Genomic DNA, 69,800 nt, shown 5'->3' with positions numbered 1-69,800 from the left:
AACAGCACTAACTAACGGCACTAAAGACACAAGAACCACAACGCAACCAACCACTCCGACCACTAGCTCACCCACAAAGGAACACAGAACGCACCGCTCCTCCCCTCATTCCAGCCGCTTATGACATCACCAACGGCCAACAGCCTGGTCCACCATGACCCCCCACAAGGCGGGGAGCCAAGACCACGTGGTCACATCTGATTCCAACACGGCACCACAACATTCCAGGACTCAGTGTGGGCTTGGAATTCTATCCTGGTGTGGCAGCGCAATGGGAGGTGTTAGGGCACAGCTGAAGAGCTGACAGACAACGGACGTTTCCAAAGGAGGGTGCCAGATTAACTCTCAGCATTCTCTTGCGGGGCTCTTAGGAATGCTTCAAACCCATTTTCACTGCCTAGCTCATTTCTAGAAAGTCCAGTTGAGAAATGCTCACTTTGTCTGGGGAACGCCTCTATGCATCATGAATTAAAAATAAAATAAAATGGGCACGCGACCCTATGAAACTTACCTCTCTGCTCTTGTTGTCAGCCAGACACCTCAGATGAGCATGACGTGTCCCTGCTCCTGAATGAAGATCCACCCAAGTCTGTGTTCCTCTCTGCTCCATCTCTGGGTCTAAAAGAAACACAGACAGAGATGATTACAAGATCCTTTGTGCAGACAAAAGACAAGGGGGCACACGAATTCTGTTTAGCAACAAACACTACAGTCCCAATGGACTGCTGTGGTAGTACTTGAATCCTCCTTTGGGGCTGGAGCTCAACAGGTCACACATCAGAAATAACACAAAGTGCATCTGGAAGATGTGTCTCAAAGCCCAGAAAATCCAACACGGGAGGGGGCTGGACAGTGGACCACAAGTGTCCATTTCCCATTGCAGCTCCCTGTAGAGAACAGCACCAATCAGCAGGCGTGAGTCAGTTCATTCACAAGCTGCACAATGACTCTGTTCTTTACATGATAAAGTAACACACAGAGATTCATGTCCAAAAAGTTGGGAGTTAATAACGACCAAAGAGGTTCCTGTTCCTGCGCCTCATCCTCTCACCCCAACTCCTGGGTGATGCCCACAGGCTTCAAGTCAGCTCTCAAATCCATTGAACTCCAGTCACAGAACTCCATCAAAAAGGATGTCACACATGTGACACTTACATACATTTTGCATCAGAAACAGTGACGCCAGCAGGAGCAGAGAGGTGACTGTCCCCCTGTACTCAGCACTGGTGAGGCCACAACTCAAATTCTGTTTCCAGTTTGTGGCCCCTCACTGCAAAAAAGACACTGAGGCTTTGGAATGTGTTCAAAGAAGGGCAACAAAGCTGGTGAGGGGTCTGGAGCACAATGGGGCCATATGAGAAGAGGCTGCAGGAGATGGGAATGTCCAGCCTGGAGAAGAGATGGCTCAGGGGAGACCTCATTGCTCTCTATAACTTCCTGAAGGGAGGTTGCAGTGAGCTGGGGGTCGGCCTCTTCTCTCGTGTCATTACTGATAGAACTAGAGGGAATGGTTTCAAGCTGCGGCAGGGGAGGTTCAGGCTTGACATTAGGAAATATTACTTCTCAGAAAGGGTGGCCAGGCACTGGAATGGACTGCCCAGGGAGGTGGTGGAGTCACCCACCCTAAGGGTGTTCAAGGAACGTCTGCAGAAATCCCTGCTGAAATCCTGACCTCTGCCACAGGTGGCTGAGTGACACAAAAGCTGTGTCCTTGGTTCCCGGCCTTACCTTCCCATGCCGTTCATCTTGCTCTGCAGCTCCTGCTCTGAATAGTCTTCTTATATTCCCATGTGACGTACCCTGAAATACATCATTTAGTGAGTCTGAACAAAACATAAGACATTAATTGGAACTGTGAAGAAATGTTTTTTGCACTTTACTTGGAGAATGTTTCATGCTATACATTCTTTTCTCAATTGTAACACATGATTTATTATAAAAAGAAACATAGCAAGTCAGCTTTTCAGTGTGCACATTGATGAAACTTGGTGAAATACAACTTTAGAAAAAGGTAATTTGAAAATTTAAATATTCTTATCAGAATCTCTGCTATTAGTTACCGTTCCAATGCTCTGATTTGATGATGATTCTCTCAGAGCTGTTTTGTCACTCCCCACCTCAAATGCACTTCAAGTGCTTTAGGAGCATCACTGGAATTTTGAATAAACTTGATATATTTTAGCAAAGCTGCTACAGATGCATGACTGAAGTACTTTGGAAAAATGTAATCTTGATTGAACGCTGAACAGTGTTATTTAATTATAATCCAGGTAATTAAATTAATTAAACCAAGGGAATCACCTCCCAGTCAGTCAGCTCCCACCAGGGAAATCGCTTCCCTGCCAAGCAGATGCAACCAACACAAGCTGCTACATCACTCTAGGGCCCCACTGAGTCTTCCCAAGGGGTCTCCAAAGGCTTCCCTGTTGACTTCTGGGAACCTGGGAACACTCACATGGAAGCCAGTGCCCCCTAATGTGCCCCAGAGGTTTCTCAGGGCCCCGCAATTAGCTCTACAGACATCCAGACATGCCCCAGAGCAAGTATGTGTGCTGTAGAGACTCTGACATTTAACTCAAGGGTCTGGGATACCTGAGGGAGAGCTTTTCTAATAAAGACAGAAGCAGAGAAAGCGTTCAGTATTTCCGCCTTCTCAGCATCCTCTGTTACCAGAACCCCTTCCTCTGTTACCGACCCCTCCCACCACCCCTTGTTTTTTGTTTATTAACAAACTATTAACATACTACAAAATAATAGCACTCATTACATAAGTAACATCATCATGCCAGCATCCCGACCACCTGCTTTAGAGATTTATCCTTCATTTTGTGTAACACTTCAAACACTCCAAAGGAACAAAGCAAGTGCAGAATCAGGACGCCACTTCCCTCGGGATTTTACAGTCTCATTCATGTCTGACAGATGGAGGCCCTGACAACAAGAGCTGTGTCTGTCCATAACAAGGACTCACCTCTGCAGGTGCAGGGGCAGCTCTCAGAGAAGCCTTCTTCATTTCTGCTTTCTTCTCTTTTCGTCTTTTGACTGGGAGCTGGTGTCAATCTGCCTGCGGGTAGGGAGGCCCCTTCAAAGGGATCTAGATAAGCTGGATCAACTCACTGGGCTGAGGTGAATGGGATGAGGTTCACCGAGGCCAAGTGCCGGGTCCTGCATTTTGGCCACAATAACCCCATGCAGCGCTATAGGCTTGGGGCTGAGTGGCTGCAGGACTGTGCAGAGGAAATGGACCTGGGGGTGTTGGTCGATGCTCAGCTGAACATGAGCCAACAGTGTGCCCAGGTGGCCAAGAAGGCCAACGGCATCCTGGCCTGTATAAGAAATAGTGTGGCCAGCAGAAGCAGAGAGGTAATCATCCCCTTGAACTCAACACTGGGGAGGCTGCGCCTCAAGTCTTATGTTCAGTTTTGGGCTCCTTGCTACAGGAAAGTCATTGAGGCACTGGATCTTCTACATGGAAGTCTGTCCCTCGAGCAGCTCCTATTCATCATCAGCTCCCATTCTGAACCCCATTGTGCAAAACAGCAAAACTTCTACTGCAAATGGCTGCAGTCACCAAAGCCCAGCCCACTATCCAGGTATCAGACTTTTCCCTTCTGTTTTCCATAGTTTTGTAGCCCATAGTTTTGCTCCCAGAAATGGAACTCCTCTTTAACAGCCAAAACACAAACTAATACATCACTTTCACTGCTCCTTCCTGCACCCCCAAATTAATGGTTACCTGACATCCCCTACAGCACAGCACCTGCTCACTAGAAATATTCAAACTTTATTCTTTCATACTTCTTGAGAGAGGACGGTAAAAACTCACTTCTGCATGGCGGTAAGGACAGTCTGTCCCCATCACATCCCTCTGTGTGCTGAAAGCTGCCATTGGATCTCTTGCAGCCTGCTGCCTGCTGCTCACAAACACAAGGAACTGCACCACACTGATTCTAAAGAGAGAAAGGAAGAAGCGTTGGTGGGAATGGGCACCCAAGGATTGCAGAGATGCTCCAGATTGTGCAAAAGATGGAATATCACAGTGCTGGGAAATGATTGATCACTAAGGAAAACACTTGGAAGCATATTCAATCTGCAGAAGCTGTAATTACTGGGCACAGTCAGCTTTCCTATGGCTCAGCTGGAGTAGGAGGGTGCTCTCACACATCTGCTCAGGGGCTTCAGCTGAGACACTTGCACAATGCTGGGATCATTCTGATGGAAACTATGTCTTCAGATACCATGGTTAAATCCATCCAAAATGATCAAGCAGAGCCTTAGCTCTTGAGCAGCACTTCTTCCCCACCCTTCACTACTCCAAGCAGCTCCAACAAACTTCTCAGAAGAAATCCAGGCCAGCACAGACCTGGCAGACCAGAACCAAGTGCAGCTGGTGGGACGGCAGTGCCCACTCCTTGCTTCCACCCTGCTCCAGCAGGTTAAGGAGTCTGAGCCTCACTGGCCTTTGACAGCTCAAGACTTTCAGCACCTCATGCCAACATTTCTCACTAAGATACACCTCAGGCATTGAATTCTCTTCTCACTACCTCCTCCCAGTCCTTCCCTAGGAACAGAAACCATTCAGATTCTACAGCATCTGCACTGCAAGAGCACACTGAAGCACCTGCAACAATGAAACATGGTTTTGGAGAGTGGGTTTGAAAACACACCTTTAGACAGCTGTCTCCCTGTAGCCAAAAGGAAACCAAGCAGCAAAAGAAGAGTCCAGCCTGAAACATGCCCATGCTACTAGCCCAGGTTTTTCACAGTCAATGCAGAATCCATCCTGCTCTTGAGGTGACAAATGACCAGTGGGTCTCCCCTTGCTCCACCCCTTCTCCTTCAAAGCCAGAAAAAGAAAGAAAAAACAAGCAGAATAACCCAGACGTACCTTTCCACACACAGAGCAGAAAGTGGAACAGCAGTTGTCTCCTTCCTGAGACATGGTGGGGAGCATGCCAGAGGAAGCCCAAGTTCTTTGCTTCTCTCCACAGGGACTTCAAGCACTCTTGGCAAGAGCTGCTTAGGTTCTTTCTTCAACTGCTTCCATCACCAGAATCTCCTTTGGAAAAGGATCCCTAAAGAAAGAATCAGCAAATGAAAAAGAATGAGCAATAACCACTTTCCCAGCTTTCTTCTGACATGCAATTTAGACTCTCAACTCTGGCAAGGTCTTAAAATCAGCTGGTTACAAGAACTGTCCCCAAATATATCCAGCTTCTGTACAGCTGCCGTTATTTCTGACAGCGAGTGTAATCACAGAATCATAGAATGGCCCGGGTTGGAAGGGACCCCAAGGATCATGAAGATCAATCACCTCCCAGTCCCTGCTGGCCATCCCCTTTTCTGATGGAGCCCAGGGGACCATTTGCTCTCTGAGCTGCAAGAGCACGCTGATGGCTCACGTTCTGTTTTTCATCCACCAGGACCCCCAGGTCCTTCTCTGCGGGGCTTCTCTTAAGGACTGCTCCTCCCAGGCTGTAGAAATGCCTGGGATTCCTCCAGCCCAAGTGCAAAACCTTGCACTTTGCTGTCTTGAACCTCATTAGATTCACCTAGGCCAACCTCTCGGTTGAGCTCCCTCTGAATGGCATCCCTTCCTTCCACTGCATCAGCCGCACCACTCAGCAAACAGCAGAGGGTGCACTCCATTGCATCATTGGTGTCACTGATAACCATGTAAAAAAGCACTGGTCCCAAGACAAACTCCTGGATGACACCACTTGTTATTGGCCTCCACCTGGACACAGAACCATGAATCACCACCCTCTGTCTGTGGCCTTTCAACCAATCCCTTATCCACCAGGTGGTCCACCTGTCAAATCCACATCCCTCCAGTTTAGAGATAAGGATGTGGTGGAGGGCCATGTCAAAGATCTTGCTCAAGTCCAGGTCAATGACATCAGTTTCCTTCCTTTTGTCCACAAATGCCATCACTCCATCATAGAAGGCCACCAGATTGGTTAGGCATGGTCTTCCCCTGCTAAAGCCACGCTGTCTGTCTTGGATCACATGCTCATTCCTTATGTGATCAAGCATATCATTGAGGCGGATCTGTTCTTCACCATCTTCATCACAGTTACACATTTGAATCAAATAATTGGTGTTCCTGTCACCAAGAAAACCTCTTTGTCTTCTACTCCTGCTGCACTTCTGTGCTTTCGTCAGAAGTAAAGGGAGAGGCCACCTCCTAGATCCAAATTTTAAGAAACCAACACCCAATAGGTGTCATCTGAAGTAAAATAGCAGAGAAATTAAGATGACTCTTTTGCATCCAGCTTGGATCACTCCCTCACTCAGGCACACCACCATCAGATCAAGGAGATGCTGCCTTCAGCTTAGAGACTGTATGGGAAATCACAGCTTGAACCTCTGATTAATCAGCTGAGGCAAGTGTTGGGTCAGCTGCGGGAGCACAGGTGAGAGTAATCTAGCTGTGCTCCCAGAAGGGGTGGATCTCGACTCCACCTCCTCTGAGACCTCATTTAAAGGCTGACCACCACTGAGGCAGCATCTCTTGGAGACTGCCTCAGCTTTCTGGTCAAAACATCGACATTGGTGAGTTTTCCTTTGCTAACAACCTTTGACTATTTACCACCATCTTGGTTAACATCTTTATATTAGCCACCCTTACAGAGACCAAAAGGGTTTGGGCTTCCAAACTCTCAGCAAGCATTTGGATCAGCCAGCTTCCTGCTGGGGAGCCCCCTGCATCACTGCTGCCTCCTTTGGTACTGTACCCGCAGATGCTTCAGAGCTCATTAGCATGGACTTCCTTCCTCCCCTCAGCAGCTGCTCCTGCACTCACCTTCATTCCTGCTCAGATACCGGCCGCTTCCAGCACCAGCTGACCTGCAAGACACAGAAAGGAAAGGTGGGATTCATGCAAACGCACAAGCCCAAGGCTGCGTCACCACCACGTATGGCAGCCTCGGGAAGTCAGCTGCAACTACAGCCTTTGTCAGAATGGAAACAGGCACCGTCAATTAAGTGTGACCTCTGAAGTCATTGCCACCATCAGAAACAGGCACTGAAATTGCTCACTTCACTGTAGCTGGTTACCTCCTGATTTTGGGCAAATGCGGACACGTAATTGAAGGACACCAGAAAATTGACATCAACTTCATTGTAGGTGGTTAAGCTTGGAAGCAGGACTTGAGCAAGAAAAGCTTCTCAGCTCAGAATCACAGAATTATCAAGGTTGGAAAAGACCTAGAAGATCATCTGGTCCAGCCATTACCAATAATTCCTGGATAAATCATATTCCAAACGTTTCTTGAACACTCCCATGGTTGGTGACTCCACCACCTCCCTGGGCAGTGCATTCCAATGCCTGACTACCCTTTCTGAGAAGTAATATTTCCTAATGTCCAGCCTGAATCTTCCCTGGCACAGCTTAAAACCATTCCCTCTAGTTCTATCACTGATTACTCGAGAGAAGAGGCCAAACCCCAGCTCACTACAACCTAACTTCAGGAAGTTACAGAGAGTTATAAGGTCTCCCCTGAGCCTTCTCTTCTACAGGCTGAACAATCCCAACACCTTCAGCTGCTCCTTGTAAGCTTTGTGCTCCAGACCCCTTACTACCTTCGTAGCTGAAGATGTTCCAGAACCGCAAGGTTTTCTTGCATGGAGGGGCCAAAAACTGAGTAGGTCAGACCTCCTTCTCTCCATCATTGCTGTCATGTGGAAGGGTGTCCTTGGAACTGCAGTGACTCATGCATCCTAAGTGCACTCCATTGATGGAAGGACACCGTGCATCATTGCAACTTGCCGGTGGGTTCCTGAGTTGGCAAGGGCTCGATTCGCCTGGAAGAAGTAGACACACAGCAGTTAGTGTAAACTTTCACATTCCAAGAGGGCAAAGGCTTGGTGCTGCCGGTCAAGCAGGTTTTAAGCAGCTTGCGAGACTCATTTGAGAAAGACAGGAGTCAACCAAAGATGTCAGGCACGGGCTTGAACGCAGGAATACAGAAGGAGGTACAAGCCCACTGAAAGCATGAATTCTACCTGTGTAGCTGACAAGCAGTGTTTTGAAAGCTGGGTTTGCACCCTTACCTGCAGGACCATGACTTCTGCTTCAGAGGGCTCCCTGGCACTGCTCTGCAGTTGGCGTTTGGCCACAGGGGATGGTCTGTGCAGGCAGAAGCAGGAACGCCAACTGCCAGCTGGTGACTCTGCCCTCTTACTGGGAGAACTCAGTCTGGAGAGAGAAAAGAGAGCATGCTGTCAGTCGTGGTGCAGGGTGAGTGATGAGCTGCACCGAGCCCTTGCCTATATTTTCCTGTTCCCGGCACTGCCTGCTTTCTGCTGAAACACAGCTTAGAAACACGCTCTGTTTCAAACAGCAGAGGATGCTTCCATTCCTACAGCTCAGCCCTCATGTCCTGCTGGCTACATTCCTCTCAACCATGTCAAGCAAGATGCGGAGCATGTATGTGAGCAAAGGCTCAGCAGCAGGAAAGGACAGGAGCTGGCAGGTGTAACTGCTTTCTGAGGAAACGGTGCTCACAAGTCATCACTGAATGCTCTCTTGTGGGTCAGCTTCGGAGAAGGTAAAAAGTCCTTCACAGAGCGCTCCATGGACAGACTGCTGTGTCTGCTGGGGGACCTGGTTAGGTCTCTGATTCTTACGTTAAAACCTCCTCGGCCTCAGCTCACTGCCATCTTTAATTTCTAGTGCCAGCAAGTCCAACCAACAGCTCTGCTTACAGGAGAAGCGCAATTGGTTTCAGGTGCGTGGCCCTGAAATCTGGAAAACCCCAATGTTTCCAGGTACAGCCAGCACAGACCAGGATAGACACCAGCGTGGCTCTCTGCATCTCATGAGTGCCTGCCAATCAGGAAGGAAATGCACCTTGTGTGGCTCCACTGAGCCCGTAGGACAACTGTTTTTTAGTTGAGTGCTCGGAGATATAATGGACAAAAAATAAACCAATAGAAATCACCTGAACAATGATGATAGCGGCTGGAAAGGGAATTCCTCTTTCTTTATCTTTCGGATGGAAAATCAATGATTGCGTTGAAGTTCCTCAGTACAGCTGCAGGCCCTTCCTCCACTTGTATCTTGCTGCTCCGTGTTGCAACAGGAGAGCTGCTCTGGCCTCTCCTCTCAGCCTGTGCCTCCTGCAGTGTGAGCAGCTTTATGGATGGAGGAGACACCAACACAGACTTGGGCCCAGGCAGAGAACTGTGCCCTGCAAGGGAAAACCACAGGTAAGACAGAGGATCAGAAAGCAGCAGCACAGCCATCCCAGTTCTGCATTTCTCTCAGACTTGCTTATCTGAGACACTGGAAGAAGAGGAGCTCAAAATAACCATGTGCTCAGAGGTATGCTCGTGGCAAAGGACACAGCCACAATTAAGAGCAACTCACTATACTGAAACAGGCAAACAAAAACCCTAGAAAAACTAGGGGGCTGGGATTTCAGAAAGCTTTGCTGCAACATTTCAATCAAGCTTCACCTGCTTGCAAAAAATCTTAACAGCAGTGACCGTTTTCTCCATGTAAGGTTTGGGTTTGGACACACTAAGGATCCAGGAATGGGGCACCATATTCTAACCTAAGCCCAGAAGCCTGCTGTCTCCTCGAGAGTAATAGAATTTTCAAAGGTCTTGGCGAAGCCCTGGATTGGATGAAGCTGTCAGATCAAGATCAAGCTAATGGAGGAAGACACTCACCTGCTCACTCTCCCACGGCTGGTGTGGATTTGGAGCAGAAGATGACATCTGTGTGGCTGATGAGGTATTCCACAACATATGACTGTGTCTGCAGCTCCATGCAGGCAGCTTCACCACTGGCGCAGGAAGATTGGCTCTGCTGGGATCTGAAGAAAAGGCAGATCTTACAAGTCATTTCCCCAAGTCTGAATTTCTGTAGCCAAAAACTGGGCTCTGGAGACTTCCGCAGTGGGCAAACAACGATGCCACTGACAAAATTCTCCTGGATGATCAGGCACACAACAGTCCCAGCTAAACAAGTGAGTAGAAACTGTCATCTAGAAATTGTTCCCCTGGGGTTGGGGGAGAGCAGAACTAAGCATCGTGTTGAAACGGAAAAAGAAGTTTACCTTACTATGTGGACATGCAGAGAGAGATGGGGCTCTGCAGCCTGGAGAAGACTCCAAGGAGACCTTAGAGTGGCCTTCCAGTATCTGAAGAGGGCCTACAGGGAAGGCTGGGGAGGGACTTTTTATAAGGGCAGGTAGCAACAGAATGAGGGCAAATGGCTTTAAATGGGAAGAAGGTAGATTTGGATTGGATATTAGAAAGAAATTCTTTACTGTGGGTGTGGTGAGACACCAGAGCAGGTTGCCCAGCAAGGCTGTGAATGCCTCCTCCCTGGAAGCATTCAAAGCCAGGCTGGGTAGGACGTTCCAGCAACCTGGTCTACAGGGAGGTATCCCTGCCTATAGCTTGGGTGTGGGACCACGTCATCTTCAAGGACCCTTCCAATCCAAGCCATTCTATGCTTCTATTTTCATGAGGCTATTTTTGCTCTCTGATTTGTTGTGCTTCCTGAGTAGAATAATCTTGCCCAGAACTTGCCTAGAAGATGCAGTTAAACTTGCTGAAGCCCAATGCCACAGACTGCTGGACTTTAGCCCAGCTGCAAGTAAGAAAGGCCACAGAGCTTACTCTAACTGCAAGAGAAGGAAGTCAGAAAGAGAAAATGGACAGACTTTGCAAGCATTGACATATCTTACAGCCCTGATGACTGGAGAAAAGAGATAACACCACCAAGAGATAACAAAAGGAACCCATCCAGAGCAGAAAGATCTCAAACCTCAATAGTACTATTGGTCTACGTGGCTGAGCGAGAGGTTGGGAACATGCAGCCAAAGGGACAGGATCAAAGGCCTCCCTGAAATCTAGAAAGATTACATCCTTTGCCTTCATACACTGAGTGGGTGGCCTTATCATAGAATAAGATTTGATGACCAAGACTGGTTGCACACATGCTCCCTCACCGATGTTTAGGCCACCAGACTGTTTACCCAGGCAGAGCTTCAGCACACAGAGGCATTTTGACCTGAACCTTGTGCTGAACTCTAAAACTTACCCCCAGGCTTCCTGACTCTGTGGTACTGGCACGTCCTGTTTGGGATGGAAATCTCAAGGAATGTGCTTGCCACGAGCCTTCTTAGACTGAAGCAAGAGATAGGTTGACACAACTGGTTGTAATCCCACTAGAAAACAAGAGGATTTAGATCTCTTCAGAAACATTGTCAGAACAAAGAAAATTTCTGCATGTCTGCCATATTTTCCCCTTGATGTGCAACCTTCACGTCTGATCACATTAGGGTAGTTTCAGGCGTCAGATGATTCTTACAATATGTCTGAGATCAAGAAGCAGACTATTCTCGTTTTTGCTTGAAAGTTAGTGTATTGTACAATTGCTGGAAGTGAAAACTAAAGCTGGTGCCAGAATCTCTCTACTGAAGTGAATGGCAATGCTCCTACTAATTCAGTTTGTACAGCACTTCAGCTGGACTCCCATTTCTGGGGGCAAGTTTCAGCCCAGCTCCAAGGAGCATCGACATTCAGCTGGATTTTCAGCAGCTTTTTGACTACTATGAGAACCGTGGGTACAATGCTTGACAGACTCAGTGTAGTATAATAAGCTTGAATTACTTATCAGGCATTAGAAGTCCTTTGAGTTAAGACTGTGAAAATATCACAGACTTAAACTGAAGAAGTCATTCCCCATGTAGGTCGATTGTTCTCTTTATTCCCTGTACATAAAGAAAAGAAACAGTGACTCCACAAACGATCTCGCCTAGATAAAACTTACATTTTACATCTAGTCTTACTAAAGTTATATGGAAATCTTAACAATCCTTCAAATGCTACCACTTTCTATTTAATAGAAAGACAACTCAATTGCAAGAGACAACTTTCAGATTCAGGTTAAAGCCAGAGTACCCATCATGTTTTAAATCTCTTCTAGAGCTTGGAATGTCATTATTGACATTTATACAGCTTCTCTAGCAGCACTCAGTTCAGCTTTTCTCATTTGTTTTCGAAAGTTAGTGGAATTAATTTATTTCCTGAAGTATTTGTGAACTGTAATTCTCCAAATTTATTTGGTTGCCTTACCTGATGTGTTGTTATTTTCCACCTATTAATGAAACATTTCAAAGCAGGGAGTTAAGCCAGCATGTGACATCTGCTGTTCATCCATCAGTTTCTGTTTTGAGTCCGCCTGGACTTCCAGAGATTCATAAGGATTTCAGCATGGTAAAATATAACAGAAAGGTTGAGAAAACACAATTAAAGGAGAAAAAAGGAATAAATGTGAACTTCAGAAATGTAGTTATTAGGTAGACTATGAAGTTCTGCAGTGGTACCTTACCTCTGAAAGGTGTGAAATATTTCATGTTTGAGAATAAGTGAGTGTTAGAGTCTGTTAATACAGTAAGGTTATTTACTGTAGGAGTGGGCTTAAATACAGAGAATTACTGACATACGTTTATTCCCTCTGATGTTAATGCTGATCTACTGTCTCTTCTCTTGTTGTGAAACACAGAAAGCTGTTACACAGTCTTCATCAAGGTGTCCCAGCTGCAAGAATAAGACCTATACTGAGGAAACAGCTTTCAAGTCATCTCACAGCCCAATCTCACCGTGGTAGTGTTCTGCTGTGCAGCAGTCAATAATTAGCCATGATTTCAGATTCTTTTTTAAATAGTTAGTGTTATGGCTACTTATTACAAGGAGTAAACAGAAAGAGTCATCCAACTTCAGCAACTAGTCCCTCCGTGGCAACAGGTCCCGAGTTCTGAATTCAAGTACAAAAGCCTGTCAGCAGATGAGACCTTTTACTAGAGCAGAAGTGACGCTTCTATCTCTTCTTAATTCCTAGTTCCATGGCGTGCACAGCATGCTGTGCTGCATGCACAGCACAGCTGTTCTTCAGAGCAACAGTGGCACCCAGTGACCAACAGCAGCCATTGTCTGCAAATACACAGCAACTTCCCAGGATCTGCAGCAACAATCTCCCCACACACTCCACTTCACACAGACACTATGACCCTGATTAGGCTCAAGCAGCAGACTTAAAACAAGTCAGAGTTTTAGATTCCAGGATATTTGAGGGTCTATAATGTGTGAAATTCAGTTACACAACAGTGCCGAGGTGCCTGCGTTTCAAGCAACTTTCAGATCACAACCATGTAAAATAAAAACAAATTCAGTGCAGAAATAGCAAGCCTGTAACTTAATACCCATGAGATTATCAATTTTTATACTGCATTCTGATTAAGTTCTCCGAAAGGAAACACAACTAACTGTTGGATTCTGAAGACAATCTGTGGGGTCCTACATTAACTCCTGATTCTGGAAGAGGAAATTCTAATAGCAAATGCAGAACTTTGCTCTTCGTAGACATGAGAAGGGCTGGCATTTAGGAACATTCATTTCTGGGAAATCAAATGATGTGTCTCTATTTTTACTACAGATAGTATAGGGAGCAGCCAGTTGAAGAACCAGATACAAAAACTGCAGCCCATTGGCAAGAAAATACTTCTCCTTAAATTCTGTATGCTATCATGGTATACAATCAGGCTACAGTGCCACATAGGCCAACCAAGTGTAGAACCAAATCCACAAAATACTGGCAGACAAAGCAGCAAAAACAGGGACAATATTCAGCAGACAGGCCTTTCTACCCACAGCTCAGCATGTTCTGCCATCCGAAAAGCAAGGCCTCTTGTCAAGCTCAGCTATTTCCCTTCTCAGTGTATTCTAGCACCACTGATACCCACGGGTATCCTCCTTTAGAGTGCCATCATATTGTCATCATCCAAAGGGAAAACCCACACAGCAGAGCATACAGCAGTACACCCATGCTCCAAATATCCGCCCGAAAAACAAAAAGACAAGCTTACAAACCTGAAGCACCTCAAATGGCTTCCTGACAGACTGGATTGTCTGCCCTTGCCAAAGCCCACATATAGCCCATGAAAAGCTGGCTCTTTCCCTCAGGAAAAAAAAACCTTATCTTCCCAGAGAAAGCATATAACCCTCATTCAATTGTTCTTCCACTCAGCTTAGAGCACTACTAAAACCAGCATCTTCACCTTAGCTCATCACACTGCTGCAGTTCCTTTTACAAGGATTTCACTGGCAAAAATGAAATCAAAGCCGTCACAAGGGATTTAGCACAGTTACGTGTTACTGGCTACAAGAGCTGTCAGCACAGTCACCTGTCAGGCTTTGCTGCTGTTCTATTTATGTAGAGGCACAACAAGGTTCAGACACCTCACAGTGCAATTCTCACTTTGACTGTAAAGAAAAAGGAGGCTTGAAAAGCAGTGTGTGGAAAACAAAGAAACAAGAATTAGAACAACAGTGGGGCCATGGCACTTGTAGGAATTGCTCCGCCTTTAACAGCAGAGCGATTCAAGAAGGATGAGGGCATTCCAAACCAGAGCAGCTTGGACAGATTAACAACTGCAAGTAGTGGGTTCCAAAATTCCAGACATCTCTCAGTTTTTAGTACACTGTGCATTACAATGGAAACAAGTCTTCACCTACAACTTGGAAGCTAAAGACACGTCTGACAAAACAGACTGCACAAAAATGATGGATAATTAACAGAGCAAATTGCTCTTTCAAAAACTTAGTAATAGAAAGAGATCTCTGAAGCTACTGTTCTGTAGAGCCCCAAAGCAGTCACTTGAGGCAGTTCAGGATTAGCCAGAGACAAACCAGCCAGCTGTGTGAACTGAGACCAATTGCACTTTTCTAGTCTGTGGCCACTGACAGCTTCTGAGAGCTACCAAGCAATGCAACCTAGCAGAATTCAGAAGGGAAACCAAGAGAGCCTACCTGAGCTCCACTGCCTTTCAATGCTCTGTGCAGAGGGAAGGGAAAGAGGGGAAAACAAACACCGCTCTACATCCCTCTGAGCCAATAGACGCTTTGCCCTGGATTAGCTCTGGTGCTGCATAAGCTGGGCTTCCACAGCATGTGTTCAGGCGGTAATCAAGGCCTCCCTGGAAGAACACAAAAAATAGAGAGAAAAGTTTGCTTTAACAGAGTTTATGTCTTCTGGTCATAACACTTCAGGAGCCTCAGAGGCTTCTTCTCCTGTGTATGTTTTCATTCACCTTATATTTTGCTTTCATTCAATGTGACCTCACTCAGCAAATATTGTCTAAGAGCATGAGTATCACATGAATGTGCAGATCTCAAGCTGCTCACTTATCTAGTACCCTTGGCATGATGCTTTATTTTCCTCAGCTGATCATCTAGATTGTGCCTGTTGATTGTGCAACAACAGCCTGTTGGTCTCGATTACCTGTGAGAGGCTCTAACTTTGGCCAGGAAAAATCATTTGAGGAAAAGTAATTCTCTTGGAATCAGTAAGGCAGTCTTCCCGTGCTTTCATAACAGCACCCATCTTACATGTTAATAAAGGCTTCTGGAAATCAGTTCTAAGATCAAGAAACAATTCAGTTCAAGCATATGCAATCATAGGATCTGTACGTCGTCTGCAAAGGTCGTTTTATTCTATCCACAATCTCATCCTACATACAATTCCTTAGAAGGTTCCTTAGGCACACCAACCCCATGCTCCTATTACAGACCCTTGCATAAGACAGGTGATATACCTACAAGATTATCTACAGCTTAGACTATGAAAACAGGGAGTCTAGCTAGAGAAAATAATCTACCTGTGCTTCTGAGCAATCTGTTAACCACTCTCACACAGTTCAGGCCATTCCAAACAAGATGCAATGACATGTCAGCCACAGAAACAGCTTGATTTTAGGGTGTTTGTTTGGACAAGCCCCTGTTGCATACGGTGGTCAAACATGCATTACTTGGGGGCACATTGTATTTGATTTAACAGATCCTCTTACCTTTGGCTTTGCACAGAGTCCAAAGTCCATCAGCTTCTAATTGTCAATCAGCAGATTTTCCAGGTGGATGAGAAAGCAGTCAGGAATGATTTCCACCCAAGTGCCCAAGGAAACATCTTTTCTCTTCTCTTCTTTCCTGCTGTGGACAGTGGTTCCCAGTCTACTCAAAGCTCGCTCGCTCTCGCTGTCTCAGAGATCTTCACTGACTGCTGGCAAGTTCCCATCTTCCAATATCCCAGGTGGGAAATACTAGCTTGTATCTGTTGGAAAGGACCTGGGGACTAGGAGGACAAGTGGTGAGAGACCACAGGCTGAATGCAAGCCAGCAGTGTGCTCTGACAGAAAAGAAGTACAACAAGATCATCAGCTGCATTAAAAAGCAGCACAACCAGACCAGGACAAGTCATTCCTGCTTCAACACTCATTGCACCACATCTACAATACTGTATCTGGTTTTTGGCCAGGAAGGATAACAACCTGAAACAAACTCTGTGGATGACCTCCAGCCTGTGCAGGGGGCTGAAGCTCCCACTCAGAGAAGAGAAGCTGGGGAGAAAGATGTTTGTTCAGAGTGCAGAGGAACCTCATGGCAGCTTCTCAATGCCTGCGGGGTGGGGAGAGGGGGTGCGTATGAAGGTTGACTGAGGCTCTGGCCAGCAGGTCACGATGGGATAGTGACAGGAAGCAGTCATACACCAAAACAGCAGACTAGATAGAAGGAAATAGCTCTCAAAGCACTGAACATATTACCCAGAGAGAACATGCAGCCTCATCCCTCGCAGAAGGTGATGATGAGAGTGGGAAAAGCTCTTGAGAAACTTGGTCTCACGATTCCCAGAGCAGCAGGTTCAGGCACAAATCTCTACAAGTCACCTCCACACCCAGTTCCTGTCCAAGCCTATAAATCCATCAGCTTCTCAGATGGAAGCCAGTTACTTCTAAAAGGTATAGACAATGCTTTATTTTTCAGTGAGGAAAGGCTCCTTAGATAGAGGGATTTCATAAGATGCCTAGGAAAATGCTCGTGCTGTAATTATTTGCTTTACTGAGAGATACCAGCAGCTTACAGAATGCCAAGCTCTAACCTATTGGTGAGGAAATATTCAAGCCTTCCAGTACCTAACCTGTGCTTCAAGACTTCAGTGACAGAAAATCCATTGGATGGGGCCAGAGGAATGCATCTCACCCCATACCCTCTGTATAGCCACCATTTGTTTAAAGGATCACTCTTCCTTGAGGCACAAAACTAGAGCAGGTTACACAACAGACTGACACCACAAGGGCTTCTCTCTAGATACAAACTGCAGCAAAGAGCATCACAAAAATGTGAAACCAACACTCAGATCAGATCTGTGTCTCTGCTCCGCTCATTCGGAGCATCATGTTTTACTCCCCTTTCAGAGGAAGATACTTCTTCGAGGATAACAAATTCCAGCTCAGCTACAGAACACAGTACCACATAGCAATAATTATCTAACATTTCCTGTAGGGAAAGAATCCTAAGCACACGTTACTGTCTGAGTTTCAGCTGGGACTGAATTATTTTCTTCAGTGTCTGATGTAATACTACGTTTTCATTCTAGAGGCTGAAAATGCATTTAGAGAGTATCAGAGAGAGATAAGTAACAATGACAGCACAGAAAGCATGGAACAGCACCGACAGGACTCTCCAGTTCCCCGTTCTCAATCAGAGAATATATATCAGAATATATAAAATTTTCTACTTAATTTTCAAACCAATGAATCTTGAACCCAGTCTCCACTGAGATATATAAGAATCCTTTCATTTCAGCTTTATTTTTATATTATTGTCTACTGCTAAAGATAAAAACAATCAACTGAAGTGTGGCAGAAATTATTTCTTACCTCTAAGACTATAAATATTTCTTTGATGTCTCTCTTACATGATCCAATGGGCAAACATGTTGATGACTTCAGTTCTTCACGGCATGAATTTCTGTTTTAGCATGAGACAAGTCATCCTTAAGAGACCATAAAAGCATCACTACTGTGACATACCAGGTACCACATCTGACTGCTGTGGAACATAACAAGCACATATGGGACTGTACACAATTCAACATCAACTCAGCAATGACTGACATCACTCCCATAGAAATTCTGAAACAGAGCTGTGAAAACTGAGAAGTAAAACATTCAGCATTTTCATTGGCATTTTGGTAAAGTTGCTGTAATAATGTAATAATGTTGTAATGACATAATGTAATGATGTAATAACTTCCTCCACTTTACAGCCAGAGAATACTGCCCTCTGAACAATGAGGAACAAGATTTGTGGTGCTCTGTTAAACTTTTTCCAGCTCTACAGCATCTTTCAAAAGGCAATGGGACCAGTAGGCTGCATTCCTATGTACCATCCCACCTGCCCCTGTGTTCTAGAGAACTCCACAACTCCAACAGAAGATATTATCATATTTAAATGCCTTTTGGCTTACCCATAAAGTAACTTTCTCCATGATTTTTACTGCAACTTTTTCACCACTAAGAAGATGCCGCCCGAGTTTTACCTTTGCAAAACCACCTACAATTCAGAACACAGATGCTTAAAGTTGAGTGTGAATTCTTCTCTAATATAATATTACAGGTAAAGCAGAGTACCTAGCATACATTGTGTGTAATGCTTTAATTAGAGGAAGAGGTAATCAGCACCATCAATTTCCAACTGGATTCAAAAATCCAATTTCAAGTTTATTTAAATGAAACCTGACTTAGAGAACTGACAAGAGCTGTTAATCTATTCTCAGATTAATTCTAGAGTGGTGAGACAGACTGTTAGGCGTGCTGTTTCTGTACAAAGATGACACTTACCCGTTCCAACTGTTTCATGGAATTCCTAGTACTGGAGAATTTCCTTGTAGTCACTGACAGACATCCTGAATGTGCAAGAACTGAAGATCCTCCAAGCACGTGCAATGAGGAAGTGCCAGCAGTGTTCACATCCTACTTAGGACATATTCTTAGAGGCAGAAGGGACACTCGTGGCAGATCCAGCAATGCTCATCTTCTCACCAACGTGCATCCCCCTCTCACCCAGCAACAACAAAACACAGTGTGTGAAGCTGGCTTCACTTAGGTTAACAATATGGAACATCCCTCAGGGCTTTGTGCCACAGAGCAGTAGCAGGGCTGGACTACAGCTTGAGGAAGCAGTGGAAGCCTTTCCCTGTATGGTTACAGTGTCCCTGCATGCACCCCACAGCCAGAGCGTTGCAAGCTGAGCTGCCTTGATGTTTCTTACACTCATCCCAAACTCTGCAAATGAAAACTCAGAATGCAGTCATGGCACGATTGAGCACGAGCGTGCCTTTATTCAGTAGGAGAAAGGAGGGGGTGTGAAGCTTGGCGGAACGACGGGACTCATCCACTGTTGTCTCACGAGAGTGGCTCAGAAGTCGTGCTGTTGCCCGGAGCCTGGGCCTCTTGGCCTGATTCTACCTGCCCCTCCAAGATGTTTGGCTTCTCCTCTGTAAAGCTGACCTGAGCCTGCATGGTTGTGCTGCTGTCGGGCCACTCGGGCTGTGCTTTCGCTGGGCTTTCCTGGAAAGGCTCTGGGTCACAGTCCAGGCTGGTGCCTGAGGTGTCTGGCAGGCTCAGGTCAGCAGGTTCATCAGGGATGGGGTGAATGAGAGCTTCAACGATGATGACATTTCTTTCTTCGTCACTGCTGTCATATGATAGGCTGTCACTTGAAGTGCCGCATCCTGTGCTTCCCATGAGCTCTATATTGATGGAAGCACAGGATGCGGCATCATCATATGAGCTGCGTCCTTCAGTTCCACAAGGGCTATAGTCTCCTAGGAACGAGTAGATGCACAGTGGTTAGTGTTGAATGTTCAGAAGATGAATCATGAAACAGGTTCTTGACATTTGGCATTTTTTAGTGGTGGTGGGCAGAAGCAAATATGCTTCTAGCAACAGTGTCACTGTCTTGAAAGTGATCCTCGTGCAGGTCCAGCTCTTGTGTTGACAAGAGACTCATTTGGGAAAGACAGGGGTCAACTGAACATGTCAGGCACGGGCCTGAACTCCACAAGGAGGTACAAGCCCACTGAAAGCAAGAATTCTACCAGTGTTGCTGACAAGCAGTGTTTTGAAAGCTGGATTTGCACCCTTACCTGCCAAGACCACGACTTCTGCTTCAGAGGGCGCACTGGCACTGCTCTGCAGTTGGTGTTCGGCCATATGGAATGGTCTGTGCAGGCAGAAGCACGAACACCAACTGCAAGCTGGTGACTCTGCCCTCTTACTGGGAGAACTTGGTCTGGAGAGAGAAAACAGAGCATGCTGTCAGTCGTGGTGCAGGGTGAGGGAAGAGCTGCACTGAGCCCTTGCCAATAGTTGCCCATTGCCAGCACTGCCTGCTTTCTGCTGAAACACAGCTTAGAAACACACTCTGTTTCAAACAGCAGAGGATGCTTCCATTCCTACAGCTCAGCCCTCAAGTCCTGCTGGCTACATTCTTCTCAACCATGTCAATCAAGATACAGAGCATGTGAGTAAAGGCTACACAGCTGGACAGGACAGGAGCTGGCAGGCTCATATATATATAATGGACAAATATTAAACCAATAAAACCCACCCAACCAATGAAGATACGGTCTGGAAAGGGAAGTCCTCTTTACCTCTTAGATGGAAAATCAATGACAGTGTGGAAGGCCCCAGGTACAGCTGCGGGGCCTTCCTCCACTTCGATCTCGCTGCTCCACGTAGCAGTGGGAGAGCTGCTCTGGCCGCTTCTCTGAGCCTGTGCCTCCTGCAGCGTGAGCAGCTTTGTAGCAGGAGACACAGACTTGGGCCCGGCCAGAGAACTGTGCCCTGCAAGGGAAAAACACAGGTAAGACGGAGGATCAGAAAGCAGCAGCACAGCCATCCCAGTTCTGCATTTCTCTAAGACTTCCATATCCGAACCACTCAAAGAAGAGGAGCTCAAACTAACAGTGTGCTCAGAGGTATGCTCGTGGCAAAGGACACAGTCATAATTAAGAGCAGCTCACTATACTGAAACAGGCAAACAAAAAGCCTAGAAAAACTAGGGGGCAGGGATCTCAGAAAGCTTTGCTGCCACAATTCAATCAAGCTTCAGCTGCTTGCAAAATATCTTAACAGCAGTGACAGTTTTCTCCATGTAAGGTTTGGGTTTGGACACACTAAGGACCCAGCAACAGGGCACCATATGCTAATCTAAGCCCAGAAGCCTGCTGTCTCCTCGACAGCAAAACCATTTTCAAAGGTTTTGGAGAAGCCCTGGATTGGATCAAAGTGTCAGATCAAGCTAATGGAGGAAGACGCTCACCCTCTCCCACGGCTGATGTGGTTTCGGAGCAGAAGATGACATCTGTGTGACTGATTATGAATTCCACAACATCTGTCTGTGTCTGCAGCTCCATGCAGGCAGCTTCACTATTGGAGCAGGCAGATGGGCTCTGCTGGGATCTGAAGAAAAGGCAGATCTTACAAGTTATTTCCCCAAGATCATTTCTCCAAGTCTGAATTTCTGTAGCCAAAAACTGTCAAACTGGGCTCTGGAGACTTCCGCAGTGGGCAAACAGCGATGCCACTGACGAAATTCTCCTGGATGATCAGGGACACAGCAGTCCCAGCTAAACAAGTGAGTAGAAACTGTCATCTAGAAATTGTGTCCCTGGGGTAGGAGGAGAGCAGAACTAAGCATCGTGTTGAAACAGAAAAAGAAGTTTACCTTAAGAGGTTTGGAGCCCACACAATAGCTAAGTTGTTAGCGTCCATGCTGGTGTCGGAGCACTTCCCTGCAAGAGACGCCAGGTGTCTCATTAGGTACGCCAGGGTCCTGGAAAACAAGAGAGGCAGATGTTCACCACCAAAAAGCAAGCTGTGCTGCAGTGCACAAAACAAACATAACTTCATCCAGCTCAGCAGACCTAGTGCAGCACTGACCTGTAGTGAGGAGCGGGCAGCTGCTGGATGGCGTCCTTCATTCTCTGCACCCGCTCCTCCTCTTCTGCAGCACCGGCAGCGTCCTGGAAAAAGGCAGGAAGGGATTCAGACACCAATCAGCATAGATAGCTGCCACAGGTTTGTGAACCATGGGACAGTGCGCTAGTGGTCAGCACTGAGGCAGACTCGATGCCTTCCAAGAGGTATCAGGGGAACACAGCAGCACGCAGCCTGTGCCACCAAGGCCAAGCATTGCAAGATCTGGGGGGCTTTACTGCCTGATTACATAGTGCAGCTACTCGCAGCAGGGATTTTTTCTCCAAAATGCTAATAACCCCATTCTAGCAATAGCTGGGGAACAGCATAGGAAAGGGAATTCTCACAAGCATTGTGAATAGCTTAAATAAGCACCTCCTGGCACCACCACAAGTGCCATCAGTGAGAGGCAGGATATGACAAAGACATGCCTCATGGGGCTAACAGGAAGAAGACCTCAGAGCTGGGGCACTGCTGCAACCACTAGCCAGGACGCCCAGGGAACAGGTATGTGTCATTTCCAAGACATTCCCCAGTGCTTACCAGGAACTTGTCATACAGCTCCTCGGTCAGCAGCGGGTTTGGGAGCTCCCTGAAATACATCTTGCACAGGGAGCTCACGCTGTGAATGTCCTGGACGCTGAGCTCGGGAACCTGCTCCGTATCGAATTCATGGCTGCAGAGAAGGACACAGAATTGGGCAGAGGGCTTTGAGAAAGACGAAAACAAGTCCACAGCCACACAAAATAGAGTCAAGAAAAGGAAGGGGATCCTCTGAACACCCGCAGCATGGCACGTGCCCCTACTGACAGCTGTGTCAGTCGCAGCACTCTTACCGTAGTCGCTGGATCTTGGACTTGACTCCAGAGAGGCGGTATATCCCCCGCACCACGCCATGATGCTCAATGAATTGAGCACAGCTCTGCAGGACCTGGGGGACTACAGAACAAGAGCCAGCGGTTAGCTCAACTTGCCCAACGAAGGAAGATCTCAGGAATGGGCTGTTCCTTACCATCACGGCCAGTGCGGAGAAGGTGCTCCCCCAGGTCACAACCAAACACCCCTTCCTTCTCTGGCTCCGGCTCCGTCGCTCTCCTGGGGCGGGCCTTCACCAGGGAACGAAGGAAGGGGATGAGCTTGCCCCGTCTCCTTGGCACTGCACAACAAAACAAAGAAACCAGTTCATTTCAGGCTTGGCTCGGTTGGACAAGGCCAAACATAATGCATTTGACAAAGCATGTAACAATGGGAAGAGAATTCCCAACAAGGACACGCAAGAACAGATTTTCCCTATCCCTGGAGGTGCCCAAGGAGCTTAATGCAGTCCTCTTGCTAAGCTTGCTGAACTTGGGTATTAACAAATCCCCTGAAACTCACATTTTGATCCCATTTTACTAACCCGAATTATCAAATGTAACATACGTACCTGGCTCTGGCAATGAGTTGAGGAGGGAATCGGGAACTTTTCCACTGATGAGTTCAATGCACTCACCAGGGAAAAGCCCAACCTGTAATAAGAACAAAAAGACAGGTGGGCATTAGACCAAACACAGAGCCAAAGGGAAGGTCCTCTGACACCAACACAGGGCAACCGTTTTCATCCAGAAGCCATCCTGTGCAGGCAGAGCAGCTCCAACCTGAGATTCCTGACTCTACTCAAGTTGTGCTCTCTGCTCAAAAACGTGTGCCTACCTCAAAGCCACGCTTGCCTCTCCAAAAGGGGCTCAGCTCCTTTGGTGGCATGTCAATAATGCACACCAGATCTCCAACCTGCAAGAGATTGAAACGTCAATCCCACATTCAGCAAATCTGGTAGGAAAACAGATCTCAAACGACTGCCTTCTTCTATGCATGACAACAAGGAACGCCTGTAACTGCTTACCTCAAGGGAGAGCTCACCCGGCCCCTGGGCGACGTAGGTCTTAATAACATGGGCCGCCGCAATCGCTGGAACGTTCAAAGATGACACCACACGCTCCAGCTGCGGCTTCCGCATGTTATCAGCCTGCAAAACAGAGAACAGGCCATGGTCAGGGGCTGAGGACAAACCAGGAGAATTTCAAGGTGAGGAGCACATCTGCAGAGAAAGCTGCAGCAAATGTGCTCCGTCCTTATCAGGTGCACTTCAGAAGGAGCTGCACGTCTCATCACAGTTATTTTTCTTCCTGGCGTGCATTGCCAGGCCATGCAAAGATGCATCTCTCTCTACCCAGACTAATCAGCAATGGCACTGGCGCAGACAGTTGGCCAGGCCTTTTTTGGCCCAATCTTTCCTGCAGGAGAGTACATCTGCAGCTCCTTCTAATGGCTCAACACAGGGAACAAAGACCAGCCAGAGCTTCATACTGTACCTCCGTCGCCACCAACTGAGGCTCACGGCTGATCCCACTGCACGCAGCACCCATCACAGCAAGTGTGAACAGCTGGAACAGAGCAGAAACACACTTCTGTTTTCTCTATTCACACAGCACAGTATGGACAGAATTCTTCAGAACTACATTCACATACCATGCGGCAAAACCATGCAAGGGAAAAAACATGGCACGTACCTGGCAGTGAGATCACCTCAAGCTCTCTGCAGCAGTTCCTTGTCGCTTTGCTCAGATGATATGAGAGCAAAAGCTGCACCGAGGCAGTGGGCGGAGGGCGAGGAGAGGAGAGAGAAAGAGCAGGTCAGTGAGCAGGGCTAAGACAGTCATGGAATAACACACACAGCACAACTGTCCCATCCACTTGCTGCAAGACATGCTGAGTCTCAGGCTACGTGATGCCTGTCCACCCAGCAACTTTACAATGCTTCCACTACTGAGCAAAGACAATGGAAGAAGCACGGGACAGGTGCCAACTTTACTGATACCCCCTTTGGAACGTGTGTACCGGGGAAAATTACGTCTGATGGTCCAGAGTAAGCAATATGGTGCTGTGAGCTCCGACAGCCAGCAGTTCTCAACACCTCACTGCCCACCCATCCATCCCACGCCAGCTCAACTTACCTACAAGCTGCTGCACACGATGGTGTGAAGAAAAAAACACTAAAGGAACTAACTAACTAACTAACTAACAACACTAACTAACTAACAACACTAACTAACTAATGGCACTAACTAACTAAAGTCACTAACTAACAAACAGAACTAACTAACAAACAGAACTAACTAACTAACGGCACTAAAGGCACAAGACCAAGAAGACAACCAACCACTCCAACCACTAGCTCACCCACAAAGGAACACAGAACGCACCGCTCCTCCCCTCATTCCAGCCGCTTATGACATCACCAACGGCCAACAGCCTGGTCCACCATGACCCCCCACAAGGCGGGGAGCCAAGACCACGTGGTCACATCTGATTCCAACACGGCACCACAACATTCCAGGACTCAGTGTGGGCTTGGAATTCTATCCTGGTGTGGCAGCGCAATGGGAGGTGTTAGGGCACAGCTGAAGAGCTGACAGACACCGGACGTTTCCAAAGGAGGGTGCCAGATTAACTCTCAGCATTCTCTTGCGGGGCTCTTAGGGATGCTTCAAACCCATTTTCACTGCCTAGCTCATTTCTAGAAAGTCCAGTTGAGAAATGCTCACTTTGTCTGGGGAACGCCTCTATGCATCATGAATTAAAAATAAAATAAAATGGGCACGCGACCCTATGAAACTTACCTCTCTGCTCTTGCTGTCAGCCAGACACCTCAGATGAGCATGACGTGTCCCTGCTCCTGAATGAAGATCCACCCAAGTCTGTGTTCCTCTCTGCTCCATCACAGGGTCTAAAAGAAACACAGACAGAGATGATTGCAAGATAATTTGAGCAGACGAATAGGAAGGATGCACATGAATTCTCTTTAGCAAGAAATACTACTTGAGAATCCACAGACAGTTTTTTGAGAGGTAGTATGAATGATGAAGAGAAAGAAAATAGATTCATTAAAATAACCTAGTTAATTATCTCCCCATCAAAAAAGCAAGCTTTCTGGGCACTGTTACCAGCAGCTCCTAGAACACCTTGCACCACAAACTGCGGCACATACATTTTCTTCCCACAGGTCCCTCCCCTTTCTCATTACTGTCAGATTCACTCAGGTTAAAATACATGGATCAGAACAGCCATTCAGTTCTGATGAGGCAGGATCCCACCACCGGGATGTCCCCCAGTCCCATTCCCTGCTTTTCCCAGCATGGGTTGGGAAATCAACAGCAACTGACATCACCTACCCAGACTTCTGCAGGGCCTTCCATTTGGTCTCACATCACAGCGAGAAGCAGGAGAGCTCTCGTGGCACAAAGCTCGGGGCTGCAGAAATCAAGGCTGCCTCTAAGATGGTGCTTCAAACAAAATGTGGAACTGGACATGAGACATGAAAGACAGGGCTGCATGTGCAACATCAGCGCTTCCTGCAGAGCACATCGCACAGCTGTAGGCACACTGCAGAAGACTCACACAGCACCTGAGAGGTAACAGCTCAGGAAGGAAAACCTTACCCCGGGAACACAGCCACAAGCTACTCTCTTCTTCGTGGCCTTCCTTCACACTCAGCATTTCCCCCAAGAGTGCTGCTCAAGGTGATGCTGTCTCCAGCTGTTGGCCACTTGCACTGCTGGATGCTGCACCCACAGCTCATTCTGCTTGGGGCAAAGCCTGCTGGCTTCACTGCAAACCACAGGCACAGGCCACAGCCTGATCCACCTGCTTTGTCTGAAAGGCTTCTAAGGCTGCTCTCATGGGATCCCTTCTGCTGCTCCTTCTCTCTGGGCAGGAAGCTCTACTCTCTCAGCAACAGCCAAGAGCTGGAAGGCTGGAAACGCCTCCAATCCCCACGGATGATTCTGTCTACAAACACAACAGCTGCCTGCTCTTCAGCAGGGGGATGCTCACCCAGCAAAGCGCTCACCCACCAGATACCTTTTCCATAATCTCAGAGCTGTGACAGCAGTGTGCAGCTCTTGGCACTGCATTTCCAGTCAAGGTAAACATAGATCTAAACTACTCCTTCTGTGTTCATACATAGATCCAGTTTGGGCTGGAGATCGAGAGCTCAATACAACAGATATAATGTGAGGTGCAACTGGAAGACGTTTCTCCAAGCCAACAAAAGCCAACTCACCAACCGTCAGCCAGGTCTTGCTAATTCGGATGATCGGAGCATGAGGGAGGGGATCGGACATCGGACCACAAGTGTCCATTTCCACTGCAGCTCCATCTAGAGAAGAGCATCAATCAGCAGGTGAGGATGAATTCATTCCCAGGCTGCAAAATGTATCTGTTCTTTACACAGACAAACCAACATTGATCCCTAACCAAAAAAAAAGGAACGGCAGGAGCTAATACGGACCAAAGAGGTTCTTGTTCCTACGCCTCATCCTCTCATCTCAAGTCCTGGGTGATGCCCACAGGCTTCAAGTCAGGTCTCAAATCCATTGGACTCCTGTCACTGGATTCACCCTGGCCTGGTCCAAGCCCCGGTCCTACCATAGAATCATAGAATTGCCCAGGTTGGAAAATACCTTGAAGATCATCAAGTCCAACCGCAGCCTAACCAGTGACCTAACTGTAAATACCCTACACTAAATCATATCCCTGAGTACCACATCCAAACGGCTCTTAAACACAACCAGGGATGGCGATTCAACCACCTCCCTGGGGAGCCTATTCCAGTACCTAACTACCCTTTTTGTAAAGAAGTGCTTCCTAATATCCAACCTAAACTTGCCCTGCTGCAACTTGAGGCCATTTCCCCTTGTCCTCTCACTTGTCACTAGTGAGAAGAGACCTGCCCCACTCTCACTGTAAGAACCTTTCACGTACTGGAAGAGGGCGATAAGGTCTCCCCTCAGCCTCTTCCCCAGACTAAACAGCCCCAGCTTCCTCAGCCTCTCCTCATAGGGCTGATTCTCCAAGTTTTTCATGAGCCTTGTTGTCCTTCTCTGGACCTGCTCCAGTAACTCCATGTCTTTCCTTTCCTCAGGTCCCCAAAACTGAACACAGTACTCGAGGTGAGGCCTCATCAATGCCGAGTACAGGGGCAGGATGACTTCCCTAGTCCTGCTCACCACACCATTCCTGATACAAGACAAGATGCCATTGGCCCTCTTGGCCACCTGGGCACACTGCTGGCTCATATTCAGCTGACTGTCCATCAGCACACCAAGGTCCCTTTCCATCTGGGAGCTTTCCAGCCACACCTCACCAAGCCTGCAGGGTTGCCTGGGGTTGTTGTGACCAAAATGCAGGACCCGACTCTTGGCCCTATTGAAACTCATGCCGTTAGCATGAGTTAACCAGACAGACCCTGGAATGAAGACTGCTCTCCAAAGCCCAGCAGGACACCAGCACACAAGAAGTTGATCAGATCCATCCCCAAGCAAGCACCGAGCCTCCCCAGGAAACTCCTTGCCATCAGCTCCTTCATCGCCTTTCCTTTCCTCCACACCTCAATCCCAAAGTAGTTTCCACATCTGCCAGCACGTGTTACCTCCCACCTGCTCATCGCACACTGCTTCAATAGCACCAAACTTGCTTCCAGGGCCCTCCTTCACCTCACTGTGCTAACATTCATGATTCAAAATACACAGAAATCCTAGCAGAAGTTCTTGGTGAAAACTGCACCTAACATTCCTCCTTCTACAAGCAAACAGGCCCAACACGTGGTCATGAAAATGCTTTCATCACAGAGAAGCAGAGATGGCACGGCAGGACAGACGTAATCAGAGTGCAAGTTTGAAGCAATTCGAGAACCTAGTCGTTCTTGCTGCAGGACCCCTGACTTCTGTTAAAAGCTGAACGGTCCCCAGAGCACCTGTTTCCATCAGCTGCCACCATCCAAAGCAGCCAGCCTTCTTACAGTCACCTGGCCCAAACATCCCTTTTGCTCTACACTTGATTCCTGCAAGAGATGGGAGCTCAGCATGCACACCATCCGTCCAAAACCCTATCCTTGTAGCAAGGGATCACAGCACTGGCACAGCTGAAACAAAAAGGGTGTGCGAGTTTCCTGTTAGCACTCACTGTGAACAAATCTACCACTGAGCAACACTGTGAGCCCCCACTTACCTCAGCACAGGTCAACCTGTAACCCCAGCCTTCCCCTATCCATGTGCACACGCACACCCACGCGCCACCCTCCCTGCATTGCACACCCACGTCCACGCACTGCATTGTATGCCCTCCTTTGCATTCATAGACGTGTGCAAACCATCCCTGGAAACACGTATGTGCCTACACCTTCCACAAATATTCGTTTGTCTGCACCTGTGTGCAACCCAACTCCTCAGCAAACGCACGCGTTTGTGCCACCCTGTCCACGCACTCACCACGTGCCCTTCTCATCACTGCTGCCTCCTCTGGTACCGGACCCACAGATGCTTCAGAGCTCATTAGCATGGACTTCCTTCCTCCCCTCAGCAGCTGCTCCTGCACTCACCTTCATTCCTACTCAGATACCGGCCGCTTCCAGCACCAGCTGACCTGCAAGACACAGAAAGGAAAGGTGGGAGTCATGCAAACGCACAAGCCCAAGGCTGCGTCACCACCACGTATGGCAGCCTCGGGAAGTCAGCTGCAACTACAGCCTTTGTCAGAATGGAAACAGGCACCGTCAGTTAAGTGTGACCTCTGAACTCATTGCCACCATCAGAAATAGGCACTGAAATCGCTCACTTCACTGCAGCTGGTTACCTCCAAATTCTTTTGCTTTTGGGAAAATGCGGACACGGAATTGAAGGACACCAGAAAACTGACAACTACTTCATTGTAGGTGGTTAAGCTTGGAAGCAGGACTTGAGCAAGAAAAGCTTCTCAGCTCCTTGTAAGGCACTAAGTGATGGGATGATTTCCCATACCTACAGATATCCTGTCCTCTGCCACAGGTGGCTGAGTGACACAAAAGCTGTGTCCTTGGTTCCCGGCGTTACCTTCTCATGCCGTTCATCTTGCTCTGCAGCTCCTGCTCTGAATAGTCTTCTTATATTCCCATGTGATGTACCCTGAAATGCATCATTTAGTGAGTCTGAACAAAACATAAGACATTAATTGGAACTATGAAGAAATGTCTTTTTTGCAGCCTGGTCACTCTTCGTCATCGGTATCCAGCAGGAGATCACGAAGCCCTGGAGGCACGGTGGTATCCACGCCATCATCCGAAACTTCGCATATATATATATCATTTATATTATTTTATATAGTACATAATATATAGTATTATGTATATAGTATACTTATACATATAGTATATGTATATATATATGCAGACTGCCACTGTCCAAACGTTCGGCTCCCCCAGCTTTTCCTGGGGGTTGGAGCATTCCCGTTTGGGATTTCGGTGTGGCCTCAGCTTTGTCCCCATCTCCTGGAGCTGTGTGAAGTTTCTACCCAGACGCTTGCCGAGTGCTCCAAGTTGCTCTGAAGCTTCTGGCACGCTTCATCACCATCACTTTCTGCCCCTCTCCTGCTGCCTGGTCTCTCTTCGTCATCGGTATCCAGCAGGAGATCACAAAGCCCTGGAGGCACGGTGGTATCCAGCTCATCATCTGAAACTTCTTCCACCAGATTGGAAGGAACCAGTCCTCTTGTGCCGTCTGTCAGCTCTCCCAGAAACCAGCCATCCTCATCCATGTCTCCACAGATGTAAACGTATTGTCCAGCTGTCAGTGGAAGCTCGTTTTCTGGGTCCTCATTCGGGCCCTCAAAAGGATTGTAGCTGTGACGAGCTATGAATCTTCGTATTGGTGGTGATGGTCTGCGACAATGCATGATGCAGACTGCCACTGTCCAAACGTTCGGCTCCCCCAGCTTTTCCTGGGGGTTGGAGCATTCCCGTTTGGGATTTCCGTGCGGCCTCAGCTTTGTCCCCATCTCCTGGAGCTATGTGCAGTTTTCCTCCAGACGCTTGCCGAGTGCTCCAAGTTTGACGTCAGCCTGCTGGACACTCTGCAAGAGAAGGGCTTCATAGAGCAGCAGCTGTGGAGGGAGCAGGAGAAACAGCATGAGAACCAAGGACACCTCTAGGAAAAGAATGAGTAGCTCCAGGCTTTCAAAGTAGGTCTTTGACCAGGAACTGTTATTGCAGTAGCTTTCCTCCAATTGGTGTGTATGGTTTATAAACGCCCTCGTCTGTCTGCTATAAAAGCATGGCTTTTCGGGCAGTCGATGGATGCCGCCGTATTTAACCATATTGCTGTCTGGCTGTTTGTCCTAGCGCGCTGACCTTTTGCCTTCAGGTTTGCAAACTACTGTCTCAGGAACCAGAGTTATTAGGCATTATCCAGGTTATCGTGTGCTTCTTACTGTTAATAGATTGGATGTGAATCCAATAGGTTCTAATGGTACCAATGGTGCTGGAATCTGCGGGATTAATCATTGAATGTATTAGTAATGCTCGGTTATGATGCTATTAGCCTATCTTAATTTAAAGCCTTTTCTTAATTTGCAAAGGCAAAACCTGGAAAGGAATCTCAGGCAAAGGGATGACCCCGTATCACAGAATGGTGATTACATCTTACTCTTCCACCCAGCTAACAGGGATTTTTCCAATAGGACCACTCATCTCTTGAGAGGAAGGCGCACGCTCATAGAACTGAATGGGAGAGTTGATTTCATTTTCCAAGCAGGTGTTCCACTTGGGCTCTGTATCACGCACTGGCCATGCGGATATGGAGTCCAATGGGAAGAAATCGTTCAGAGCCTGAATGCAGGAGAGAATGTGTGGTGGGTGAGAGAGGAAAGGTGCACTTTGAAGCAGGGGACGCCCTGCTGGCACTGCCTGTCGCATCCACCACCAACACGGTTTGCTCTTTCTCCTGCTCCACAGCTGCTGCTCTGTCAAGTCCTTCTCTTGATCCATGGCTGCTGCCATTCTTCTGGGATTACAACAGGGGGCTGGGAGGGAGGTTTTGGGCAGAGGGAGGGAGGGAGGGAAGTTGATTGGGGGTGGGAGTTGGAGGGGGTGGGATCAGAAAGGATTGTTAGGGTGGGAAATGGTTGGGTGGGAATACTGTCATTTCTTGACTGTTTGCTACGTTCCATGATTAAATGTCTTTGCCATATTTCTGCCTGCCTGCCTGCGGCCGTTCCTTCAGTTCCAAAGCCCACCTCCCCAGGCCCCCAGGCCCACCTTCAGGGCAATGTGGCTTCAGGGCAGCAGAAAGGGCAGTGTCCCAGATCTGCCACCACCATTGGACCCATCCCTCCCCTCCTCAGTCAGTTCTGCGTGGGAATGGAGGGATGAGAAAGGGGGATGGATGGCAATTCTAATTAAGGGAGAGCTGAGTGGCTCAGCCTGGAGTGGAGGAGGCTCACTGCCATCCCAGACACAGCCATCAGTCCCCAGGTGCAGAGAGGACTGAGCCAGGCTGCACCCTGCAGCACCCAGCAGCAGGAGCAGAGTCTGAGGCCTGCCTAGGTCGTGTGGCTGCGCTGCAGGCTGAGCTATGGAGAAAGCCCCACTTGGAGATTTCTTCGCTCCCTGAATGTTCCCCCCTTTCTCCATCTTGCTCTGCTCCATCCCCAGCCGCAGCCCGGCGTCCCCGACATGTTGCTGTGCTTGCAGAGCTGGACTTGGCCCTTGACCTGTACAGGCCCCTGTCCCCACCTGTCGGATATCCACCTTGCCTTCTCACCCCTCTCTCTAGATCCAGTTCATGCCCCATCTATCTCACCTCCATGTCCCACCTACGTCCTCTCTACGTCTTTTGCTCTCCCCCAAACCACCCTCACGGTGCCTTACCTCCTGGCAGCCTCAGGGAAGGAGCACCCGGTGCCCTGAGCCCACAGGCCCAGCCCTGCACAGCACTGCACACACCACTGTCATGGCGGCGCCCGGGGCTGCCGCACAGCATCCTGGGAGTGGTAGTTCCTGCAGCTCCCAGCAGGCCCAGGCGAGGGCAGAGGGGAGCAGTGCTGTCAGCCGGGAGCTCGCCCAGAGAGCCCGATGTTCGGAGCACTTCACACCAGGAACTTTGGACTCGGCTGCTTCTGGCCACAACGTCCCTGAGCTGCTCAGGAAGCACAACTGTCTCACCCTCTGACAGCTGGGCTGTGCAAAGGAGGCTGCAGTTGCAGGCTCAGCTCTGCCCTGTTCCAGCAATGCACTTCCTTACAACTGGAGCACTGGCACGCTTGCTTCTTGCTTCAACGGAGCAATCGCCCACCGCTTTGCACACCTCTGTGCTCGTGACAATGGACACCACCCCATCCCTGCACACACACACACACACACACACACACACGGAATCACAGAATCACAGAATGACCCGGGTTGGAAGGGACCTCAAGGATCATGTAGTTCCAACCCCCCTGCCTAGCAGGGCCACCAAACATACACCTTTACTAGATCAGGTTGCCCAGGGCCCCGTCCAACCTGGTCTTTAACACCTCCAAGGACGGGGCATCCACAACCTCCCTGGGCAGCCTGTTCCAGGGCCTAACCACTCTCCTAGTGAAGAACTTCCTCCTAACATCCAACCTAAATCTTCCCTCTTTTAACTTAAAACCATTTCCCCTAGTCCTGCTATTATCAGCCCTTTCAAAGAGTTTACTCCCCTCCTAGGAGTAAGTTCCCTTCAGGTATTGAAAGGCTGCAATGAGGTCACCCCGCAACCTTCTCTTCTCCAGGCTGAACAAACCCAACTCCCTCAGCCTGTCCTCATAGGGGAGGTGCTCCAGCCCCCTGATCATCTTCGTGGCCCTCCTCTGGACCCATTCCAAAATCTCCATGTCATTCTTGTACTGAGGGCTCCACACCTGGACACAGTACTCCAGATGGGGCCTCACAAGAGCAGAGTAGAGAGGGACGATCAACTCCCTTTACCTGCCGACCACCCCTCTCCTGGATGGGTGGAGATCCCATTTGCTTTCTGGGCTGCCAGAGCACACTGCTGGCTCATGTTAAGTTTCTCATCTATCAGGACCCCTAGGTCTTTTTCAGCCGAGCTGCTCTCAAGGACAACTCCTCCCAGCCTGTACAGGTGCCTGGGGTTCTTCCGGCCCAAGTGCAAAACCTTGCACTTTTCCGTGTTGAACCTCATTAGGTTCACCCGAGCCCAGCTTTCCAGCCTGTCAAGGTTCCTCTGAATGGCATCCGTTCCCTCCACCGAATCGACTGCACCACTCAGCTTGGTGTCATCAGCAAACTTGCTGAGGGTGCACTCCATTCCCTCATCGATGTCATAAATGAAGATGTTAAAGAGCACCGGTCCCAAGACAGACCCTTGAGGGACACCGCTCGTTACCAGCCTCCACCTGGACATAGAGCCATTGACCACCACCCTCTGTCTGCGCCCTTTCAACCAATTGCTTATCCATCTAGTTGTCCACCCATCAATTCCACTTCCCTCCAATTTGGAGATGAGGATGAGATGGGGGACCATGTCAAAGGCCTTGCTCAGGTCCAGGTAAATGACATCGGTCGCCTTCCCTTCGTCCACCAACGCCATCACTCCATCATAGAAGGCCACAAGATTAGTTAAGCATGACCTTCCCCTGGTGAAGCCGTGCTGGCTGTCTAGGATTACGTGCTCGTTCTTTATGTGATCGAGCCTGTTGTCCAGGAGGATCTGTTCCATAATCTTCCCAGGCACGGAGGTGAGACTCACCGGCCTGTAGTTACCTGGGTCCTCCCTGCTCCCCTTCCTGTAAATGGAAGTGACGTGACCCTTCCTCCAATCGTCCGGGAACTCACCTGACAGCCACACACACTTACCACCGCGTCCTTGCACACCCTCTTCCCACAGAGTCCAGAGCACATTAATGTCTTCTGACACTCACACTCAGAGAGAAAATGTCAAGGGGGAGCATGAGCATGTACATAAAGGATGTACGGACCTACAGTTAAGGATGTGGTTGTGCATCTGAGTCTGTGCCTGCAGACAATGCAAGCGCTATGCATTGTCAACCAATGGAAATGATCAAACAGCTGCTTTGGGACAGACTGTCTGTAGGGCTCAGGCAGTGTGGCCTTCCAAGGTACTTCAGGTGTCTCAAAGAACAGAGGCAAGCAGTGATGATTCCTTTCTCTCTCGATTTTAATACTTGAAGGTAGAGCGCTTGAGAAAGACTTTGGAGGCTTTCCTCAGCCTCCTCCTTTCCTTGTACCTTTACAAAAGCGGACTGCCAAAAACCAAGAAGACTGGACACACTTTTTGGGTTTGGTTGTTTTTATTTTTTTTAGAATATTATAATATATATTATATATTATATATTACACATAATATATAGTATATAGTACATAATTATATACTATATATATATTATATAATATATAATATTTGTTGTTGTTGTTTTGGTGTATTTTGTGAATTTTTTTGGTTTTTTTTTTTTTTAATCCAGTCCAATGAAATAAATCCTCAGTCATACAAGGGATGAATTTTTAAGGTCTTGCTGCTGATGGACCACACTCCACTTGAACATCAAGTGGAGCAGGAGGTAGCCTTCATCCAGAAAGGTGGAATCTTGATAAGATGTTGATGTCTTATGGAGAGGAATTTCGGTGTCCCCCAGGCTAAGCCAACACACAGGCACAGATTTCTGGATGGTGACCATCACTTTCTGCCCCTCTCCTGCTGCCTGGTCACTCTTCATCATCGGTATCCAGCAGGAGATCACAAAGCCCTGGAGGCACGGTGGTATCCAGCTCATCATCTGAAACTTCTTCCACCAGATTGGAAGGAACCAGTCCTCTTGTGCCGTCTGTCAGCTCTCCCAGAAACCAGCCATCCTCATCCATGTCTCCACAGATGTAAATGTATTGTCCAGCTGTCAGTGGAAGCTCGTTTTCTGGGTCCTCATTCGGGCCCTCAAAAGGATTGTAGCTGTGACGAGCTATGAATCTTCGTATTGGTGGTGATGGTCTGCGACAATGCATGATGCAGACTGCCGCTGTCCAAACGTTCGGCTCCCCCAGCTTTTCCTGGGGTTTGGAGCATTCCCGTTTGGGATTTCCGTGCGGCCTCAGCTTTGTCCCCATCTCCTGGAGCTGTGTGCAGTTTTCCTCCAGACCCTTGCCGAGTGCTCCAAGTTTGACGTCAGCCTGCTGGACACTCTGCAGCTTCTGGCACGCTTCTGGGCCTTCAGGGTGGTTGTGGGCCTTCAGGGCCTGGCACTGCCTCTCCAGGTTGCTCAGGGCCTCTTGTTGCTCTGCAGCCTGAACACCCACCTCTGCTACAGCCCGACGGCAGGCCCTGGCCCTGCTGCAGGAGGCGGGTGGCTGCCCCTCCACGTGCTCCAGGATGTAGTGCAGGAAGCGCCTTCTCTGCTCCTGCAGCTCACACTGGAGGCGCTTGCTCTCCACGGCCTGCTCTCCACGGGACTTCCAGCAGAGCTGCCGCTGGACTTGCTGCTGCATTCTGCGGTCCGCTCTGCTGCTGCCGCTCCTCAGCAGCGCCTCCGCCAGCTGCCGCTGCAGATGCCATGCGTGGCGGATGGTGTCGTTGCGCCGCTTCTGCAGCAGCTCCGTCATCTGGCGCAGCTGGGCCTCCTTCTCCCGCAGCAGTTGGCGAATCTCTGCTTCCCACTGCCTCAGGCTCTGCTCCCGCAGGCGCTGCAGCTTTGACACCCGCGCCCGCTCCCACTTGGAGCGCAGTTTGTCGGCCAGCAGCTGCCGCTCCCGCTCTGCCGCCTCCTGCCGCTCACGTCTCTCAGCAGCGCAGCGGCGCTGCAGCTCCTGGGAGCGGAGCCGCTCACCCTCCAGCTGGGCCTGCAGTGCCTTCAGCTCCTGCCTCTTCTCCTCCCACTGCGCAGGGCAGGCAGGGGGCTGTGCCGGGCCCCGGCGGGGTGAGGGCCGGCTTCCAGGGAGCCCCAGGTCTTCCTTGGCTGTCTCTGGCACCTAGAACCAGAAAATCATACCATAACAGAATGGTCTGTGTAGGAAGGGGCCTTCAAGACTCTCCCGTTCCAAGCCCATGCCAAGGGCAGGGACAGCTTCCACTAGCTCACGTTGCCCAGAGGTGCCTCCAGTGGTGTCCGCGGAGCCTCCCCTCCCTCCCCAGGCTGAACAATCCCCACTCTCTCAGTGTGTCATCTCACCTGGACGTGAGCGTCCTTCATGGCCGGTCGACTGGAGCCCTGCTCTGCACAGTGGCGGCGCAGAGCTCCTTCTCCGTCCTGGGAGCAGGACATTCCGTTGCGGAGCTCGTCTTCCAAGCTGCCCACGACGTACTGGTTGAAGAGCCTCCTCTCCAGCTCCAGCTGCTGCTGGAGGTGGCGGATGCAGGCGGGCTGCTCCCCATCCGTCTCCCAGCGCAGCTTGCTGAGGACGTCCTGCAGCTGGGCATGGGCCGCCTCGCTGCGGCTGGGGGGGTTCCTCAGCACCTTGGCCAGCTGCTGCTGCAGCTCCCGAGCCTGGCGCAGGGCTGCATCGCACTCCCGCTGCAGCAGCTCCTTTGTGGCGCGCAGCTCGGCCTCCTTCCAGCGCAGCAGCTGCCGGGTCACCGTCGCCCGCTGCCGCTGCTCCCACTCCTTCAGCTGCTGCTCTTCCTGGGCCTGCTGCTTCTCCCAGGCACAATGCAGTTGGTCGGCCAGCAGCTGCCGCTCCCGCTCTGCCGCCTCCTGCAGCTCACATCTCTCGGCAGCCCAGCGGCGCTGCAGCTCCTGGCAGTGGAGCCGCTCGCCCTCCAGCTGGGCCTGCAGCACCTCCAGCTCCCAGCTCTTCTCCTCCTGCTGCGCAGCGCAGGCTGCGGACTGTGCCGGGCCCCGGCGGGGAGAGGGCCGGCTGCACTTGCCTTGTCCCCGTCCCGCACTGCCTCGCAGCACGGCCATGGCAAGATCTGAAGCTGAAGAGACCTTCGGCCTCCAAAAGCTCTGGCCAAAGGCCACCAACAATCGCTCTGCTCTCACTCGTGGGGTCTGCAAGGACAGCTGCCCCTGACCCCGTAGCGCCCACTGCCTCTCGTCCCTGTCGCAAGGGTGTGCAGACAGTGAATGCCTTGGGGGTGCTGCGCCAGCACCTTCTGTGCTGTGTGCTGGCCCAGCTCATAGTGGAGGGCGGGGCAGTGGCCTTCAGCTATTGGACAGTGAGGCCTTCTGGCCCAGCTCATAGTGGAGGGCGGGGCAGTGGCCTTCTGTGCTAGATTCTGCTCATAGATTCCACGTGTGAGAGGTAGATGTGTTTTTGCGGCGGAATTTGTCAGTATTATCAAGCTCATCTGGAGTTATAAGTTCAATGGTGCCATGCTTATTTGGAATTGTTTTAATTATTTTTTAAAGAAACTAAGGAGTATTTAAAAACCAAACAGATGGAAACACACACAAAGATGAAAGGAAACAAACAACAACAACAACAAATCCTTCCCTCCCCAACCAATCCAGACTCCGATCTTTCACTGGAATCACTTGATAAGCATTAACCCTTGGCAGCTGGCTTTGCCGTAATTGCTTCCCAGAGCTTGGCCTGCGTGCTTCTTAACAATATTATCTCTGGGTGGCTGTGGGTGGTGATGTCAGTCCTGAGAACGGTTCAACTTCACACTGGGGTTAACACAGTTTGTACAGGTCGTCCTGGCTCACCAGCACTCCCTGCACTGTGGTACCATTCCTTTTGACACCTTCATTCCTTGCTTTTATCCACCTGATGATGACTGACGTGTAACTATCCATGGTATCTCCAACTTCCTAACAAACTGGGATTTGAATCAAGGGACCTATCTGCTATCAGTTAGATGTGGTCACAGAAGAAACCCATCATAAAGCCCTTTGCAACGTGATGTAGTGTCATGGAGTCATTGATTGTAACACCAGTCCAGGAGGCCCATTGGGAACACGGTTGTTGGAAAGTGTCTAAGTTTTGATAAGAGATGTGAATGTGCTGGGGTCACCCTCTTGTAATTTATATGGTGGGGTGCCCTACGCACTCTGTTCTCTGAAATTTCTATAGACTATATCAATACCTGAACTGGCCAAATCAGTCTTTATCCTGAACCATTTGGATTGCCTTGGAGATGCTCAAATGGAAAATTCTATTTGTATTTAGCCTTGGAGCAATGTTCAGAGTTGTAGCGTGGTATAGTGATAGTGCTGCCCAAATCGAGTGTTCAGCTCAGTACAGAGCTGACTGCTGGACCGAGAATCTCTACGATATTAGAGAACATATTTGCTCTATAAATTGTCCTGGCAAAACATAAAGTCATCTTTGAAAACACCACCTGGCAAGTCCACATGTTGTCAAATTGGACTAGACATGCTTTTGAAGAATTAAACTCACAAGTGCAACAAGCATTGCAAATGGCACTGCAACAACACTTAGTGCTTGATATGTTAAAACTTAACAGAGTGCATGTGGCATGCAAAGTGTAATCAAAGGGTAATGTATTTCTGTTCGTAATGCTACAGCCTTCCTAGAAGAAGCTTGAAGACAAGAGATCATAGAGCAAACATCTGAACTGTTCCACTCGGACCATCCTCTGACATTCTGGATGCTTCTCCTAACCAGGATTTCCTGCATATTGCACTTTAAAAAGCACTATGTTCTGGGAATGAACACTGACGTCACTCGACACCATGTGCAGCGGATGGGTGATCACCGTGTGAGCTGTGGAGGCTGCTGTGCAGGGCTGGGGATGGCACCTCCCCCATCTTAACTTAGAGGCCAGATGGGGATTGATTGGGAAATAAATTCCAAACTCACATTAAAATAAGTTTTGTATTGGCTCTGGTGTTCCGAACAATGTATATCTGGCAGTAACCTCCACCTGTGGTGCAGCAGTTTGGGCAGTGATGTTGGCAGTGTTTGGCAGATGCTGCTAGTGAGCTGTGTCTGCAGGGGCAGCACGAGTGCCACTCTGCTCTGCTCCCAGATTTATAAACACGATGGAACTCAGGTTGGAACAGATGGAAGAATTCACTGGGTCTGACGTCTTCTGCAGATCTGCAGTCGGTTCATGGAGCTGAAACAATTCATCTCCTTATTGCTCCTGAAAAAGATTTTGCATAAAACAGTTGACATGTGATCACTGAAAATTGGAGAGTTACAGCAACACAGGAAAGAATTTACAGAAAATGGCTTATTTTATGAGGAAAAACTTGCATTACTTCAGGAGTTTGGTGTAATTCTGTCTCCCGGCAGAAAGTTCCCAAGGTACAGACAGAAAAATCTTGGCAAAAATCATCAGGTACTGCACTTTCACTTGACTAAGTGCTATTGAGACATTGTATAGTGGAATCTGCAGGAAAGGTTGTGAGGGGATTTCCCCAAGGAGAAGTGAGATTTCAGGAACGGGACACACTCAGAAAACCCAGAATGATATTGAGGCAAATGTAAAAACGGCTGCTACAAAGCCAGTGATAACAAGAAAGAATTCACTTCCAGGAGTTTTTCAGAGCCCAGTTAAAAAGATTCACGGCACTGGCTGTAGGATCCTCTTTATTTCAAACAATCTGGATTTCTGAGCTAACTTTAGTTTACTTCCAATGAGAGCTGTGATTCAGACCAAGGTATTTCACAAGAAAACACCACTTTCCCAGAGTTCAGATTTGTTCCTAAGAAATCCCAACAAATCCCAGAGCTCTGGAAATAAGGAACTATAAGGGAAACAATGGCTGAGCTCGTATGTCTGCTTTGGGAAACCAAACAATCCCATTAAGTAACGCCCCCATGAAAGCCAGCAGCACTCTTCCACTGACGCAGTAAAGATCCCTGTTGCATACTGGTGATGGATTGGCTGCAATGGAAACCTCTTTTCTAAAGGTTAACAATCCCCCCAAAGCCTGGACTGCCTCATGGCTGTAACTCGTTATCTATCTGGAAAATGTCAGGTTGGCCGGTGTCCATTGTCACATGCAGCATTAAGTGTCCCGAGGTCTTTACCAAGGAAAATGTTTGTCACAGACAGGTAACTGCCAGCAAAGAACGTCCAGCATTGTCTGCACTGGAGCAAGCAAACAGCAAAGCAGAGCTTTTCACAAAGGACAAAGAGAAAAGTTCCCATGTGTACTGATCTCTACAAGAACCAACAGAATAATGGCAAGAAGGGATTACCTTATATCAGAGAGGTGTTGCAGTACAACAGGAGCTTCTCTGTATTTTGAATGTCCAGCCTGCAGTAACAAAGCAAGGTGGCACAGCGATGGAAAAAGGACTCGTTACTGCAGGCTGCCAGGACGGGCTGCAAGGGACCTGCAAAAGAAAAGGGTTTTTAAATGGCTGCACAGATGTTGGGGCAGAACAAATAAACTGGTGACTGATGGCTTTTCAGGGCTTTATATGCAACCGGAATAACTGGGTTGGTTCTGGGCACATGGTGCACAACTCAGGTAGAACTAGGAATGGCGTGGCATTGACTGCACCTACAAACCACCGAGTGCCGTCCTCCTGAAGTGGAGTACATCTCATCAAGCATTATACGACACACTGAAGGCAACAGTATTTGTGGGCACCTGCTAGATGACACTGTCAGGTGAACAAACTGACCAACAGCAAATGCCTTCAGTGCAGAAGTGGCACCGTGTGAAGAGGCAGCAGCCCGTGCAGCCTCTGTCTGCAGCGTGTGCACCAAAAAGCCATCCTGAACACAGTCCTGCCTGTCAGTAAGACCCCAGAGATAGAGTCAGCAACTAAAGAGACCAAGTGACAGAAAGCATACTATGGATTTACAGTCCAGCTCGTGTCTAGCAGTTTGAGGCATGTTTTGTCAGAGCAGCCCAATGCTTTGGTCCATTAGTGCTTCAGAACAGAAGCAGACAGCAACTTGTCTATAGGCAACTGATTCTACCAAAGAGAAAAGCACTGCAGAAAGTCTTATCTCCAGCTGCTGAGAAATCAATTCCCAGTCCTACCTCCATTCAATTAAGCATGACTCCTCCTTCTCCAAGGAGGATCCTCTATGAGGAGCAACATGGCAAAACGTGACCCTCTCACGTTACTCCACTATCCTTCAAACCAAGGCATCTAGCATCTCAAGCTTGGATTCTGGCAGGCAACAGGTTAGGAGGCAGTGGGTTCTTTCCTCACCAATCAGATCTTACAGCCGCACTGACCTTCCTATTTAGCAAAGCCAGACCCAAATCTCTCTTGTGCAATATTATGGCTGGTTTTGAAACTTGCAGCACATCCCTGTAATGGGGGCCGTGTGTTTCCCACATAGCTGGATTTGGGCTTTGGCATGAAAATTTGCAGTTGCTTTCTTTGGAACAGCAACAACCTACCTGTTAAGGGAGCTTGATGAAGATTTTCCACTCTCTGAGTACGATCTGACACAGCATCTGTTCCACAGCTTTTAGCAGGCCACTGGTGAGATGATACACTCACATTGGAGTTATTACATTTCATTTCTCAAATTTCATTCTGTTAAAGACAGTGTTTCAATTAAGAGAATGTACAGGTATTCCATAGGTACTTGAAGGAAATCTAAGCAATGATCCCTACAGTCTCGCTGTATAAAACTCCGCTGAGAGTCTGAAAAAAAATTCAGGAGTTAACTGCTGGAATAATTCAAGATCTGCCCACGCTGTACAGAACACTGAGTCTGTTCTTTTGCACTTTACTTGGAGAATGTTCCATCCTATAACTTCTGCTCTCAATTGTAACACATGATTTTTTATAAAAAGAAAGATAACAAGTCAGCTCTTCAGTGTGCACATTGATGAAACTTGGTGAAATACAACTTTAAGAAAAGGTAATTTGAAAACTTCAATATTCTTATCAGAATCTCTGCTATTAGTTACCGTTCCAATGTTCTGATCTGATGATGTGTCTCTCAGAGCTGTTTTGTCACTCCCCCCCTCAAATGCACTTCAAGTGCTTTAGGAGCATCACTGGAATTTTGAATAAACTTGATATATTTTAGCAAAGCTGCTACAGATGCATGACTGAAGTACTTTGGAAAAATATAATCTTGATTGAACGCTGAACAGTGTTATTTAATTATAATCCAGGTAATTAAATTAATTAAACCAAGGAAATCACCTTCCAGTCACTCAGCTCTCACCAGGGAAATCGCTTCCCTGCCAAGCAGATGCAACCAACACAAGCTGCTACATCACTCTAGGGCCCCACTGAGTCTTCCCAAGGGGTCTCCAAAGGCTTCCCTGTTGACTTCTGGGAACCTGGGAACACTCACATGGAAGCCAGTGCCCCCTAATGTGCCCCAGACGTTTCTCAGGGCCCCACAATTAGCTCTACAGACATCCAGACATGCCCCAGAGCAAGTATGTGTGCTGTAGGGAGCCCAAGAGACATTCCAGAGCACCCTAGTACTCCTCAGTGCACTCATGGATGCTTCACCTGTGTCTAAATATGCCCTACTGGACTTTGTTTTCTCTTCTGGAGCTTTCCTTAGTTCTCAGCTTTGCTTTCTCATGCCATTTATCTCGCTCCACAGCTTTTGCTCGCAATATTCTCTCTTGCATTCCCACCTTCCAACAGAATCACAGAATTGTAGGGGTTGGAAGGGACCTCTAGTGATCGAGTCCAACCCCCCTGCCATGGCAGGTTCCCTACACCACGTTGCACAGGTAGGTGTTCAGGCGGGTCTTGAATATCTCCAGAGAAGGAGACTCCACCACCTCCCTGGGCAGCCTGTTCCAGTGCTCCGTCAGCCTCACCGTAAAGAGGTTCTTGCACACATTTGTGCGGAACTTCCTATGCAGAAGTTTCAGCCCATTACCCCTAGTCCTGTCCCCACGCACTACTGAAAAGAGACCAGCCGTGCCACTATGGCCCCCACACCTCAGGTATTTATAAACCTGGATCAAATCCCCTCTCAGCACCGCCAACGACAACCCTCTGCACTCTGCCAGTCAGACAGTTCACGACCCACTTCACTGTCCACTCATCTATCCCATACTTCCTCAGCTTTGTTATAAGGATGTCATGGGGGACAGTATCAAAAACCTTTCTGAAATCAAGGTAGACTACATCTACCACTCTAGCCCCGTCCACCCAGCTAGTGACATCTTCATAAAAGGCCACCAGGTTGGTCAAGCACGACCTCCCCTTGGTGAACCCATGCTGAGTACTCCTGATAACCTCCTTATCACCCAGTTCTCTGGAGATGGCATCCAGCACAAGCTGTTCCATCACCTTCCCTGGGACAGAGGTGAGGCTGACTGGCCTATAATTACCTGGCTCTTCCTTCTTGCCCTTTTTGAAGACTGCAGTGACATTGGTCATCCTCCAGTCTTCAGGCACCTCCCCAGTTCTCCAAGACCTCTGAAAGATTACAGAGAGCGGCTCAGCAATGACCTCCACCAGTTCTCTCAGCACCCGTGGATGCACCCCATGCACCCATCCCATGTATTTATGGACATTAATGTTTCCTAGGCAATCACAGACCACCTCTTCCCTGACTAAAGAGAAATCTCCTATTGTCCAGACTCTCTCATTAACCTCCAGGGTCTGGGATTTCTGAGGGAGAGCCTTTTCACTAAAGACAGAAGCAAAGAAGGCATTCAGTGTTTCTGCTTTCTCAGCATCCTCTGTTATCAGAACGCCTTCCTCCCCCCCTTGTTTTTTGTTTATTAGCAAACTATTAATATACTACAAAATAATAGCACTAATTACTAAGTAACATCACCATGCCAGCATCCCGACCACCTGCTTTAGAGATTTATCCTTCATTTTGTGTAACACTTCAAACACTGCAAAGAAACAAAGCAAGTGCAGAAACAGGACGCCACTTCCCTCAGGATTTTACAGACTCATTCATGTCTGACAGATGGAGGCCCTGACAACAAGAGCTGTGTCTGTCCATAACAAGGACTCACCTCTGCAGGTGCAGGGGCAGCTCTCAGAGAAGCCTTCTTCATTTCTGCTTTCTTCTCTTTTTGTCTTTTGACTGGGAGCTGGTGTTGATCTGCCTGAGGGAAGGGAGGCCCCTTCAGAGGGATCTAGATAAGCTGGATCAACCTCACTGGGCTGAGGTGAATGGGATGTGGTACACCCAGGCCAAGTGCCAGGTCCTGCACTTTGGCCACAATAACCCCATGCAGCGCTATAGGCTTGGGGCTGAGTGGCTGCAGGGCTGTGCAGAGGAAATGGACCTGGGGCTGTTGGTTGATGCTCAGCCGAACATGAGCCAACAGTGTGCCCAGGTGGCCAAGAAGGCCCACGGCATCCTGGCCTGTATAAGAAATAGTGTGGCCAGCAGGAGCAGAGAGGTAATCATCCCCTTGGACTCAACACTGGGGAGGCTGCGCCTCAAGTCTTATGTTCAGTTTGGGGTTCCTCGCTACAAGAAAGTCATTGAGGCACTGGAACTTGTACATGGAAGTCTGTCCCTCGAGCAGCTCCCATTCATCATCAGCTCCCATTTTGCAAAACAGCAAAACTTCTACTGCAAATGGCTGCAGTCACCAAAGCTCAGCCCACTATCCAGGTATCAGCCTTCTCCCTTCTGTTTTCCATCTTAGCCCATAGTTTTGCTTCCAGAAATGGAACTCCTCTTTAACAGCCAAAACACAAACTAATACATCACTTTCACTGCTCCTTCCCGCACCCCCATAGGAATGGTTACCTGACATCCCCTACAGCACAGCACCTGCTCACAAGTATCATTCAAACTCTATTCTTTCATACTTCTTGAGAGAGGACGGTAAAAACTCCCTTCTGCATGGCACTAAGGACAGTCTGTCCCCATCACATCCCTCTGTGTGCTGAAAGCTGCCATTGGATCTCTTGCAGCCTGCTGGCTGCTGCTCACAAACACAGGGAACTGCACCACACTGATTCTAAAGAGAGAAAGGAAGAAACGCTGGTGGGAATGGGCACCCAAGGATTGCAGAGATGCTCCAGATTGTGACAGAGATGGAATATCAGAGTGCTGGGACATGATTGATCACTAAGGAAAACACTTGGAAGCACATTCAATCTGCAGAAGCTGTAATTACTGGGCACAGTCAGCTTTCCTATGGCTCAGCTGGAGTAGGCGGGTGCTCTCAGACATCTGCTCAGGGGCTTCAGCTGAGACACTTGCACAATGCTGGGATCATTCTGATGGAAACTATGTCTTCAGATACCATGGTTAAATCCATCCAAAATGATCAAGCCGAGCTTTAGCTCTTGAGCAGCACTTCTTCCCCACCCTTCACTACTCCAAGCAGCTCCAACAAACTTCTCAGAAGAAATCCAGGCCAGCACAGACCTGGCAGACCAGAACCAAGTGCAGCTGGTGGGACGGCAGTGCCCACTCCTTGCTTCCACCCTGCTCCAGCAGGTTAAGGAGTCTGAGCATCACTGGCCTTTGACAGCTCAAGACTTTCAGCACCTCATGCCAACATTTCTCACTAAGATACACCTCAGGCATTGAATTCTCTTCTCACTACCACCTCCCAGTCCTCTCCTAGGAACAGAAACCATTCAGATTCTACAGCAAACTACAGCTTCTGCACTGCAAGAGCACACTGAACCACCTGCAACAATGAAACATGGTTTTGGAGAGTGGGTTTGAAAACACACCTTTAGACAGCTGTCTCCCTGTAGCCAAAAGGAAACCAAGCAGCAAAAGAAGAGTCCAGCCTGAAACATGCCCATGCTACTAGCCCAGGTTTTTCACAGTGAATGTAAAATCCATCCTGTTCTTGAGGTAACAAATGACCAGTGGGTCTCCCTTTGCTCCACCCCTTCTCCTTCAAAGCCAGAAAAAGAAAGAAAAAACAAGCAGAAGAAACCCAGACGTACCTTTCCACACACAGAGCAGAAAGTGGAACAGCAGTTGGTCTCCTTCCTGAGACATGGTGGGGAGCATCCCAGAGGAAGCCCAAGTTCTTTGCTTCTCTCCACAGGGACTTCAAGCACTCTTGGCAAGAGCTGCTTTGGTTCTTTCTTCAACTGCTTCCATCACCAGAATCTCCTTTGGAAAAGGAACACTAAAGAAAGAATCAGCAAATGAAAAAGAATGAGCAATAACCACTTTCCCAGCTTTCTTCTGACATGCAATTAAGACTCACGACTTGGGCAAGGTCTTAAAATCAGCTGGTTACAAGAACTGTCCCCAAATATATCCAGCTTCTGTACAGCTGCTGTTATTTCTGACAGCGAGTGTAATCACAGAATCATAGAATGGCCCGGGTTGGAAGGGACCTCAAGGATCATGAAGATCAATCACCTCCCTGTCCCTGCTGGCCATCCCCTCTTCTGATGGAGCCCAGGGGACCATTTGCTCTCTGAGCTGCAAGAGCACGCTGATGGCTCACGTTCTGTTTTTCATCCACCAGGACCCCCAGGTCCTTCTCTGCGGGGCTTCTCTTAAGGACTGCTCCTCCCAGGCTGTAGAAATGCCTGGGATTCCTCCAGCCCAAGTGCAAAACCTTGCACTTTGCTGTCTTGAACCTCATTAGATTCACCTAGGCCAACCTCTCGGTTGAGCTCCCTCTGAATGGCATCCCTTCCTTCCACTGCATCAGCCGCACCACTCAGCAAACAGCAGAGGGTGCACTCCATTGCATCATTGGTGTCACTGATAACCATGTTAAAAAGCACTGGTCCCAAGACAGACTCCTGGATGACACCACTTGTTATCAGCCTTCACCTGGACATCGAACCATGAATCACCACCCTCTGTCTGTGGCCTTTCAACCAATCCCTTATCCACCAGGTGGTCCACCTGTCAAATCCACATCCCTCCAGTTTAGAGATAAGGATGTGGTGGAGGGCCATGTCAAAGATCTCGCTCAAGTCCAGGTCAATGACATCAGTTTCCTTCCTTTTGTCCACAAATGCAGTCACTCCATCATAGAAGACCACCTGATTAGTTAGGCATGGCCTTCCCCTGCTAAAGCCACACTGACTGTCTTGGATCACATGCTCATTCCTTATGTGATCAAGCATGTCTTTGAGGTGTATCTGTTCTTCACCATCTTCATCACAGTTACACATTTGAATCAAATAATTGGTGTTGCTGTCACAAAGAAAACCTCTTTGTCTTCTACTCCTGCTGCACTACTGTGCTTTCGCCAGAAGCAAAGGGAGAGGCCACCTCCTAGATCCAAATTTTAAGAAACCAACACCCAATAGGTGTCATCTGAAGTAAAATAGCAGAGAAATTAAGATGACTCTTCTGCATCCAGCTTGGATCACTCCCTCACTCAGGCACACCACCATCAGATCAAGGAGATGCTGCCTTCAGCTTAGAGACTGTATGGGAAATCACAGCTTGAACCTCTGATTAATCAGCTGAGGCAAGTGTTGGGTCAGCTGCGGGAGCACAGGTGAGAGTAATCTAGCTGTGCTCCTGGAAGGGGTGGATCTCGACTCCACCTCCTCTGAGACCTCATTTAAAGGCTGACCACCACTGAGGCAGCACCTCTTGGAGATTGCTCCCCAGTTGAGACTGCCTCAGCTTTCTGGTCAAAACATCGACATTGGTGAGTTTTCCTTTGCTAACAACCTTTGACTATTTACCACCATCTTGGTTAACATCTTTATATTAGCCACCCTTACAGAGACCATAAGGGTTTGGGCTTCCAAACTCTCAGCAAGCACTTGGATCAGACAGCTTCCTGCTGGGGAGCCCCCTGCATCACTTCTGCTTCTTCTGATTCCGAACCCGCAGATGCTTCAGAGCTCATTAGCATGGACTTCCTTCCTCCCCTCAGCAGCTGCTCCTGCACTCACCTTCATTCCTACTCAGATACCGGCCGCTTCCAGCACCAGCTGACCTGCAAGACACAGAAAGGAAAGGTGGGAGTCATGCAAACGCACAAGCCCAAGGCTGCGTCACCACCACGTATGGCAGCCTCGGGAAGTCAGCTGCAACTACAGCCTTTGTCAGAATGGAAACAGGCACCGTCAGTTAAGTGTGACCTCTGAACTCATTGCCACCATCAGAAATAGGCACTGAAATTGCTCACTTCACTGTAGCTGGTTACCTCCTTATTTTGGAAAATGCGGACATGGAATTGAAGGACACCAGAAAATTGACATCTACTTCATTGTAGGTGGTTAAGCTTGGAAGCAGGACTTGAGCAAGACATGCTTCTCAGCTCAGAATCACAGAATTATCAAGGTTGGAAAAGACCTACAAAATCATCTGGTCCAACCATTACCAATACTTCCCGGCTTAATCATATTCCTCAGCACCACATCCAAACGTTTCTTGAACACTGCCATGATCGGTGACTCCACCACCTCCCTGGGCAGTGCATTCCAATGCCTGAATACCCTTTCCGACAAGTAATGTTTCGCAATGTCCAGCCTGAATTTTCCCTGGCGCAGCATAAAACCTTTCCCTCTAGTTCTATCAGTGATTACACAAGAGAAGAGGCCAAACCCCAGCTCACTACAACCTCCCTTCAGGAAGTTATAGAGAGTTATAAGGTCTCCCCTGAGTCTCCTCTTCTCCAAGCTGAACAATCCTAGCTCCATCAGCCGCTCCTCATAAGGTCTTTGCTCCAAACCCCTCACTACCTTCGTAGATGAAGACGTTCCAGAACCGCAAGGTTTTCTCTCATGGAAGGGCCCAAAACTGAAGAGGTCAGACCTCCTTCTCTCCATCATTGCTGTCATGGGGAAGGCTGTCCTTGGAAGTGCAGTGACTCATACATCCTAACTGCACTCCATTGATGGAAGCACAACGTGCATCATTGCAAATTGCTGGTGGGTTCCTGTGTTGGCGAGGGATGGATTCACCTGGAAAGAGTAGATACACAGCAGTTAGTGTAAACTTTCACTATCCAAGGAGGCAAAGGCTTGGTGCTGCCTGTCAAGCAGGTTTCAAGCAGCTTGCGAGACTCATTTGGGAAAGACAGGAGTCAACCAACGATGTCAGGCACGGGCTCGAACGCAGGAATACAGAAGGAGGCACAAGCCCACTGAAAGCATGAATTCTACCTGTGTTGCTGACAAGCAGTGCTTTGAAAGCTGGATTTGCACCCTTACCTGCCAGGACCACGACTTCTGCTTCGGAAGGCTCCCTGGCACTGCTCTGCAGTTGGTGTTTGGCCACAGGGGATGGTTTGCCCAGGCAGAAGCAGGAACGCCAACTGCCAGCTGGTGACTCTGCCCTCTTACTGGGAGAACTCAGTCTGGAGAGAGAAAACAGAGCATGCTGTCAGTTGTGGTGCAGGATGAGGGAAGAGCTGCACCGAGCCCTTGATGACAGTTCCCTATTCCTGGCACTGCCTGCTTTCTGCTGAAACACAGCTTAGAAACGCGCTCTGTTTCAAACAGCAGAGGACGCTTCCATTCCTACTGCTCAGCCCTCAAGTCCTGCTGGCTACATTCCTCTCAACCATGTCAATCAAGATGCAGACCATGTGAGTAAAGTCTCCACAGCAGAACAGGACAGGAGCTGGCAGGCGTAACTGCTTTCTGAGGAATGGTGCAGCCATAAGGGAAGCTCAAAAGCATCTCTGACTCTTACGTTAACACCTCCTCGGCCTCAGCTCACTGCCATCTTTAATTTCTAGTGCCTGCAAGTCTGACCAACAGCTCTGCTTACAGGAGAAGCACAATTGGTTTCAGGTGTGTGGCCCTGAAATCTGGAAAACCCCAGTGTTTCCAGGTACAGCCAACACAGACCAGGATAGACGTCAGCATGGCTTTCTGCATCTCGTGACTGCCTGCCCAACCAGGAAGGAAATGCACCCTTGTGTGGCTCCACTGAGCCCGTAGGGCAACTGTGTGTAAGTTGAGTCCTTGGAGATGTAACGGACAAAAAGTAAACCAATAAAAATCACCCAAATAATGATGATGGGGGCTGGAAAGGGAATTCCTCTTTCTTTATCTTTCAGATGGAAAATCAGTGATTGCATCCAAGTTCCTTAGTACAGCTGCAGGCCCTTCCTCTGCTTGTATCTTGCTGCTCTGTGTTGCAACAGGAGAGCTGCTCTGACCTCTCCTCTCAGCCTGTGCCTCCTGCAGTGTGAGCAGCTTTGTGGATGGAGACACCCACACAGACTTGGGCCCTGCCAGAGAACTGTGCCCTGCAAGGGAAAAACACAGGTGAGACGGAGGAGGAAGCAGGAGCACAGCCATCCCCATTCTGCATATCTCTCAGAATTGCTCATCCGAGCCACTGGAAGAAGAGGAGCTCAAAATAACCGTGTGCTCAGTGGTATGCTCGTGGCAAAGGACACAGCCACAATTAAGAGCAACTCACTGTATCGAAAAAGGCAAACAAAAAACGTAGAAAAACTAGGGGGCAGGGATCTCAGAAAGCTTCACAGCCACACTTCAATCAAGCTTCACCTGCTTGCAAAAAATCTTAACAGCAGTGATAGTTTTCTCCATGTAAGGCTTGGACATTCTCAGGACCCAGCAACGGGGCACAGTATTCTAACCTAAGCCCAGAAGCCTGCTGTCTCCTCGACAGTAATAGAATTTTCAAAGGTCTTGGCGAAGCCCTGGATTGGATGAAGCTGTCAGATTTAGATCAAGCTAATGGAGGAAGGTGCTCACCTACTCCCTCTCCCAAGGCTGGTGTGGATTTGGAGCAGAAGAGGACATCTGTGTGGTTGATGAGGAATTCCACAACAGCTGACTGGGTCTGCAGCTCCATGCAGGCAGCTTCACTGGCGCAGGGAGATTGGCTCTGCTGGGATCTGAAGAAAAGGCAGATCTTACAAGTCATTTCCCCAAGATCATTTCCCCAAGTCTGAATTTCTGTAGCTAAAAACTGTCAAACTGGGCTCCGGAGATTTCCGCAGTGGGCAAACAGCGATGCCACTGACGAAATTATCCTGGCTGATCAGGGACACAGCAGTCCCAGCTAAACAAGTGAGTAGAAACTGTCATCTAGAAATTGTTCCCCTGGGGTTGGAGGAGAGCAGAACTAAGCATCGTGTTGAAAAGGAAAAAGAAGTTTACCTTAAGAGGTTTGGAGCCCACACAATCGCTAAGTTCTTCGCGTCCATGTTTATCACCAAGCAGATCCCAGCCAGAGACACCAAGTGTCTCATTAAGTCCCATGGGGACAGTGCACTGGTGGTCAGCACTGAGGCAGACTTGATGACTTCCAAGAGGCATCTGGGGAACACAGAATCACAGAATGACCCGGGTTGGAAGGGACCTCAAGGATCATGAAGCTCCACTCCCCCTGCCTGGTAGGGCCACCTATCTTCCACATTTATTAGACCTGTCTGTCCAGGGCCACATCTAACCTTGCCTTGAATACCTCTACAGATGGGGGATCCACAACGTCCCTGGGCAGCCTGTTCCAGGACCTCAGCACTCTCCTAGTAAAGAACTTCCCCTACCAACCAACGTAAATCTTCCCTCTTTCAACTTAAAACCATTTCCCCTTGTCCTGATATTATCAGCCCTTTCAAAGAGTTAACACCCCTCCTGATTATACACACAGCCCGTGCCATCAAGGCCAAGCTTCTATCTCTTCTTGATTCCTAGTTCCATAGCTTGCACAGCATGCTGTGCTGCATGCACAGCACAGCTGTTCTGCAGAGGAACAGGGGCACCCAGTGACCAACAGCAGCCATTGTCTGCAAATACACAGCAACTTCCCAGGATCTGCAGCAACAATCTCCCCACACACTCCACTTCACACAGACACTATGACCCTGAATAGACTCAAGCAGCAGACTTAAAACAAGTCAGAGTTTTAGATTCCAGGATATTTGAGGGTCTATAATGTGTGAAATTCAGTTACACAACAGTGCCGAGGTGCCTGCGTTTCAAGCAACTTTCAGATCACAACCATGTAAAATAAAAACAAATTCAGTGCAGAAATAGCAAGCCTGTACCTTAATACCCATGAGATTATCCATTTTTTACTGCGTTCTGACTAAGTTCTAAAATTTGCTCATCCCAGTTCACTTCAACAAGTTCCACCAATTCACGCAACGCAGTTCTGAGATCCTGTGTATGTTAGGCAGATAGAATTGAGCAGTGCAGAAATAATCTCTGACAGCTTTAAGAGCTCGGTTCTGCTTACAAACTCTCAGTCCAAAACTATTCTCAGTTTTAAGGAAATGAACACCTGAAGCAGTTGGATCATCTGCCATTTGCCGCATTCTGCTTCTTGGCATCATGATTAGCACAAAGGGTTTTCTGCTGTCCTGCAGAAATGGACAAAGTCCTGCTTACAAATGGACCAAGTTTCAGTCTACAGCAGAGTTTGTACCAGACTAAAAAGCCACGTCATTCAGTTCATGTGCTCAGGTTGTTATGCACTCCCAAAGGAAACAGAACTAACTGTTGGATTCTGAAGGCAATCTGTGGGGTCCTACATTACCTCCTGATTCTGGAAGAGGAAATTCTAATAGCAAATGCAGAACTTTGCTCTTTGTAGACATGAGAAGAGCTGGCATTTAGTAACATTCATTTCTGGGAAATCAAATGATGTGTCTCTATTTTTACTACAGATAGTATAGGGAGCAGCCAGTTGAAGAACCAGATACAAAAAATCCGCCCATTGGCAAGAAAATACTTCTCCTTAAATTCTGTATGCTATCATGGTATAGAATCAGGCTACAGTGCCACATAGGCCAACCAAGCGTAGAACCCAATCCACAAAATACTGGCAGACAAAGCAGCAAAAACAGGGACAATATTCAGCAGACAGGCCTTTCACAGAATCACAGAATCACAGAATCACAGAATTACCCGGGTTGGAAGGGACCTCAAGGATCATGTAGCTCCAAACCCCCTGCCCAGCAGGGCCACCAAACATACACCTTTACTAGATCAGGTTGCCCAGGGCCCTGTCCAACCTGGCCTTGAACACTTCCAAGGACGGGGCATCCACAACCTCACTGGGCAGCCTGTTCCAGGACCTAACCTTTCTACCCACAGCTCAGCATGTTCTGCCATCCGAAAAGCAAGGCCTCTTGTCAAGCTCAGCTATTTCCCTTCTCAGTGTATTCTAGCACCACTGATATCCACTGGTATCCTCCTGTAGAGTCCCATCATATTGTCATCATCCAAAGGAAAAACCCACACAGCAGAGCATACAGCAGTACACCCACGCTCCAAATATCCGCCTCAAAAAACAAAAAGACAAGCTTACAAACCTGAAGCACCTCAAATGGCTTCCTGACAGACTGGATTGTCTGCCCTTGCCAAAGCCCACATATAGCCCATGAAAAGCTGGCTCTTTATCTCAAGAAAAAAAAACCTTATCGTCCCAGAGAAAGCATATAACCCTAATTCAATTGTTCTTCCACTCAGCTTAGAGCACTACTAAAACCAGCATCTTCACCTTAGCTCATCACACTGCTGCAGTTCCTTTTACAAGGATTTCACTGGCAAAAATGAAATCAAAGCCGTCACAAGGGATTTAGCACATTTACGTGCTACTGGCTACGAGAGCTGTCAGCACAGTCACCTGTCAGGCTTTGCTGCTGTTCTCTTTATGTAGAGGCACAACAAGGTTCAGACACTTCACAGTGCAATTCTCACTTGGACTGTAAAGAAAAAGGAGGCTTGAAAAGCAGCGTGTGGAAAACAAAGAAACAAGAATTAGAACAACAGTGGGGCCATGGCACTTGTAGGAATTGCTCCGCTTTTAACAGCAGAGCGATTCAAGAAGGATGAGGGCATTGCAAACCAGACCAGTTTGGACAGATTAACAACTGCAAGTAGTGGGTTCCAAAATTCCAGACATCTCTCAATTTTTAGTACATTATAAATCACAATGCAAATTAATCTTCACATACAACATGGAATCTAAGGAGAAGTCTGACAAAAAAGACTGCACAAAAATGATGGATAATTAGAACACAGCAAATTGCTCTTTCAAAAACTTAGTAATAGAAAGAGATCTCTGAAGCTGCTGTTCTGTAGAGCCCCAAAGCAGTCGCTTGAGGCAGTTCAGGATTAGCCAGAGACAAACCAGCCAGCTGTGTGAACTGAGACCAATTGCACTTTTCTAGTCTGTGGCCACTGACAGCTTCTGAGAGCTACCAAGCAATGCAACCTAGCAGAATTCAGAAGGGAAACCAAGAGAGCCTACCTGAGCTCCACTGCCTTGAAATGCTCTGTGGAGAGGGAAGGGAAAGAGGGGAAAACAAACACCGCTCTACATCCCTCTGAGCCAATAGACGCTTTGCCCTGGATTAACTCTGGTGCTGCATAAGCTGGGCTTCCACAGCATGTGTTCAGGCGGTAATCAAGGCCTCCCTGGAAGAACACTAAAAAGAGAGAGAAACGTTTGCTTTAACAGAGTTTATGTCTTCTGGTCATAACACTTCAGAAGCCTCAGAGGCTTCTTCTCCTGTGTATATTTTCATTCATCTTAGATTTTGCTTTCATTCAATGTGACCTCACTAAGCAAATATTGTCTAAGACCATGAGCATCACATGAATGTGCAGATCTCAAGCTGCTCACTTATCTAGTTCCCTTGGCATGATGCTTTATTTTCCTCAGCTGATCATCTCGATTGTGCCTGTTGATTGTGCAACAACAGCCTGTTGGTCTCGATTACCTGTGAGAGGCTCTAAATTTGGCCAGGAAAAATCATTTGATGATAAATAATTCTCTTGGAATCAGTAAGGCAGTCTTCCCATTCTTTCTTACCAGCACCCATCTTACATGTTAATAAAGGCTTCTGGAAATCAGTTTGAAGATCAAGAAACAATTCAGTTCAAGCATATGCAATCACAGGATTTGTACGTCACCTGCAAAAGTCATTTTATTCTATCCACAATCTCATCCTACATACAGATCCTTAGAAGGTTCCTTAGGCACACCAACCCCATGCTCCTATTACAGACCCTTGCATAACACAGGTGATATACCTACAAGATTATCTACAGCTTAGACTATGAAAACAGGGAGTCTAGCTAGAGAAAATAATCTACCTGTGCTTCTGAGCAATCTGTTAACCACTCTCACACAGTTCAGGCCATTCCAAACAAGATGCAATGACATGTCAGCCACAAAAACAGCTTGATTTTAGGGTGTTTGTTTGGACAAGCCCCTGTTGCATACGGTGCTCAAACATGCATTACTTGGGGGCACATTGTATTTGATTTAACACATCCTCTTAACTCTGGCTTTGCACAGAGTCCAAAGTCCATCAGCTTCAAATTGTCAATCAGCAGATTTTCCCGGTGGATGAGAAAGCAGTCAGGAATGATTTCTACCCAAGTGCCCAAGGAAACATCTTTTCTCTTCTCTTATTTCCTGCTGTGGACAGTGGTTCCCAGTCTACTCAAAGCTCGCTCGCTCTCGCTGTCTCAGAGATCTTCACTGACTGCTGACAAGTTCCCATCTTCCAGTATCCCAGGTGGGAAATACTAGCTTGTATCTGTTGGAAAGGACCTGGGGACTAGGAGGACAAGTGGTGAGAGACCACAGGCTGAATGCAAGCCAGCAGTGTGCTCTGACAGAAAAGAAGTACAACAAGATCATCAGCTGCATTAAAAAGCAGCACAACCAGACCAGGACAAGTCATTCCTGCTTCAACACTCATTGCACCACATCTACAATACTGTATCTGGTTTTTGGCCAGGAAGGATAACAACCTGAAACAAACTCTGTGGATGACCTCCAGCTTGTGCAGGGGGCTGAAGCTCCCACTCAGAGAAGAGAAGCTGGGGAGAATGATCTTTGTTCAGAGTGCCTTCCAGTAGCCTTAGATAGAGGGATTTCATAAGATGCCTAGGAAAATGCTCGTGCTGTAATTATTTGCTTTACTCCGAGATACCAGCAGCTTACAAAATGCCAAGCTCTAACCTATTGGTGAGGAAATATTCAAGCCTTCCAGTACCTAACCTGTGCTTCAAGTCTTCAGTGACAGAAAATCCATTGGATGGGGCCAGAGGAATGCATCTCACCCCATACCCTCTGTATAGCCACCATTTGTTTAAAGGATCACTCTTCCTTGAGGCACAAAACTAGAGCAGGTTACACAACAGACTGACACCACAAGGGCTTCTCTCTAGATACAAACTGCAGCAAAGAGCATCACAAAAATATGAAACCAACACTCAGATCAGATCTGTGTCTCTGCTCCGCTCATTAGGAGCATCATGTTTTACTCCCCTTTCAGAGGAAGATACTTCTTCAAGGATAACAAAATCCAGCTCAGCTACAGGACACAGTACCAAGTAGCAGTAATTATCTAACATTTCCTGTAGGGAAACAATCCTAAGCACAAGTTATTGTCTGAGTTTCAGCTGGGACTGAATTATTTTCTTCAGTGTCTGATTTAATACTACGTTTTCATTCTAGAGAAACAATGGAGATAGCGCAGTGATGCTTACAGCTGCTGCCAGGCAGCGTTGTACAGAGCCACAGTCAATCTCAGCTGAGAGCCCAAGGAAGTGAGAAGGAACAGAACTAGGACAGCTGACTTAAGCTGGCCAAAGGATATTCCATACTATATGACATATTGTGGAAGGAGTTTTGAACGGGGTAGAACTTCATGAAAATCTCTTCCACTACTAGGAGGCTAACTGGACACTGATTGGTAGGTGGCGAGCAATTGCTTTTGCATTCATCATAACTATTATCCTTTTCTCTATCTCAGTAAATAATTCTATCTCAACCCATGAGTTCTACTTCATGTTTTTTTTTCCCCCTTCAATTCTCTCCTGCAATCCACTGGATTGGAGTGGAGTACTGTAACTTTCTCTCCCAACAGAAAGTGCATAATGTTTTAATTAGATGAAGAGGTAATCAGCACCATCAATTTCCAACTGGTTTCAGAAATTCCATTTCAAGTTTATCCAAATGAAACCTGACTTAGAGAACTGACAAGAGCTGTCAATCTATTCTCAGATTAATTCTAGAGTGGTGAGACAGACTGTTAGGCGTGCTGTTTCTGTACAAAGATGACACTTACCCGTTCCAACTGTTTCATGGAATTCCTAGTACTTGAGAATTTCCTTGTAGTCACTGACAGACATCCTGAATGTGCAAGAACTGAAGATCCTCCAAGCACGTGCAATGAGGAAGTGCCAGCAGTGTTCACATCCTAGTTAGGACATATTCTTAGAGGCAGAAGGGACACTCGTGGCAGATCCAGCAATGCTCATCTTCTCACCAACGTGCATCCCCCTCTCACCCAGCAACAACAAAACACAGTGCATGAAGCTGGCTCCACTTAGGTTAACAATATGGAACATCCCTCAGGGCTTTGTGCCACAGAGCAGTAGCAGGGCTGGACTACAGCTTGAGGAAGCAGTGGAAGCCTTTCCCTGTATGGTTACAGTGTCCCTGCACGCACCCCACAGCCAGAGCGTTGCAAGCCGAGCTGCCTTGCTGTTTCTTGCATTCATCCCAGTCTTTGTGAATGAAAACTCGGAATGCAGTCAAGGCGTTGATTGAGCACGAGCGTGCCTTTATTCAATAGGAGAAAGGACGGAATGAAAGGTCTGGGGTAAAGATGGGACACGTCCTCTGATGTTAAGGGGAAAGTGGCTCAGAGCTTGAGCTGCTGCCTGGTGCCTGGGACTGGAGGCCTGACTCCAAGTCCCCCTCCAAGAGGCTCGGCTGCTCTTCAGTAACGCTGTCCTGGTCCTGCTTGGAGGTGTTGCTGTCAAGGCAGTCGGGCTGCGCATGGGCTGGGCTGTCCTGGAAAGGCACCAGGCCACAGTCCAGGCTTGTAACTGTGGCATCTGGTAGGCTCAGGTCAGGAGCTTCTGGAGGGATAGGATGAATGAGGGCTTCAACAACGATGACATTCTTCTCTGCATAACTGATGTTATATGGAAGGCTTTCATCAGAACTGCAGCATCCTGTGCTTCTCAACAGCTCTTCATTGATGGAATCACTGGATGCATGATCGTAACATGCCCTGCGTCTTGGGGATATACAAGGGCTCGGGTCACCTAGGAAGGAGTAGATGCACAACGGTTAGTGTCGAACGTTCACAAGATGAACCATTAAGAGGTTCTTGACATTTGGCTATGTAGTGGTGGTGGGCAGAAGCCAATAAGCTTCTAGCAACACTGTCACTGTCTTGAAAGCTATCCTCGTGCAGGCCCAGCTCTTGTGTTGACAAGAGACTCATTTGGGAAAGACAGGGGTCAACCAAAGATGTCAGGCATGGGCTTGAACGCCAGAAGGAAGTACAAGCCCACTGAAAGCATGAATTCTACCTGTGTTTCTGACAAGCAGTGTTTTGAAAGCTGGATCTGCACCCTTACCTGCCAGAACCAAGACTTCTACTTCAGAGGGCTCCCTGGCACTGCTCTGCAGTTGGCGTTTGGCCACAGGGGATGGTTTGCCCAGGCAGAAGCAGGAACGCCAACTGGCAGCTGCTGACTCTGCCCTCTTACTGGGAGAACTCATTCTGCAGAGAAAACAGAGCATGCTGTCAGTCGTGGTGCAGGGTGAGGGAAGAGCTGCACTGAGCCCTTGCCAATTGCTGCCTGTTCCCGGCATTGCCTGCTTTCTGCTGAAACACAGCTTAGAAAAGCGCTCTGTTTCAAACAGCAGAGGATGCTTCCATTCCTACAGCTCAGCCCTCAAGTCCTGCTGGCTAAATACCTCTCAACGATGTCAAGCAAGGACATGGATCCAGAGAATGTCGTTGGTTCCGGCTGCTTTGCTCTCCTGGGGTGGGCCTTCACCAGGGAACGAAGGCGGGTGATGAGTTTGCCCCGTTTCCTTGCCACTGAGCAACAAAACAAAGAAACCAGTTCATTTCAGGCTTGGCTCAGTTGGATGTGGCTGAGTGCAATGCATTCGACAGAGCACGTAACAACAGGAATTACGTTCCCAACAAGGACACACAAGAACGGATTTTCCTCATCCCTGGAGGTGCCCAAGGAGCTTAATGAAGTTCTCTTGCTAAGCTTGCTGAACTTGGGCATTTACATACCCCCTGAAAGCCACATTCTGACCCTATTATACTAACCCGCTTTGTCAAATGTAAAATACGTACCTGGCATTGGCAAGGAATTGACCAGTGACTCAGGAAGTTTTCCCCTGATGAGTTCCACGCACTCACCAGGGAAAAAACCAACCTGTAATAAGAACAAAAAGACAGGTGGGCATTAGCGCAAGCCCAGAGCCAAAGGGATGGTCCTCTGACATCGGCACAGGGCAACTGTTCATGGCAAGAAGCCATCCTGTGCAGGCAGAGCAGCTCCAACTTGAGATTCCCGATTCTGCTGAAGTTGAAATTATAGTCGAAAGCGTGTGCCTACCTCAAAGCCACGCTTGCCTCTCCACCAGGGGCTCATCTCCTTTGGTGGCATATCAACAATGCACACGATGTCTCCAACCTGCAAAAGATGAAACATCAATCCCAGCTTCAGCACAGCTGGCAGGAAAGAACAGCTCAAATAACTGCCTTCTTGTGTGCTGCAGAATACCCTCAAGCTTGACAGCAAACTCCTCCCAACCCAGAAAAAGTCTAAGCTGCAACAGAACCTTCGAAGCTTCATCTCGCAAGATATACTAAAGGTGTCTGAGACTATTCCTGCTGCGTTCACAACTTCTACTACTTTCCCATGCATGACAACAAGGAACGCCTGGAACTGCTTACCTCCAGAGAGAGCTCACCCGGCCCCTGGGCGACGTGGCTCCTAATAACATGGGCCGCCGCAATCGCTGGTACGTTTAAAGATGACACAGCACGCACCAGCTGCGGCTCCCGCATGTTATCAGCCTGCAAAACAGAGAACAGGCCGTGGTCAGGAGATGAGGACAAACCAGGAGGATTTCAAGGTGAGGAGCACATCTGCAGAGAAAGCTGCAGCAAATACACTCCGTCCTTATCAGGAGCACTTCAGAAGGAGCTGCACATCTCAACAATCGTTTCTCTTCTTGGCGTGCATTGCCAGGCCATGCAAAGATGCATCTCTCTCAACACAGACTAATCAGCAATGGCACTGGCGCAGAAAGTTGGCCAGGCCCTTTTGGGCCCATTCTTTACTGCAAGAGAGTACATCTGCAGCTCCTTCTAATGGCTCAACACAGGGAACAAAGACCAGCCAGAGCTTCATACTGTACCTCCGTCGCCGCCACCTCAGGCTCACGGCTGATCCCACTGCACGCGACACCCATCACAGCAAGTGTGAAGAGCTGGAACAGAGCAGAAACACACTTCTGTTTTCTCTATTCACACAGCACAGTATGGACAGACTTCCTCAGATCTACCCGCGCATACCCTGTGGCAAAACCATGGGGGGGGACAAATCATGGCACGTACCTGGCAGTGAGATCACCTCAAGCAATCTGCAGCAGTTCCTTGTCGCTTTGCTCAGATGGAATGAGAGCTAAAGCTGCACCGAGGCAGTGGGCGGAGGGTGAGGAGAGGAGAGAGAAAGAGCAGGTCAGTGAGCAGGGCTAAGACATCCATGGAATAACACACACAGCACAACCGTCCCATCCACTTGCTGCAAGACAAGCTGAGTCTCAGGCTACGTGATGCCTGTCCACCCAGCAACTTTATAATGCTTCCAAAATTGAGCAAAGAAGACAATGGAAGAAGCACGGGACAGGTGCCAACTTTACAGATACCCCCTTTGGAACGTGTGTACTGAGGGAAAATTACGTCTCATGGTCAAGAGTAAGCAATACGGTGCTGTGAGCTCCGACAGCCAGCAGTTCTCAACACCTCACTGCCCACCCATCCATCCCATGCTGGTTCAGCTTACCTACAAGCTGCTGCGCACGACGGTGTGAAGAAAAAGGCAATAAAGTCACTAACTAACTAACTAACTAACTAACTAACGGCACTAACTAACTAACGACACTAACTAACAACACTAACAAACAACACTAACTAACAAACAACACTAACTAACTAACAACACTAACTAACTAACAACACTAACTAACAACACTAACTAACTAACGACACTAACTAACGACACTAAAGGCACAAGAACAACAAGTCAACAACCACTCCGACCACTAGCTCACCCACAAAGGAACACAGAACGCACCGCTCCTCCCCTCATTCCAGACGCTTATGACATCACCAACGGCCAACAGCCTGGTCCACCATGACCCCCCACAAGGCGGGGAGCCAAGACCACGTGGTCACATCTGATTCCAACACGGCACCACAACATTCCAGGACTCAGTGTGGGCTTGGAATTCTATCCTGGTGTGGCAGCGCAATGGGAGGTGTTAGGGCACAGCTGAAGAGCTGACAGACAACGGACGTTTCCAAAGGAGGGTGCCAGATTAACTCTCAGCATTCTCTTGCGGGGCTCTTAGGAATGCTTCAAACCCATTTTCACTGCCTAGCTCATTTCTAGAAAGTCCAGTTGAGAAATGCTCACTTTGTCTGGGGAACGCCTCTATGCATCATGAATTAAAAATAAAATAAAATGTGCACGCGACCCTATGAAACTTACCTCTCTGCTCTTGTTGTCAGCCAGACACCTCAGATGAGCATGACGTGTCCCTGCTCCTGAATGAAGATCCACCCAAGTCTGTGTTCCTCTCTGCTCCATCTCTGGGTCTAAAAGAAACACAGACAGAGATGATTACAAGATCCTTTGTGCAGACGAAAGACACGGGTACACACGAATTCTGTTTAGCAAGAAATACTACAGTCCCAATGGACTGCTGTGGTAGTACTTGAATCCTCATTTGGGGCTGGAGCTCAACAGGTCAACACATCAGAAATAAAACAAAGTGAATCTGGAAGACGTGTCTCAAAGCCCAGAAAATCCAGCACGGGAGGGGGCTGGACAGTGGACCACAAGTGTCCATTTCCATTGCAGCTCCCTGTAGAGAACAGCAGCAATCAGCAGGCGTGAATCAATTCATTCACAGGCTGCACAATGACTCTGTTCTTTACATGATAAACACACAGAGATTCCTGACCTAAAAGTTGGGAGTTAAGAACGACCAAAGAGGTTCCTGTTCCTACGCCTCATCCTCTCACCCCAACTCCTGGGTGATGCCCACAGGCTTCAAGTCAGCTCTCAAATCCATTGAACTCCAGTCACAGAACTCCATCAAAAAGGATGTCACACATGTGACACTTACATACATTTTGCATCAGAAACAGTGACGCCAGCAGGAGCAGAGAGGTGACTGTCCCCCTGTACCCAGCACTGGTGAGGCCACAACTCGAATTCTGTTTCCAGTTTGTGGCCCCTCACTGCAAAAAAGACACTGAGGCATTGGAACGTGTTCAAAGAAGGGCAACAAAGCTGGTGAGGGGTCTGGAGCACAATGGGGCCATATGAGGAGAGGCTGCAGGAGATGGGAATGTCCAGCCTGGAGAAGAGATGGCTCAGGGGAGACCTCATTGCTCTCTATAACTTCCTGAAGGGAGGTTGCAGTGAGCTGGGGGTCGGCCTCTTCTCTCGTGTCATTATTGATAGAACTAGAGGGAATGGTTTTAAGCTGCAGCAGGAGAGGTTCAGGCTGGACATTAGGAAATATTACTTCTCAGAAAGGGTGTCCAGGCACTGGAATGGACTGCCCAGGGAGGTGGTGGAGTCACCCACCCTGGGGGTGTTCAAGGAATGACTGGATGTTGTGTTGAGGGACGTGATTTATTGGGAGCTAGTGGTAATAGGAGAACGGTTGGACTGGATGATCTTTTAGGTCTTTCCCAACCCTCGCGATTCTATGATTCTGTGATTCATACGCTAAGAAGCAAGGAGAGGCTCTTTTGTTAAATCTTTCAGTAGAGAGAAGACTTGATATTTGCTTCTCCCGACAACAGAAACACGGTACCAGCTTTCTAAGCCAACCCACCTACAGCAGGCAGACAACGCATATGTAAAGGAGCACGCACATCCCCTCCGGCATCACTTGAGACGACAACCCACCTTCAGATTTCTGTGCATTTCCCTTGTTTTACAAAGATGCAGCCTCGCTGCAGCTCCATGGGTGTCACACAAGGCCTGCAGGACCTTCCTCCACAAACCCCATTTGCAGGCCTTGCTCCGTGAGGATTGCCACCGGCCCTCCTGAGCAAAAACAAGCACTAAGAACGAGAGTAAAGCACACTGGATTCGCCCTGGCCTGGCTCAAGCCCCAGTCCTACCAGACAGACCCTGGGATGAAAACTACTCCACAAACACCAGATGGACACCAGCACACAAGAAGTTGATCAGATCCAACGCCAAGCAAGCACCAAGCCTCCTCAGGAAACTCTTTGCCATCAGCTCCTTCATCACCTTACCTTTCCTCCACACCTCAATCCCAAAGTTGTTTCCACACCTGCCAGCACGTGTTACCTCCCACCTGCTCATCGCACAGAGCTTCAACAGCACCAAATTTGCTTCCGGGGCCCTCCTTCAACTCACTGTGCTAACACTCATGATTCAAATTACACAGAAATCCTATCACAAGTTCTCAGTGAGAACTGCACCTAACATTCCTCCTTCTACAAGCAAACAGGCCCAACACGTGGTCATAACAATGCCAGCATAAAAAGAAGCAGAGATGGCACGGCAGGACAGATGTACTCGGTGTGCACGTCTGAAGCCATTTGAGAACCTAGTCGCTCTTGCTGCATGACCCCTGACTTCTGTTAAAAGCTGAATGGTCACAACAACACCTGTTTCCATCAGCTGCCACCATCCAAAGCAGCCAGCCTTCTTGCGGTCACCTGGCCCAAACATCCCTTTTGCTCTACACTTGATTCCTGCAAGAGATGGGAGCTCAGCACGCAGACCATCCTTCCAACACCCCATCCCTGCAGCAAGGGATCACAGCGCTGGCACAGCTGAAACAAAAAGGGTGTGTGAGTTTCCTGTTAGCACTCAGTGTGAACAAATCTACCACTGAGCAACACCGTGAGCCCCCACTCACCTCAGCACAGGTCAACCTGTATCCCCCGCATTCCCCTATCCACGTGCACATGCACACCCGTGTGCCACCCTGCCTGCTTTGCACACCCCCATGCACACTCTGCATTGTGTGCCCTCCTTTGCATTCACAGACATGTGCAAACCATCCCTGGGAACACCTACGTGCCTACACCTTCCACAAATATCCCTTTGTGTGCACCTGTGTGCAACCCAACTCCTCAGCACACCCATGTGCAAGCATACATTTGTGCCACCGCATCCATGCACTATCCATGTGCTCACACACACTCACACAACCACATCCCTTAGTGCAGCCCTGTGCACACACATACAGACACATGTGTAACCCCTTCCTTTCACTCCCAAAGTGCACGCACACACCGGTACCACAATGTCCTTGTGCAGCTCCAACACTCTGCACACCCCTGTGCACACACATATATGTGCATGCTCGTCCTTGCACACATACCCACAGACCTACACACACCTGAGCAACCCCACTGGTTTATACACTCATGGACACAAATGTGTGTGCATCACCATCCATGCACAAATACACACACAAACACATACACACACACACACACGGATCCCCACTGCTTTGCACAACCCTGTGCACACTCACGTGTGTCATGCACTGATTTCCCAGCCAGTCCCCGTATGGTCACTTACTTAGGACAGGAGTGCAGGGGAGCAGCCAGAAGCTGTTTGCATTCCCTGCTGTCTGCTGGGCAGCTTTGCTGGAGATGCTTGGGCTGCTTTGCTTTTCCTTGGGAGGTGGGAAGGAGCTTTGAGTTTGAGGCACATACCGCGCCAGAGCATCCTGATGGCACAAGGGGGATCAGGGCCCCTCTATTGGTTACCTCGGTGGCTTGCAGCAAATGGAACTTTCCCCCTTTTGGAAGGGTTCACCTTGGTGGTTGTTTTGTGTTTTAATTCTTTCAGTCGTGCCTGATGTAGATGAATCCACGGTGGTACCAGATGATGGAGACCAGGATTCCCACGATCGCCTATTGAGAAAGCTAAACAATGTGAGTTTTTACTGACCCATATCAACAAAAATCTCAACCATAAAAAAGAGACGTCTTCGTATTCAAGCACATGACAACAATAAGACCATGCATGTTGTTTTGCTGTATTTCCTCTGTAATCATGGGGAGGATATGAAGAAGTGGTATAATTCATCCACTTCTGCACTTCAGGCACGAGTTCCTTAGAATTGGAAGAGACCCTTAAAGGCCATCTAGCCCAGCTCCCCTGCAATAAACAGGGACATTCACAGCTAGATCAGGTTGTTCACAGCCTGGTCATTAGTCATTCCAGAGGCAAACCACATACTGAATGATCTCTCCTTCAGTCATAAATCCTTGGAGACAACAGCATTGACACTGCATGTTACTGAAGCAGTAAAAGAAACTGCTCCTGTAACTCTCCTTGTGTTAAGTAAAATGATGATAAAAAGCAATGGAATGCTTTGGCAGGACACCAAAACCATCCTCCTTCCTTGGTATCTGCTGCAATGGAACCTTCCACTGGAAGAAAGCCCCTGATGACTTGTCACCCCAGAGAGGTGAGCTTTAGAAGCAGGATTGCTGCACAACAGAATGAACTGTAGCTCCTTAGCATCTCTTACATCAAGGAGGTGTGTGATCAGACCCACCTATCACCTTCAGGTGCGCGCTTTCTGACACCTTGTCTGACTTCACTGTCACTGTGCCAGCATCCTCAGGCTTAACCTGCTTCATCGTCAGTGTGCAGCAATTGCCAACGTTCTTGATGTCATTGTAATTGTTGGTGTAAAGGAGGTTGCCATTCAGGAACCATTCCACGTCCTCGTCATCATGGGACAGCTCGCAGGAGAAGACAGCAGAGCTCTCTTCTTCAATTTCCACATCCTGCAGCTGCTTCGTTACTTCTACATTGCGGGCTGTGGGGAAACAAGGTGAACTGTTACCACTGTTACTATAAATCATACTGGGATGTGGTAGAATGGTTGGACTAGATGATCTTTGTGTAATCTTCTCAATGAAGATTATACATTTATAAAGTTAGCAGGAGAGAACGGCAGAAATCAACCTCAAGAAGAGAAATCTGAGGTGAAATAGGACATGGAAGAGGCCACCCGCCTTGCTCATACCTTCAGCTGTCAGCGTGGCCTCAGTCTCTGCACACCAGCATCATCGGGCTTCAGCTTCAGAATCTTGAGCTCTGCTGAATGCTTATCCCTCTTGATCTTGTACTTCTCAGAGGGCTCGATGGGTGGGTGGCACTTGAACCATTTCACAACCTTTGCAGAAGGCCTGAAGTCACAGGACAGGATGACAGAATGACGTTCCAAAACTGTCTTGTCCTCCAACTTCCTGGTGATTTGTATATGGTAATCTGCAAAGCAGGGGTGGAAGAGAAGAAAGGATGAGGACAAGTGGAAGAAGAGGAAAGTATCTTGCGTCTATTCCATTCCAATTAATTTCATGTTCACAATGGTTCTTTGAACCACTCCAAAGATAAAACAAACGATTCCCTATAGGGAATGCCATTGACTACATTTCTATAAAGTAATACTGTATATTATCTACCAAATGCATGGTCCAGCTCTTGTCCTGTGCCTATTAAATTGCTCCCAGTTGAGGCTTTTATTCAAATAAGAGTGAGCTGAACATTTAACAAGTACTTTAGGATGTGAATGAAGACTCTTACACTGGGGACAACAGCAGATAAAAAGCCTGGAATTTTCTTTCAGATGAAATCAATGACACACTGCATCAAATTTAGGTGCTACCAAACTTAAACTTGTCTAGTTCAGAAATACAATTAATTTCACCTGATTTGACTTCTTTGCTATAGCCAGGGACAAAACGTCAGCTCTGTAGATCTGAACAGTAAGCACATCACAACTATACAAACAGATCTTTTACTGAGATGCAGCTGTCTCATTTAGTGTCCAACGACTTTGAACTGGAAATGGAGCAGACCCTCCAGACACACACACAATATTTCAAAGACCCCAGTGAAGGAAGACTGTACGTTAATTAATTCTTCATCTTCATGATGTAAACCAAGCCAGGATACGCTACCTCTGACGAGCAGATTGGCTGTGGATTTGGATTTGCCAATTGAGAACTGAATGGTGCCTGTCATATCAGTGGTGGTTTTCGGTATGGTCAGCCGGTGGATGGTGCCTTCTTGCTGCATAATCAAGTTTCTTCCAGCCTGTAAGACTTCCCAAGTAGATACCACTTGGGAGGTTTCACAGAAGGAATGGATATCTCGCATTCAAATTTGGTTTCTTCAGGCTCAGTCACATCCTTGTCACACAGCTCCTTTACTAGATGAATGGATTGCTCTTAAAGAAGGAAGGAACAAAAGAAATCAGAGATTTAGAAGGAATGTAAAAAACCCTTACATTATCACCTACTTACTCACATCAGCATTACTGCACGTGAACACTACACCTATCAGCTCAAAATGCCTTAAAACATCATTGGAAAAATAACTGAAAGAAAGGAATGTTGAAAAGAAGTCCGACAATAAGACTGACAACCTGAAGAGAGCCCAGATCTTCTGATTCCCAGTCCAACATCCATATCAAACCATGACCTTCCCATCCCAATATCAAAGTCCTCACATTACGAACTGGAAAAGAGGTTCAATGAAACACGGACATTGATAATTACTTTGGTAAAATATAGTAACTTAGCTCTGAGCAAACCCACACCTACACTTGGCTTCCTCGAGCAAAGAGCTCTGAGGCACATGGCCAGGCTGAGCATCATCCATCTGGTTTCACAGCATCACTGCCTGTTCTCTCATGTCAATGAAACCATCCATTCCCCCACATCCACATCCCCACCAAAGCAGAATCTAAACATGGCTTCTACAAGGACTGACCGAATGCGGCCGCCGTCACCTTCAAAGTACCTGATACAGAAGGATCACACTCACTGTCAGACAAAACCTCTTTGGAGAGGTGAAGTGACTGACCTGTTCACCCTCACTTTGGAAAGAACTGCACTCATTTCCTACCTGCTCCTGGCAGTGTGGGATGGTGGGATAGCATCACACTTCCCACACTAAGCTTCCCACCTGTCACTTGTTCCACCCTAACCTCAGTCCCAAAACGAAAGGGGAACTCCCTTCTGAACCTTCTTCACTTCATTTCAGATGTCCTTTCTGCTTCATCTCCAACCCACACCCCCTCAGGAGAAAGATCCCCCTCTTACACCCTACCATCTTGCCGCATTCTGATGTTGTCATCAGCCTTCAGCTTGTTGTCCTCTTTGTACCACTGGCTCTGAACCTCATCGTGTGAAATCTCACAGACAAAAGATGCACTCTCATATTCATTCACTTCCACATCTTCCAGTTATTCTAAACCATCATCAATTCCTGAGACATTTCTCTCTTAAACACAGTCAATGCATTACTGCCCTTGAACATAAAGACAGACTAGCTAAAACTGAACTCCCTGCAAACAGTTTTCATGGAAACCAGAATGTCATTTATTCTAAAACCTTTCAAGCAAAATTAAGGGTAGAAGAACAATAGAACTGAATGAATCTTTAAGGTCATTTAGTTCCAATCCCCCTGCTATCGGCAGGGACACCTCCCTCCAGACCAACTCTTCTCCTCAGGGTCAAGGCTACTCTCAAATCATTCTCCTCTAAGCCTGTGCCTGTGCTTGGCATTGCCCTGACCCAGGTGCAGAGCCTTGTACTTGGCCACACTCAAGTTCATGAGGCTGCCAAGGGCCCACCTCTCCAGCCTGTCCAGGTCCCTCTGAGTAGCATCCCTTCCCTCTAGCACATCAACAGCACCGCTCAGCTTGGTGTCATCTGCAGACTTGCTGAGGGTGCATTTGATTCCACTGTCCATGTTGCCTACAAAAATGTTAAATAACACTGGTCCCAACACCACCCTCCACCTGGACACTGAGCTATTGACTGCAACTCTCTGAGTGTGACCATCCAGACAGTTCCCTATCCTGCAACTGGTCCATCCATCAAAACCATTTTTCTCCACTTTGGTGACCAGGATGTCATGCAGGACGGGATCAAATGCTCTGCACAAGTCCAAGTAGATGATGTCAGTTGCTCTCCCATTATCCACTGATGCTGTTACTCCATCATGAAAGGCCACCAAGTTTGTCAGGCCTGGCTTGACCTTGATGAAGCCATATTGGTTACCACCAATCACCTCATCTTTATTTTCCAAACTATGCCAAGGAGAACTAGACGGAACTCTACAATGTCGTGTCACTACAAACCTGTCTGAACCATTGGCTTCTCTGCATGCTCATCACTAGTCTCTCCTTAGCTTGTGTGCCCACAATGTATGGGGAATGTCAGCCACAAATCTTACCTAGGGGACATCTGTACTTCAAAATCCCTTGAACATCACACAATCCCTTTTAA

General features: G+C 48.1%; 3 protein-coding genes and 3 long non-coding RNA genes across 10 annotated transcripts; all 6 read right to left on the bottom strand.

Annotated features, from left to right (window-relative positions):
- Positions 1 to 6,800: 6,800 nt before the first annotated feature.
- On the bottom strand, positions 6,801 to 11,178 carry LOC146753599 (uncharacterized). Its single transcript, XR_014940059.1, has 6 exons — positions 11,060 to 11,178; positions 9,679 to 9,824; positions 8,946 to 9,194; positions 8,056 to 8,200; positions 7,585 to 7,806; positions 6,801 to 6,849 (listed from the first exon to the last, which is right to left on the bottom strand). It is a non-coding gene; the product is annotated as an uncharacterized LOC146753599 (long non-coding RNA).
- Positions 11,179 to 19,171: 7,993 nt separating this feature from the next.
- LOC146753596 (rho GTPase-activating protein 32-like) lies at positions 19,172 to 57,887 on the bottom strand. Of its 4 annotated transcripts, none has more exons than XM_085530648.1 (18): positions 29,144 to 29,310; positions 26,938 to 27,033; positions 26,048 to 26,158; positions 25,496 to 25,602; positions 24,386 to 24,458; positions 24,188 to 24,259; positions 23,719 to 23,841; positions 23,529 to 23,606; positions 23,263 to 23,344; positions 22,849 to 22,992; positions 22,673 to 22,775; positions 22,380 to 22,512; positions 21,801 to 21,883; positions 21,586 to 21,693; positions 21,181 to 21,320; positions 20,510 to 20,702; positions 20,003 to 20,148; positions 19,172 to 19,681 (listed from the first exon to the last, which is right to left on the bottom strand). In XM_085530648.1, exons 6-18 carry the CDS (start codon positions 24,239 to 24,241, stop codon positions 19,260 to 19,262), a joined length of 1,809 nt encoding a protein of 602 aa, XP_085386774.1. In that variant the 5' UTR covers positions 24,242 to 24,259; positions 24,386 to 24,458; positions 25,496 to 25,602; positions 26,048 to 26,158; positions 26,938 to 27,033; positions 29,144 to 29,310; the 3' UTR covers positions 19,172 to 19,259. The 4 variants fall into 4 exon arrangements, with proteins under 4 accessions (XP_085386774.1, XP_085386775.1, XP_085386776.1 ...); XM_085530649.1 differs by having other exon boundaries at positions 26,048 to 26,126; XM_085530650.1 differs by lacking the exons at positions 25,496 to 25,602; positions 26,048 to 26,158; positions 26,938 to 27,033; positions 29,144 to 29,310 and adding an exon at positions 24,830 to 25,038.
- LOC146753598 (uncharacterized) lies at positions 35,102 to 37,580 on the bottom strand. The gene is made up of 2 exons (XM_085529254.1): positions 36,849 to 37,580; positions 35,102 to 36,648 (listed from the first exon to the last, which is right to left on the bottom strand). The coding sequence occupies exons 1-2, from the start codon at positions 37,578 to 37,580 to the stop codon at positions 35,395 to 35,397; spliced, it is 1,986 nt and encodes a 661-aa protein (XP_085385380.1). The 3' UTR covers positions 35,102 to 35,394.
- On the bottom strand, positions 37,995 to 49,412 carry LOC146753597 (uncharacterized). 2 transcript variants are annotated; one of them, XR_014940054.1, is made up of 6 exons: positions 49,159 to 49,412; positions 48,367 to 48,410; positions 46,432 to 46,619; positions 41,961 to 42,099; positions 40,795 to 40,932; positions 37,995 to 39,730 (listed from the first exon to the last, which is right to left on the bottom strand). It is a non-coding gene; the product is annotated as an uncharacterized LOC146753597 (long non-coding RNA). The 2 variants fall into 2 exon arrangements; XR_014940055.1 differs by lacking the exons at positions 46,432 to 46,619; positions 48,367 to 48,410; positions 49,159 to 49,412 and adding an exon at positions 43,878 to 44,026 and having other exon boundaries at positions 39,441 to 39,730.
- An 84-nt stretch (positions 57,888 to 57,971) lies between the features above and the next one.
- On the bottom strand, positions 57,972 to 60,265 carry LOC146753595 (uncharacterized). The gene is made up of 6 exons (XM_085530664.1): positions 60,147 to 60,265; positions 59,806 to 59,883; positions 59,541 to 59,622; positions 59,144 to 59,270; positions 58,801 to 58,946; positions 57,972 to 58,482 (listed from the first exon to the last, which is right to left on the bottom strand). Exons 1-6 carry the CDS (start codon positions 60,258 to 60,260, stop codon positions 58,058 to 58,060), a joined length of 972 nt encoding a protein of 323 aa, XP_085386790.1. The 5' UTR covers positions 60,261 to 60,265; the 3' UTR covers positions 57,972 to 58,057.
- A 553-nt stretch (positions 60,266 to 60,818) lies between these two features.
- LOC146753594 (uncharacterized) lies at positions 60,819 to 66,767 on the bottom strand. The gene is made up of 4 exons (XR_014940065.1): positions 66,527 to 66,767; positions 66,050 to 66,316; positions 61,969 to 65,399; positions 60,819 to 60,885 (listed from the first exon to the last, which is right to left on the bottom strand). It is a non-coding gene; the product is annotated as an uncharacterized LOC146753594 (long non-coding RNA).
- Positions 66,768 to 69,800: the final 3,033 nt, after the last annotated feature.

This window comes from Coturnix japonica, chromosome Z (genome assembly GCF_054131305.1).
Source record: "Coturnix japonica strain WE chromosome Z, WE-NBRP24, whole genome shotgun sequence".
NCBI lineage: Eukaryota > Metazoa > Chordata > Aves > Galliformes > Phasianidae > Coturnix > Coturnix japonica.
Note: the sequence above shows the minus strand (reverse complement) of the source record. Positions and strands in the feature narration are given on the sequence as shown.

Coding starts and splice junctions, on each gene's coding strand:
- LOC146753596 (XM_085530648.1), bottom strand. CDS start 24,241: ATGGGTGCTGCGTGCAGTGGGATCAGCCGTGAGCCTCAGTTGGTGGCG. Junction 22,513..22,672: donor TCCAAGATCCAGCGACTACG/GTAAGAGTGCTG, acceptor CCTTCTCTGCAG/CCATGAATTCGATACGGAGC. Junction 19,682..20,002: donor AGAAGTCGTGGTCTTGGCAG/GTAAGGGTGCAA, acceptor ACTCGTTCCTAG/GAGACTATAGCCCTTGTGGA.
- LOC146753598 (XM_085529254.1), bottom strand. CDS start 37,580: ATGGCCGTGCTGCGAGGCAGTGCGGGACGGGGACAAGGCAAGTGCAGC. Junction 36,649..36,848: donor TGAAGGACGCTCACGTCCAG/GTGAGATGACAC, acceptor TTCTGGTTCTAG/GTGCCAGAGACAGCCAAGGA.
- LOC146753595 (XM_085530664.1), bottom strand. CDS start 60,260: ATGCGGGAGCCGCAGCTGGTGCGTGCTGTGTCATCTTTAAACGTACCA. Junction 59,884..60,146: donor CGGGTGAGCTCTCTCTGGAG/GTAAGCAGTTCC, acceptor CATCTTTTGCAG/GTTGGAGACATCGTGTGCAT. Junction 59,623..59,805: donor GAGGCAAGCGTGGCTTTGAG/GTAGGCACACGC, acceptor TTCTTATTACAG/GTTGGTTTTTTCCCTGGTGA.